This window comes from Falco punctatus (assembly GCF_963210335.1).
Source record: "Falco punctatus genome assembly, chromosome: 2".
NCBI lineage: Eukaryota > Metazoa > Chordata > Aves > Falconiformes > Falconidae > Falco > Falco punctatus.
Window position 1 is genome coordinate 59,792,392 of NC_137581.1, and position 72,089 is coordinate 59,864,480.

Sequence of the window (72,089 nt, forward strand, 5' to 3'; positions counted from 1 at the left end):
TTAGACTAAAGCCCACCTAGAGCTGAATCTGGCAAAGGATGTGAAGGACAACAAGAAGGCCTCCTACAGGTACGTCAGTGGCAAAAAAAGAAAAAGAAAAAAAAAGGAAGACTAGGGTAAACGCAGACATACTGCTGAATGGTGAAAGGACCTGGTGACAAACATGAAAAGGCCAAAGTACTCAATCCCTTCATTGTCTTTGCAATGTAAGATTTGCCTTCAGTAATCCCAGGTCCCTGTTACCAGTGGCAAAGTCTGGGACTATGAAGGCTTATCCTCGATGCAGTTTAGGGATTGTTTGGACAAACTGACATACTCAAGTCCATTGCACAATGGGATGCATCTACAAGTGCTGAGGGAGCTGGCCAGTGTCATTCAGAGGCCATTCTTGGTTATCTTTGAAAGCTTGTGGTTATCAGATGAGGTCCCTGTGGACTGGAAGAAAGCAAATGCCACTCTGTTTTCAGGAAGGGCAAGAAGGAGGATCCAGGGAACTACAGTCTAGTCAGTTCCACGTTGTGAAACTGATGGAACAACTAATCTGAAAATAATTTCCAAGTATATAGACAGCAAGAAGGTGATTAGGAGTAGTCAGCATGGATTTATCAAAGGGAAATCATGCTTGTCCAACCTGATAGTCTTCCATGATGAGATGACTGGCTCAGTGGATGAGCGGAGAGCAGCATCTCATTTGTCTTGACTTTAGTGAGGCTTCTGGCACTGTCTGTCATAACTTTCTCACAAGCTGATGAAGTATGGGCAGGAAAAATAGAGTGAGACAATTAAAAAATGGGCTGAATTGTTAGTCTCAAAGGGTTATGGTCAGTGGTATGGAGTCCAGCTGAATGACAGGCACTAGTGGTGTACTCCAGGAGTCAGTACTGGTGCCAGTACTCTTTAAATCTTATTGACCTGCACAATAGGGCAGAGAGCACCCTCATCAAGTTTGCATATGGAAAAAAAAAAAAAAAGGTGGGATAAATGGCTCTTGTAACAGATTATTGTACTGCCATGCAGAGGGACTTCAACAGGCTGGAGAAATGGGCTGACAGGAACATCATGAAGTTCGATAAAGGTAAATGTCAAGTCCTGCCACTGCAGAGAAACAGCCTCATGCATAAGTACACACTGGGGGCTGGCTGGCTGAAAAACAGTTTGGCAAAGAATGACTTGAGGGTCCTGGTCATCCAAAATTTGAACACGAGCCAGGAATGTGCCATGATGGCAAAGAAAGACAACAGTCTCCTGGGCTACTTTAGGCAGGCTGTTGCTAACAGGTAAAGCGAGGAGCGAGGTGATCCTTCCCCTCTACTCAGCCTTGGTGAGGCACAGTTGGAGATTTGGGTCTAGTTCTGTCCTTCCCAGGTCAAGAGAGACAAGGACATGCCAGCTACAGTCCAGCAAGGGGCCATGAAACTGATGAAGGGACTTGAACATCTGACTTATGAGGACAGGCTGAGAGATCTGGGACTGTTTAACCTAGAGAAAAGGAGGCTCAAGGGCATCTTATCAGCGTGTATAAATATCTGATGGAGGCAGTAAAGAAGGTGGAGCCAGAATGGCCCAAATGGGCCAGTGGCAGGACAAGAGAAACGGACACAAACTGAAATATAGGAAAATCCATTTAAGCATAAGAGAACAAAGATACTGCAAGGTTGGTAAAATACTGGAACATATTGCCCAGAGCGGACGTAGAGTTCCAGTCCTTGGAAATATTCAAAACCTGACTGTGTATGACCCTGGCCATGCTGCTCTGAGCAAGGGGGCTGGTCTTGGTGATCTTTGGAGGTGCCTTCCAATCCTCCAGTCTGTGTGATTCCATATGGTGAAAATCATCACCTCAGTTTTTTTCCTTACTTCTTCCTTAAAGATGATTTCAGACACAGCTGCTGGCATGTAAACAACATGTAGAGAAGCCTGCAGTCTGTGCTGCTCTTTGCTGTTTTAGATACTGTTGTTGTGGGGCTACTCAATAAGTAAGTGAAGGTGAGAGAGAAAAGCAAGTGAAGGGAATAGGGATTGAGTTTCTGAGCAAAAGTACATGTAGAAGCCATTTTTTTTATGAGTTGGGAAAATGCGGTCAAGACATAAAAAGTCAAAACTAATGAAACCCTAGTTCTGGTGAAGCAAGACAAAAGGATTTAAGAAATGAGTACCTGAGGAATAACAGCAGAAAATAATAACCTGAAGAAATTTTCTGCCAGTAATGTGTCTCCTTTAGAGATGACCAAGACAGATGTCCATAGCCAGTGATGGTCGAGGCTTCAGTCAGGACCTCTCACAGTGTAGACGTTTTCCTAGAGTACCATAGCAGCCATATGTGTAGGGACAGTTACTGAAACTGTAGAAATTCGCATGCAAAATCTATAATTCATCTGCCAGCTTCCTGAGAAATCACTGTCAAAATTTCTTTTTACAGTAAGAACAGTTTATCTGGGAATGCTTTAGATGTATGAAGTGATCCTTGACCTAGCATCTAATTCTATATTTCAGTTTTCTATCAAGCCTATGACAAGTTTCTTCTAGAGTTACAATTGATGTAAAACACACTCTTCACTGGGTTTGCTAACGTTTTGCAGCATTCCAGTAATATTTCTGTGTAAGGTTCAAGGCATAAACTTCAAGGTGATTTAAAAGGTACCTCTGAACTTTTCTAGTTAGTACAACTGCATCTATCTGTTTACTGTTCATATTTTCCAGGTTTGTTACTGTGGATATTTCAGATAGCCATTATTTGTCTGTGGTGTTTCTGAACAACCAAATGCTGAGTGTTGCATGATTTAAGGGCCTATATATAGGCCTATATAAGCCTTGGAGTTTAGCAGCCCCAAGATGCAAATCCTTCAGGATGAAGAAATGCATGCTTTGTCTTTTACAAGCATGAGTACAGAAGATACTGAGAAATGGCACGTGTGGAAAGTGGTCTCTTCATAGGCAGTTTTTTGGGCATGGCATATTGAGAAAAGTTTAATTTCCATTCACAGGGTTCTGCCTCCTGTTCTGGAGAGAAAAACTGGAGAATAGGGGGAAGTCCTGACCACTACCAACATTCTGAGCGGCAAGGCTTTTTCACCTTTCAGGGAAGGACAGGTCTCGTCCTTTAATGATACTGAATTGTGAACATGTTAAGTAGAGTGGAAAGATGGAGAGCCAAAATGTTCTAGGATTGGGGCACAAGCATTAAAAATGTGCAGAAGAAGGTCTGATAAATTATTAAAGAGGAGAGGGGATGAAAAGAAGCAGGGCAGAAGCATTTGCTACAACTAATGATTTGGAAATCTCAAACACCAAGCTGGCAAAGAAAATCTTCAGACAAGGGCAAGCTTTGAGTTGTATAGCCGAAGAAATATAAAAACCAAAAATTGAAAGGTTTGCAAACATTTAGGATATAGCAATTAAATGTGATAGCAGCCATTTGAACTGCATAAAGTTTTTGTAGTTCTTGCAACAGTAGGTTATCTGACTTTGAACAAGGGAGGGACCAGAAGGAGGGACCTGTGTGTGAATGACATGCACCTGTGTTAGGGAATACAGAACAGAGTGCTACTAGAGATGAGCACTTTGAGACAGCTCTTTCTGAATTAGACCCTATCTTAGGGACTGAGATGTCCAAACAAGCAAAGTTTCTGATTCATAAAGACGTATTTTTTATTTTGATATTTATAGAAGTTTGTGTAGTGTAATTAAATCACTCAGGAACTAGGAAAACCTTGCATTCTGGTTGGAAAATGTGACATTATTTTATATTTACATCACCTTGCAGGGTTTTCAGTTTCTGGACACATCTGTTAGAAAACAGTTTTGAAATAAACTTCCTAGTTTCAGAATGAGAACACCTTTACACCTGAGATCCTTGTGTTTAAGACAGACATACTTGGAACCCACTCTAAGTTTCTTTGTCCCTTCAGATCCCGCCTTTAATTCCACAAAAGTCTGTTGAACCATATTATTGTTTATATAATAGTTTGTGCTCATCAACCACATTTTCCAAGAAAATGCCACCTGGTATAATTCTTTTATCAGCTCTGTTTGGGGGAATAATAATTAAGTGATCAAAAAGAGAGAGGGCTCCCAAGCCAATAAAAGTCATTCAGGGAGGCTGTTAACAGAGACATACATTAGCATATAGTCAGTTCTTCTAGGGCTTTAAATATGAATAACAACTTGGACAAAGCGCTTTGATTATGTTTTATAATTAGAAGTCTTCTGTGAATAAGAACTGGAAGATCAAAGGCTCTTTTTAATGAAGAAATTACAGGTATTTTTAATAGAAATTGCACTTTTTAAGCGATATTGACCAGTAGAGAAGCACCTTACCTTTGAGGATGTGGAGTCTATCAACAAGCAAGATGTGGTATAGTGGCTTTTGGGCAACCTAGTTAAACAGTTAAAGCTTTGGATTTGTAATGGGTTTGTCTGGCAAGATTTTGGTAGTAGAGGGGCTACAGGAATAGCTTCTGTGAGAAGCTTCTAGAAGCCTCTCTCATGTCCAATGGGTCCAATGCCATCTGGCTGCAAGACAGACTGGCCACTAACCAAGGTTGAGCCCATCAGCGATGATGGTAGTGCCTCTCTGATAACATATTTTTAAAAAGGGAAAAAAAGTGCTGCACAACAGCAACTGGAGGAGAGGAGTGAGAATATACGAGAGAAACAGACCTGCAGACACCAAACGCAGTGAAGAAAGACAAGCAGGAGGTGCTCCAGGTGCTGAAGCAGAGATTTCCCTACAGCCCATAGTGATGACCATGGTGAGGCAGGATGTCCCTCTGCATCCCAAGGAGGTTAATGGTGGAGCAGGTATCCACCTGCAGCCTGTAGGGGACTCCATGATGGAGCAGGTAGAGGTAGATGCACCTGAAGAAGACTGTGAGCCCATGGGAAGCCCATGCCAGGAGCAGGCTCCTGGCAGGTCCTGTGACCCCATGGAGAGCGGAGCCCAGGCTAGAGCAGGTTTACTGGCAGAACTTATGCCCCCATGGGGTACTCATGCTGGAGGAGTCTTCCTGATGGACTGTGCCCCTTGGAAAGGGTGCATAGAAAGGACCCATGCTAGAGCAGTTTGTGAAGAACTTGTGGGAAGGGTCCACATTGGAGAAGTTCATGGAGGACTATGTCTTGTAGGAGGGACTCCTCACTGGAGTGCGAGGAGAGTGCGAGGAGTCCTCTGCCTGAAGAGAAGGAGCAGCAGGGACAGTGTGTGGTGAGCTGACTGCAACCCCCAGTCCTCATCCCCCTGCACTGCTGGTGGGGAGGAGGTAGAGAATTTAGGAGTGAAGCTGAGGCCAGGAAGAAGGGAGGGGTAGGGGGGAAAGGTATTTTAAGATTTTGTTTATTTCTTATTATCCTACTGTGATTTGATTGGTAATCAATTAAATTAATTTCCCCGAGTCAAGTCTGTTTTGCCTGTGGCTAATTGCTGAGTGATGTCTCTTTGTTCTTATCTTGACCCACAAGTCTTTTGTTGTATTTTCTCTCCACTGGAGGGGGGAGAGGGTCCAACTGGAGAGGGGCAGTGATAGAGTGGCTTGGTGGGCACCTGGCATTTATCTAGGTTCAACCCATTACATAATTTTGTAGAGAAAAATTGGGTGAAAATAAGGACAATTTCTCCAAAAAGTATATATCCTCTGGAGCTCTGCTCAGCCTAATGGAAGCCTATAGGCTAATGATTCCTGACTCAGTTACTGGTAGTTACTTAGTTGTTTCTCAGCCATACAGTTCCAGTTAGAAAGAGAATAGATTGTTTAATGAAAGAAGAAATAGATTAGAAATCTTATGCTTCCCAGCTGGAAAGTAGAAATGGGCTAAGCAGAGCCTAGTGGCCTTTCCACATTTCTTTTGGGGAACATATATAGTATTTAGTTGTTTGAGTATTCTCCATAGCTGGCTGAGAGATATGGAAGATGTGCAAATCAGGGGAATTTGAAAAGCAAATGAAGACTAAACCTAGATTTACAAAGCACTTGATGACAAAAGACTGGGCAGGCTTCTTTTTTTTTTTTTTTTTTAAGCAAGGAAAATGTAGAGGGCCATAGTAAGGCCATGGTGCCATAGCTGGGGGCTGGCCTGTAGGGATGCTGCTGGCACATTGAGGGTAGTGCAGAAAAAACTACAAGCAAGCTCTTTCAGGAATAAATCCTTCTTCCTTCTTAGCGGCTGTTTTTTTTAAAAATAACTGCAGGTTTTCAAGCTTTGGAAAATAAGAAACAGGAATTGCTTGAGACACCAGCAGAAAAGATGGATATGCTCGTATAGCTTTTCTATCAGTGAGAAAGGGAACTCCCCTGGGGCTGGGATGATGGTTGAAGAATTTTATCAGAGGTTCATTGATCCCCTTTCTGTGGTGTTTTCAAGGGCTTTCAATTAAGTCTTGAGTGAAAAAGCATTAAGATCTTTACCATATAAAGAGGCTTTTGCATTGCTTTCTTCCTTTGGTAAAAATGAAGATTTAGAGAATACCGGAGATCAGAGACTTATTGCCTATTTGAAATAGATTACAAAATTTTGATTCTATTTTAGCTAAGAAACTGGGAAAGAAAATAGCAAGGCAATTATTACTTCTCAGTCACTCTAATATCTTTAAAGGTCACATACTAGCAGACACGATGTAGTTTGTGGGAATTATTTGAAACTGCAGGAAAAGACAAAAAAATTACTATGGTTGAATATAACCAAAGGTTTTAGACAGAGTGAAAATTATCTCACATATCTGAAGACTGGATTGTCCTATAGTTTATTAACTTGCATTGCAAGCACCTTACAGCTTAATGCAATGTATTCTATTACATTTTGTAGTGTTTTCTTTGACTCTTTTGTTGCATGGGAGGAATGGATTTAAGAAGATTTCAAGGTTTAGTTTCTCAGCTGGTGTGAGAGAGTTTTTGTAATGTCCCTGAAAGTTGTTACATTTACGAATGACATTATAATAATGGTAGGCTACAGAATGTAGTCATATCTATGTATATGTGTGCTTACACATATAGACATGTACATTCATATATGTATATATTAGTTTTCAATGTTAACATTTATAGATTATACAGAGAAAAGGCAGTGATTAATGTGAGTAAGAGTGTGACACTGGGATGTTTATTGTGGGATACTCCTTTGCAGCTCCAGAGGTCTTAAAGGTCAGATGAGCCTTTTTTAGGGAAGGAAAGCCTGTTTACTTTGGTTGTGCTTGTTCTCTTAAGACTAATTTTCTGTGATGGTTCAGTATCTGAACTGAAAAGGGAGAAACTTTGTCTCATGGCAGGTAAAAGTGATGAGGTGGAATAGATGAGCCTTGACTTTGGCAAGAAAAGGGATGTTAAATAAACACTTTACTCTTGCTTTTTGCACTTGTGTGACATTCACGTATCCTCTCTTTGCAGATTCTTCTATTAAAGGGTAAGAGTCACTCCGGATGCTTTGGGGCAAGAAATGCAACTTAGTGGAGAAGTAGTGATTTTAACACTTAAGTCTCTTAGATAAAGTCTCACTCTGTTTTTCACTGCTGACCATACCAGGAAATGACCTACTTTAAAGGCATAATAACATTATTTTAAAGCTACATGACTAAGTTAGGTAGCCTGCACCTCATCCATCACCTGTCTGTCAGTTATGAAAAGGTTAGCAGCAGATTGTGAAAATATCTTCTTGATGATCCTATTTGTTTTTGTAATCTTCGGTATTCTTGCATAACTGAACGTCTTTTTTTGTAGAATTTCTTTTTTATATTCTTACTGTCATAGGTTTTATTACTAATATCACAAATGTTGCTTAAAGGGAGGTAAAAGATCAAAGAAGACTTACTTTAAACTTTAAAGTTCAGATTGTTTGTTCTTAGCAGTGACTGAGAAAATTCACAAAAAGTTAGGGACAGGAATGTTGGATTCCATGTCTGTGGAATTCCATGGAAATAAAATTTTTCAGTGTTAGAAATTAGGGGTATAAGAGATCTCTGTGTTTTCCTGTAATTCTGCTATGTAATGATTCCTTTTCTCTCTTTTGAAGTCTTGGTAATAAAGCTGAGGAGGATGAAGAAGAAGGAAGAGGGGCATGTGTCCATTCCAGGTGTAGTCGAAGGTCTGATAGTGATAACTGCCACTTAGCTGGGACATAGAATACCCTACCCTGTGTCTTTGGTGCCTTTTCTTGAAAAAATCTGAAATATTTTGGTTTTGTCTTGAAGTGGTGTTCATATTTTGGAGTTCTATTGATCAGCTGGAGAGCATGCTTTAGAGTTAATAAGGTTGTTTACTTCTGTCTCTTTTAAGATTTACATTATGCTATTTCTGGGCACCCTGAAATGAAGACTCTTAAATTTAACTTGAGATTTTATAGTCAGATAAACAATAGGTGCTAAAGTAACTCAGAAATAGTTGGAGGTCTAAGACCAAAAGATGAGAATTTCACACCATCTGCTGTTTAGGATTGCCAGACTCACTTCAAGTACGGACAGTAGAGTGCAGTCTCTCTGCCTGAATTAGGCAACTATAGTAGATAATCTGAATACAGATTTTTTTTTTTTAATGACGTCTTTATCCTCTTTTGATGTATCACACAAAAGAGAAAACAATGAAATGTACCTTCTGCCTGTCAAACTGCCAATACAAGACTTGATTTCCCAATATTTAGTGCAGATCTAGGTTGACATTCAACAATTGTTGCTGCCTAGAAGGACACAGGGAGTTTTTTTGCCAGAAACTAACTTCAATAACAATATCTGAAACAATTGCATTCATTGCCGATATTGTAATAGAATAAGGTCACCTGTTCTAGAAGAAAATCAAGAGAAGGAAGTGTAGTATTGTGCTGCATTTCTGCAGTATAAAATTAAGCAGTGTCATGTCCTTGGCCACTGAACCATCAACTTGTAGGTCTCTAGTGGACGGAGAGTGCAGGTGCACTGTCAATCACAGCCTACGAGGCCTGTATCACTATTGTCTGGCTTTACATGCAAACGCTATCTTTTAATGAGATCTTAGCTATTAGAAATCCTTCCAGGTTGTGCTAGGATTCCAGTTCTTCAGGCATTCAACTTTTTTGATTACTTTAACTTCTATCAGCATATTGGATTTTTAGTGTTACACGGGAGAGCTCCTTGGTAAGGGAAAGGTGTGGCCAGAGCACTGCAGTCAGCCTTGTGTGTTAGCCACTTCTTCACTGTGCGAATGGACAACTGTGAGCTTTCTACTGCTTTCAGGCAGTCTGGATGTTATGCTGTTACATTTATTGCATCCCAAAATATTACTTGACCTTTGCTATAGTGTAAAGCTCTATTAAAGCAGCATCCAGAAGTCCCATCTAATGCCCTGGTGTATGAATGCCATACCTGTGAGTAATAAGAGACAATATTTTTGCTCAGACAGCTTGCTATTAAATAGACAAGATAGTTTCCTCACGCCTCAGTTAAGTGCTTTTCTCACGCTTTTTCTATTGGTTTGCCCAGGGTTGATCAGGGCTTCTGTGAGAAGTGCTAAATACTGAGCCCAAATTTGTGGAGTCCTCATTTAGTATCTTAGCCACAGTGTTATTTTTCCCCTTTCGCAGCCAGTGTATTTGCTTTCCATTTTTTCAGAGGCAGCTTTAAAGACAGGCTAAATTATTAACTGGAGGCACTAACATTTGGAAAACAAAAAGCTCAAGGACACACTTAGAGTAGCTCTCAGCCTGCAGTGGTGTGGGGGATGTTTTTCAACTGATACTGTAAGTGCAGAATTAGCATAATCAGCAATCATTACTCCAGAGTCTCTGGACTCTTTGATGCTCTTGCTGTGAGTAGAATGTGCTCTGCGTGCTGTGCTCCACTCACTGAGAAAATGAAAGATTCGGAGAGACCACGGATTAATGATCTCCAGTTGGCTGGTTTCACAAGTGTAGGTAACAGCAGGTAGGTTGAAGCTGAGAAAAAGTTACAGTTCACATATTTGAATTTTAAAGGGAATGTCTGCCCTTCGAGCATAGGCTAGCACAATCCCCTCTGCGGTGGAGCAGAGTACTATTAATGAAATCACTCTGTCTTTTTATATTTTACTGCTGTTGACATTTTTGCAGCTGTTAGAGAAATGACTCAAGGCCTACAAGTTCTGGGTCATTTTTCATTTATGGGATATTTCCTTCTCTGCATACTCAATTCTGACTTTTATTTTTATTAATTTCTTATTGTACCTGAGGATCAGAGTGATATTTAATAGGATTTTTATAACCTTGCACAGAGATAGGGTTATTATCTGAAACCACCTTTACCAACCTGATGTCTACTTAGACAGGGATGAATTCTGATATCCTGCAGTGAGTAGACCCTCTTTTATTCAAGTTGCTTGAGGCATTTTGCATGATGCCTCTAAATTTTAAAATCTTTGGTTGCTTGAATTTATATGGCAGATCTAGAGCTGACAGTGTTTACTAGCAGTTCGAGTAACAGTGGTAGAAATGGGACACACAGTCAACTGCAAATAGTGACATTCTGTATTTAGCCTTTTTGGGTTTTGACCTTCATATTGTAGACTGATCATTAAATATACAGCTTGTACTTCAAAATCTTCATGAGCTATAGCAGAAACTGCTGTTCTTGAGTAGTGTTGATAAGATTAAGGTGGCACTTAAATATATATGGAAGAATATATTTAATAACCTTTAAATAACCTCAAACATCTCTGTGTTTGAAAAAATGGAATACCATGACTTACTCCTAATCAATCAAAAATTCATTTTTGTTGATTCAGCTTCCTTGGTGACTTGGCAAGATTCTTAAAACTGTCAGTGCTAAGAGATTACAGTCCGTTTTGAAATTAACTGTAGTTTGATATTGCCTGACGATTTTTGCCTTATCTAAACGGTATGTTCTACCTTTCAATAGTAATTATTATATAATTCCATATATGTCAGGTTAGAATAATTAATAGAACTAAATGGCTCATTTCCCTCTTTCCTTCATTTAATCTCCAAGGTTTATTACCCCCAGTAGAGAGAGAGAGGGATGTCCAGTGCAAGAAATTATCCACAGTGTTTTCAAATGAGATTGCATGGAGGTGTATAGATTTTTGTGTAACTACTTATCTACATTTTTCCTACTAACCTTTATTACTCATGCTGCTTTTGATCTCACTAACAGCATTATTTTATCTGAACCAATGCACATAGACCTGATTGAATGAAAAATGTGTATCTTTGCCATCCTTGCATTTCTAAATGCGAGCTTGATTCTGATTATGCCAGTGCTACTAAAGTCCCTGCTCAGGGACTGATTTCCTTGGCTCCCAGGCTGAGTGGTGCAGGATGAGTCACCTCCCAGTGTGACCTCCCTCTTGTGGTCTGCATACATGAGTGTTAGGTAGTATCAGCTGGTGCAGATCTCCTCTCTGGCCCTATGACCCAAGAGGTCTTTAGTAACATTTCATTATGAAATACATAAAGATAGAGATGTCACAGTTTACTTTTTAAGGTTTTTATGGAGAGTTGGTAGGATGTGCTTCATGTCTCAAATTATGGTATGATGGCATATGGGAGTGTCTAAGGATAGAAAGGTGCCTGAGATAATCCTGGAGGACTGTGGAGGGTGTGGAACAAGGTATACCTTTAATTACCTTATCACAACAAGCTGCAGTCCTGTGGATTAAAGCAAACTATTCCTCAACCATACCTGGTTTTGTCTCAGATGAACTACTGAGTGCAAGGAGGACAGTTAGTGCCAGTCAGGAAACCATCAGTCTGAGAGCACACTCAATTATACACCTACATCGCACTGTCTTAAAAAAAGAATGGTCCCGTAATGGCTATTCAGATCATAAGATGCTTCCTATCTTGAGCCTGGATAGCAGAAATGATACTTATTATGGGTAAGGTGTGATGTATGGTATTTTTCATTAACAAGCCTATTATAACTTCTCCAAACACTGATAATATTGGCATAAGTTTTTCCACATCTTGAGTAGTTACTTGCTTTAGTAAAAATGTCTCAGTAATTTAAAAGAAAAACTAGGGGAAGAAAAACATTTTTCTTTTAAAAATAGTATTACAATTTTCTTCTTTGAAGTCCTCTAGTGCCTTTGGGCTTAGGAGCAGGAGCACTACATTTGTCAGGGTGCTTTTCTTCTGTGCTTATGAAAATATAGTTAGTTTGGAACAAATTATTAGACTCTGAAAAGTCATAGGTTCATGCACAGTGAAGCTTGCTGTCAAGAAGCCTGCTGTTGAATTTTCTGCATGCTCAGATGCAGAGCAAGTTCCCAAGCCTCACAGACCTTGATCTACAGATTAAGTACAGCAGCTGAAACCATGGTTTTGGTATGGGGGCAGCAGGACTGGGCTGGGAGATAGGTGTTTCAGGTCTTTCTGGTGGGTTTGCTAGTAATTCTGGACTCACCACTGAAAGTTCTCATATATCTGCTTCAGATGGTGTGGTTGAGCAGTTTCGTAGGTATTTGGTCTGTCCTCTCCTTCCACCACCCTGTTCCCTGGTAGCTGATGCACACAAAGAATAATTTACCTTCATCAGCTATGTTTTTCATCAAAAGCTCTTGGTTGAAGCTGCTGGTTAAAAACACTTGTATGAAAATCTATTGACTTCCAGTGTCATGCTGAAATATGGAATTATTGGCTTATTTGCAGGGAGTTTTTCTTTCTTAAAGGTTCCTTTTCCTTTCTCTCTTTTATTTTAAGAGATACTTTACCCCCAAAGCTGAGATTAAATATACCATCTAATTTCAGCCTTTGTATATGCTGATAATCTATTAATTATACTCATTATATTTTTATATCTCTATTATTCAGTGCACAGCCTGGATGCTGAATGAAAAACAGAGCAGTAATAAAAGCAAATATGATTTGTAGTTGAGATGAAAACTAACTAGCCTTTCTGGATTTGTCACCAATTTCTACATAATTTTATTTAAGAGCTTATTGTAAGTGCAAGGATGCTGAACTGAAGATGCAAAGGGATCTTGATTCTGTTATTACTTATTTTCCATGTGCTTGCCTTTGTGGTTGTGGTGATCCATGAAGTATTTCATTTAATAATTACATTTAAAAGAAAGTTAATTATACAAAGCTACACAGTGCCACACATACATAAATACATTTAATTGTCAAAATTGCTGAACAAAATATCTCCCAGGAAGAGCTTTATTATTACAATTTTCACACTTCAACAGCAATTATGTGAATAGCAGACTCTGAACCCAAATGTTACTTCTTTCCAATGATTAGATGAGTTTTATAGGTAATAATTTTATTGATCATTGACACTTTTTATTTCTCAATGAGACCTGTGATGCCCTACTGCCAATGTGAAAAATTAGAATTCTGAATAGGATACTTGGCAATCACAGGGCTCTCTTAGTGGAAATCCAAGTGTTGCTGTGGTTTTTCATATGTTCTCAGTCACACCAGATCTTTAAAATATGCTCAACCACAGCACAGTTTTAAGATATGTGATCTTTCTGCACCTGGAAGTAAAGGCAACATTTTACACAATTATTAATATCTACTATAAGCTGCTAAATAGCATAGCCTCATAATGTGACAAGTAAGTACACTGTTAGCTAACACAGATAGTGCAATCTCATTGTAGGAGTTAAGTGATGAGATGAAATCATCCATGAATTGGAAATGTGGGTTACGGTTCCTTAGGTATTATAGACTATACCACTAATGAAGCAATTTGTTTTGTGTCCACTCACATTTCATTTGCTGCCATCAACAATTAAGAGATGTCGTAGTAAGGTCATTCCAGATTAACACCTTGTCTTTGCAAAGATCTCATTAAAATAGAGAGAAATTCTAATTTCTAGCCAAGATAATGTTAGTTCAATGGGAGAATAAATATTGTGGAAGCAATTTGTGCAAGAGAAATGGATCTTAGAGGCATTGCTCTCTTTTTACTAGAAGAAGTAATTCTTACATGGAGAGACATCCTATTGAAAATAGTAGCAAGACACATTACTATGGGAATTGGTTGGGTACCTTTGGCCTGGTTAAGGAAGCATGTCTTGTTGTCTGAGCTTTGCACAGATGTGCAGGTCCTTAAATAAATTGAACAGAAAATAAGATTTCTCCCTTTGCTGGTTGCCAGTATTACAGCTAAACTATAAAGAAAGTAATTTCTCCAACCATCATGCATTTACTTCCCAGTCATCCTTGGAAACTTGTAACGGTGAAGACCGTTGTAATTGACATTTCATTCTAATATATTGGCTGCCTTGCCTAAATTCTGACTGGTTGATAAAGCTCACGGAAATCCAGAGTCTCATCATGTCCTAACAATTTCAGTTCAGCCCTGTGGCAATCTAAGCGCTTAACCAGCAAAATAGGAAAGACAATATTTGGAGATTCTACTTTTCAAAATGCACGAGAACATAGTAACCGAAATAATCAAGTTGTCCCTGTACAATGCAATTATTTATCGACTTGCAAAGCAGAATGAAGGAGAGATTTAAAGGAATATACATGCCAGTTTAAATAAGTAAATGCACAGGCATGAATTAATCCCAGCTATAACTTCACTGAAGTCACATTTCAGATAAATTTCACCGTAATATCACATTTTTTAAAGGAGGAAAAAAAATCAATGATCTTGTCTACAGATTTTGCATTACATCCCAGTTACTTGAAAGAAAATGAGTTGATGCACATCAACCCATTCTTCAGGTCATACTTTCTGAATAGATGTGGGTAATATTACAGAGGCGAAGGTATTGATCTCCCAGGTCCTCCAGAAATGAAGTGTCATGTCTTACAACTTGTTCTTCTTCACTATTCCATCATGTTTTCATTCACATGGGCTTCTTTTCTTGAGAATACATGAGCCTTACTTCATCTTAAGTCTCTCAAAAATGCTATTTTTTCATTGTGTTTTTTCTGTGTATTTGTATGTGTTTTGTATCAGAAGTTCAAACAGAAGTTTATCTGACATGATAATTAAGCAGATGGAAAGATTTTTGATGTCTTTTTTTTTTTATTTGGTTTGTATAAATGTTGTGGGTTTTCAATTTGGGTTTTTTCTTTTTTTTTTCATTCTTTCTGTTGTCCGTCCCCCACCCCCCTCCCCCCACGGTGTTGCAGAGTACCAAAATTCATGCTTACCTTGTCAACAATGGCATGGCCTCTGGATAGCTGTTTCCTAGTCTGCAGAATGTCTGGTTAGTATTTGGCCCCTTAGCAGAGAATTTTCACATATTTATTGTTGGGCAAATAAGGAGGAATCAAAAAGTCATCTCATTCCTAATAGATGGAGCAAGAAACTCTCATAATCGCTGAACAGAAACTTTCAAAATAGCTTTGCTTACCAGACTCCTGGAGCCAGGGTTACTCCCCATGTCTTGTATTTCTATATCAGGCTGGAAAGTGTCTTGAAAGTCCAGCTGTCAGGCAGAATGGAGGTGAGTGTGGGGCCAGGGTTTCTTAGAGGCTTTGTGGGGCTTGCCACAGAGCCAAGGATCCTGAAACTCCAGTGCTGGAACTCCATGCTCATGCGCATGGTCAGGGGAACAAAGTGAACCGAAAGATGGGTTTGTCTTGTCATTCCTTTATTTGGCCTCTGACAAGAAACACCTACTAATAAACTAAAGGTGCTTGATGCTGTTCTCTAGCACCAAGGTCAAAACAGGCATAAACCTGCCTGTAAATACAACATTAAGCTCCTGGTCTGCAAGCAGGTCTGGTAAAGGTCTTTTATCCATCCTAGCTCCTGAACTGTGCCCAGGAACTGTTTTGGGGCATATAAGTTCATCCAGACCACAGCAAGGCCAGGGATTGTTCCAGGGAGCTGATAACATAGACAGCCAAGATCCACTGCCTGGGGAAAGTGTCCTTCAGCTTTGTATAACCTGAGAGCATATGCTTAGCCCCGAAGCTTTAGCACTTTGATTCCCATATGAAGTCACACTTAGAAATTTGTGAAGCAAACCTATTTTGTTTATTCTGAAATAGCATTTCTATTATTTTGCCCCTGTGCATATTTTAAAAAAGTGTTCTTCATGCAAAAAAAAGGAAGATCTGTTATATCCACTTTTAATTACTCATGAGAACATCACTCTGTCTCTCAGTCCTGTAACTTAGTGTCACCTTGAGCTCTCATTTCCTTCAGGGACATATTATGCCTATGTTTTCTTAAAAGCTTAATGCATGACAAACAATTTCAGGGGAATACACTACTGCTCTGCTACATTTGAGCTGCTCTGAGGTAATGGTCCATGTGCATGCCTTACCTTGTGGAACCCTGTTAGGAATCAGAAGTTATTCTGGTAAGCACAGTCTTGCATGAAACACAGATAAATATTTCATATTTATCTTGGTGTTTGGAGGGGAAGAAAGTGCATACAGACAGTACAATGGAGACTTGGTAACAACTTTCTGTTATTTTTTTGTTCATGTATTTCATTGCTGTGAAGTATCCTTCCATATCCATCTGTATTCTCTTGTCCAGAATCTATTCTCTCATATTGTCTTCCTAGGTCTCCTTTTCTTTTGCAGAATTCATTTACTCCTCTTTCAAGACTCTCCACAGCCTTTCTCAGTGCTACCTACAAGCTATCCAGTACTGTTGCTGTCAGCTCACGTGTCTGATTGGCTCGCTGTGGTGAACTTCAGCATTTTTCTGAAGTATTTTTTAATATGTTCCTACGAATATTACTAGGTTTATATTCTTTTTTAATTTTATGTGTGTGCATATTTAAGTTTATTTTTTGCAATATAGAGCAAAATACAAACCTTCTTTAAAAGTCTCCATGGTGCCCATGAAAAACTTGAAACCTGTGAAGGATCTTTTTGCACTGGGGTCATTTATTTGTCATGATAGTTGTATCTTTTCTTTGTGTCTACCCCTGCAGTTAGCTAGAAAGTTATCTAGCCATGTGTGTCAAACAAGACTGTAAATATTACTGAAAAGAGACAACATTTTTGTCCTGTGCTCATACAGCATATGAAACAATAGGGGCATCACTGAGCCATGATTTTTTTTTTTTTTTCCATATACAAATGCAAAACCAGAGTTCTGCAACAGAACAGACAGTGTGCATGGCAATCCTTGCTTTCAGAGTCCCAGGAGAGGTGCTAATGACCAGCTTCTTAAAAATAAACCTTATTTTAAAAGCTAAATAGGTTCTCTGCTACTTATATGACTCTGCAGAACCCCAAAAATATGCTTACAAGTTTTCAGTTACCTTGTGCAGAATAAATATTCTTCGAGACACTGAGAAGCGTTACTTGGAAAACTCTGTTTAGAGGAGCTTTACTGACCTAATGTCCTCAGCTCAGCATAGTCTAGGGGCCAAGAATTATAAGGGTCTTGAAGATAAACCTGGGATGGTTCTTACTATTGAGTTAGTTGATATAAATGGAAATATAAGTATACAGATGCCTATGTGTGTAGATAATACATATGTGTGAGTACATGTATATGCATATGGATTGACAGAAAAAATTCCAGAGGGCTCAATGGGATTTGCCCAAGGGTACTGATACAGGCTTATCAGCCTGACTTCAGTGCCATGGAAAGTTATGGATCAGATCACCTTGAGTGCCACCACACAGCATGTATAACGAAACCAGATGGTCAGGCCCAGCAAGCATGGGTTTATGAAAGGCAGGCTCTGCTTGACAAACCTGATCTCCTTCTATGACAAAGTGACCCACTCAGTGGATGAGGGAAAGGCTGTGGATGTTGTCTACCTAAACTTTAGTAAAGCCTTTGACACCCTTTCCCACAGCATTCTCCTGGAGAAATTGGTTGCTTGGGCTTGGACAGCTGTACTGTTTGCTCAGTACAAAAATGTCTGGATGGCCAGGCCCAAAGAGTGGCAGTGAATGGTATTAAATCCGGTTGGCAGCTAGTCACAAGTGGTGTTCCCCAGGGCTCAGTGTTGGGAACAGTTCTATTTAATGTCTTTATCAATGATCTGGAAGAGGGGATCAAGTGCACCCTCACTAAGTTTGCAGACGATACCAAGTTGGACAGCAGTGTTGATCTGCTTGAGGGCAGGAAGGCTCTGCAGAGGGACCTGGACAGGCTGGACCTGATGGGCCAAGGCCAACTGTATGAGGTTCAACAAGGCTCAGTGCCGGTCCTGCACTTGGGTCACACCAACCCCACGCAGCGCTACAGGCTGGGGGCAGAGCGGCTGGAAAGAGCCCGGTAGGAAAGGGCCTGGGGGTGCTGGTCAACAGCCGGCTGAACATGAGCCAGCAGTGTGCCCAGGTGGCCGAGAAGGCCAGCAGCATCCTGGCTTGTGTCAGAAACAGTGTGGCCAGCAGGGCCAGGGCAGTGATTGTCCCCCTGCACTCAGCACTGGTGGGGCCGCACCTCGAATCCTGTGTTCAGGTTTGGGCCCCTCACTGCAAGAGGGACACTGAGGTGCTGGAGCGTGTCCAGAGAAGGGCAACGGAGCTGGTGAAGGGTCTGGGGCACAAGTCTTGTGAGAAGCTGCTGAGGGATCTGTGTTTGTTTAGCCTGGAGAAAAGATGGCTGAGGGGAGACCTTATAACTTTCTACAACTACCTGAAAGGAAGCTGTAGGCAGGTGTGGGTCAGTTTCTTCTCACAGATAACAAGCAACAGGACAAGAGGAAACAGCCTCCAGTTGTGCCAGGGGAGGTTTAGATTGTATATTAGGAAAAATTTCTTCACCTCAAGGGTTGTCAAGCATTGGAACAGGCTGCCCAGGGAGGTGGTGGAGTCCCCATCCCTGGAGGTATTTAAAAGACATGTAGAGGTGGTGCTTAGGGACATGGTTTAGTGGTGGATTTGGCAGTGTTGACAGCTAGACTAGATGATCTTAAAGGTCTTTTCCAACCTAAATGAATCTATTAATCTGTGATTCTATATCTGTGGCATGATCTTTCATTTCAGTACTCTGGTACTGAATTAAAATGTGGGTAATATAATTGTTTCCGAAGAACTATCAAGTCTAGCAAATCTAAATCAGTTTCAAATCAACTGCTTCCCCCCCTCCCCGTCACGCCCCCCCCCCCACTCCCCGCCCACCCCCAAGGATGGAAGCTGATAAAACTCAACATAAAAATCAGTAATCCACTCCTGACTTGCCTTTAAAATTGTCATATTTTAGATATCGCTATATCTTATACTCAGATTTGGTTTGTCACATTCACAAAGTTTGATTCTAGAATCTCCTTTCCATACAATACAGTAGTAGTAGTAATAATAATAATAACAACAATAATAATGATAATAATATTAATAATATCACTACAGATTGAAAGAACAGTAAAGATGTATATAATCCTGAAAGTGAAGCAGTATCAAGGAAAATAATTTGCCGCTATGGTAAGAAACTGTCAACTTTCACACAAAAAGTCATTAACTTTTTTTTTTCTCTTTTGAATTATAGTTTTGGCACTTTCATATAACACCAAGGTAATAGATTTTCATTATGTCCAGAGTGCAAAAGACTGGCTGTGGAAAAAGCAACAGGGCTCAGATTAATAAAAGCCGACAAGCTGACCAAAAGGGAAGTGGCAGCATGGCTGGCACCATGGCTCAGTGGTTGTGACAGGCAATTAGTGAACAGAGCAGAACAGATGTAACAGGAGGCAGCAACAATTTACTGAAGCATTAGCTTGCTCACTGTGTAGTGCGGGGCAATGATACTGTTTGCTGATACAAATAAATACTAATACGATCCTGGGAGGGGAAAAGAGAACGTGTGCAGTCATCTTACAGGATTGAAAAAACTTACCACAAAACAGAAATAACAAAAAAAAAAAAAAAAAAAAAAAAAAAAAACCCAAACCAAAACAAGCTCAGGTAGACTTAAGGGAAAGAAACGAAACAAAACAGTCTCTGTGCTTCTGAAGATGAGATTGAGATTCTTGCATCATTACTGGATTGTACCATGCTTTGACAAATATAGCATGCTATAGAGTAATTGTAATAGCACGTTCATATTTCACAACACTCAAAGAGAATGCACAATGCTCATTTTATTCCCCCCCTGTTGTTTTGGGACAGACTTGCATCACTGCAGCTCCTTGAGGTTGCTGCTGGTTGGTGTACTGATGTGGGGAGAGGGGTCTGCTACATCCTGCCCTTACCTATTCTGTCAGAGGAGAGAATAAAAGTCGTGTGGGAGGTTTTTGTGGTTACAAGTGTTGCCTTGTAATTTTTAAAACCAATCCATGAAATTTGTACCTTGCTTTTTAAGACTGTTTTTTAAAAGCCAGCACAGATCTCACAGTGTGCTAAATTAATTAACCTACCTCAGAGAACTACTAGAAAGATCTAGGTAGATGTCTGCAGTCTCAGAAGATGAGGCCATCACTATGTACAGGGAAGTTGAGACTGGATGAGTTACCATTTTCTACTAAGATTTGTTGTGTTTTTCCAAAAAGTAGCAGCAAAACTATTATGTTGCTGTTAACAGTAGAGAGTATACCATCTTCATTCTGTAAACTGACAAACTCTAGGTGTTATAGAAGCATACATTTTATTTAGAACTGGGAAAGAAAATGGTCAGTCTTGTGTGTACAGTCTGTAAAATCACTATTGACATCTTGTATTGACAATATTAACAACAAAGTAATTTTCTCCATTCCCACGAAGATCAGGCATTTACTTGCGAAGTATTACAAATTAGACCAATTGAACCTAGATTTACCTTCTGTCCTGAGTAAGGACAGGACCTTAAGGGCCAGTTTCCTACCACCAGGTGGAGCTTGAGAATAATTTTTATGGTACCAGATCAAAAATAGTCATGCTGCAGTTGATCTTCCCTCACTGAGAGAGCATGTCTTACAATAATGAAGACAAGACTTGGAGCCATTCACTCTAGGTCACTGCAAAGACTCATGGAGGGGAATGTTGCTGCGAGAGCCAAGGGTTTTCCTCTGCTTCTCTGTGGCTCCAGTTGGCTGCAGCGAAGGTAGGGAATATTTCTGGTAACAACTCACAGTTTCTGGCTAAGTTTCAATGAGGAAGAGCCTCTCTTTAGCTCTGTCTTTTAAATACTAGTGCTTGGGTGTAAATAAAGCAAAATATGCTTAGCATGCATCCTGTTTTGCAGCAGTTGTTTCTCTTCCACAGGAAAAGCGTAGTCCTGCACCCAGACATCTGCTGTCTCAGCTCCTCAGGAGAACAGGAGAATACTGTTTTACTCAGTGGCAACAACCATATATGAATACCTGAGGAATATATGATTTTAACGTGGTTGTATTAAAGAAGAAAATTCATTCATGTAAACTAACACAAAAACTTTTCAACTAAATTGGAACAGGATGAAACTCTGAGGTTTTTTTCCTTAAAATTGGAAGAATCATATTCATTTGTATCAAAAAGGATTTTTTTACAAAAATATGTGTGTGTATATGTAAGACACAGAGAAAGATGTGATTTGAGAGAATGAAGTTTTCTCTACTTAACTGAATAACTCAGTTTCACTTAAAAGTGCAGTTGCAAGCTGAGAAGAGGACAAGGGAGTGATGTGCTAACAAATGGCTTAATGAGAAAAAAACAACAGCGTCACAGAAAACAAATTAAGGAAATGGGAAAAATATAAAGTACAGAGCCAGTTTCTTAAAAGGAGTGGGATGATGTGCTCCCCCCCACCAAACTGATCTTTATTTCCCATAACCCTTCTGAAATGCTAACCCTCAGTGGCAGATGTGTCTGGCTGTGATGGCTTTACCCATCTTAAGGTGGATTCAGGGGAGACAGATAACAATACAATAGCCAAGGGCTAATTTGAGCAATGTGCCCACCTAACCATAGTATTTTTACTTTTATAAGTGAAGTGCATCACCTCATCTGCGACAAGGAGACAGAAGCTAGCAGTGAGCCTTATATTTAGGTTACACAAAAGTCTTCATTGTTGAGGATTTGCATATCTTTTATTTTGAGAAGCTGAGGTTTCTCCAATGTAGGCATCAGGACTTCTAATATTAATCAGAGAGAACTTAAAATGTGGAAGCGCCATTTCCTTGTTGATCAAAATTTGGTTCAGGCTTTTTCCTCAGAGCTAATCTAAGGGATGGCCATTTTCCCTCTCTCATTGGCATGCGCCATGCAAATGTTGGCTGTGGGCCAGCAGGCAAATGCCCCAACAAATTTGGACCAAAGCCACCACCACCACTCCTACTGCAGTAGGGGACATGACACAGCTTGGGAGCTCCTAGGGCACCTGATAACACAAATGGCTGGAGTCCTTTTGTGGAAACACTGCATGCTTGTGTTTCCAATCCTGTTCCTTCAGCCTTCTCCTGACCCTTTGGCTGATTGTTGACTTCTTCTACCTTCTGCAGGTAGAAAAGAGAAGATGCAGATCATACTTCTTTATTGTTCTCCTCAGGCACATACCATATGTGAGGTTTCTCTCTTTCTCAGTTAAGAGAAACTTCACTTACTCTTAGCTAACATGTTCATTCCGGTGTCCCAATATTGCTAAAGGTTCAGGTTTCAAATTTTGATGGCAGAATAACTTTATAATTATGTAATTTTGTTCTTTTGTTCTTGGTATTCTTGATAGTCTTTAGGGCCTTATTTAAATTCTTTAAAATAAAGTTCTTGAGATCACAAAATATGGCAAATAGGAATTGCCTATAGATCCTTAAATCTGGTGGTTTAAAAAATAATTTTTTTAAAAATTGTAATGTATTGCAAGGGAAGAGAAATAAATTTTATTAAACCAGTTGCTTCAGTTGGAAATGAAAGAAAGATTCTTGGTCTTGTAAGTTCTTCAGGTCTTCTGCAAATGTGTATGTGGTGAGATATTTAATTACACAACCAGAGGCCCCTCCTTATTTGGTGCAGAAGACAGCTGGAGAAGAAAGCAGAATTATGTCTGGAAGAGGAACTATAAGTGAAGGCTTGAGCTTTTCAGGCATAGTAATTTTTTAACCTTAGTTAAAAGCTGCTAGAATCTGCTTCTCCACCAAACTGTATAGTTGGTTTAATTCTTGTAGCTGTTACAGAACAATGTTTATTTGTGGGTCAGGTAGCGTAGCAATGCTTTCTTTTCAGTTTGAATGATAAAGTCATGACTGGATGTTGGAGGGCTTTAGAAGGAGAAGTAGGTGAGGATATTGTTTTTCTCTTTCACTTAGGCCTAATTCTTTGCAAAGAGTGGACATAGCCCTATTTTCCCTGCCTAACTGCAGTTCTCACGTTCATAGTTTCCAAATCTGTTCCACCAGTTGGCTTGGTCCTGCTAAGCTGTATCTCATTTCACTGCTAGGGACATATTTGTCTGGCTCCTGAATTTTCTGCCTAGCTATATACCCAGTGCTTTGAAACCTGTCACCATGGCTATTTCCAGCTATTGTCTTAAAGAGCTTCATTTGCCTCCTGGAAAAGGAGACCTGGTGTTGTGGAAACTTTCTGCCAGTCATGAACAACTTGCAGCACAGCTGCACTTGATGACTTGAATTGCATCATAAAAGCAAGAGCAGCAGCAAGCAACAGTGGCCTGGCACTTGAAGTAGTGAGGATGGCCAATAAGAGCCATGGGGAGGAATCACTGAAGTGAATAATGAAACAAGAGAACTGGGTAGAGAAATCAATTTGTGATGGATAATCACACCTAAAATGAGGAGAGAAAAGGATGCTTGACTCCTTGAGTCTGTAGGACAGAATAGTAAGTGACAAGATGAATTCTGGGATATTGTGCTGCTGTCCAAAGGAGCTGACTAACTTACCTAAATAAGATTCTTATGCCAGAAACCTCAAGACAGTTTGATTTGGGAGCCTGGACTTTTATGCCTTCTCTTTTTCTTCATCCTCCCTTTTCCACCTTGGAGGTTTAGAGCCCATTAAAATTTTCTGCTTCCTTCTTCTGTATAGTTATTGTAGGGGCCGGCCATGCATGCAGCTTCCCTCGGATACATGCCTTTCATGGCCTGGTACCCAGCTCTGGTACATGCACTGCTACAGACATGTTTCATGGCAATTGTTAGATAAACTGTTTCTCTTGCTCTGCTTTCTCCCTAGCTTACATGTCCAAGACTGGTTGCACTTATGGTCTTCTGGAGTTTCAAAGTTATGATCTACTGAGTCACAGCTTGTTTTTCTAGAAGCCAAAATCATTGTATGAAAAAGGCATCTCTATTTTTGGAAATAACCTATACTTTCACTTAATGGATCAGAAATATTACAAAAATCAGTGATTGTTTCTTGTGGTATTTCTCCAAGGTTACACCAGGAGTCCTTTTATCTCTGCTAGACTTCAGAAACATGTGTTTTCAGAGGTCATAGACCTTACAGACCCATCTAGAATTGCTGAGTAGGAAGACTTCTAGTTATCTGTGAAAGAGACTGAATTTATCATATAGGACGTAGCTTGATAACACAGCAAGAACATGATTTGTATTTGTGAAAGTACTCTCAGACAGAGTTTCCACCTGGTAGACTTTTTTTTTTTTTAAATAAATATTTTATAGTGTGATCATGGAAAGATCACTTGACACTAATAAAAAACCTGAATAAATAACAATACTGTGAGAAAGAAAACCAAAAGGCACATGGTAAGATATTCTGAAAGTGTTCCTATATATTTCAAGTCAAACCAGTCATAGATTTGCACTGATAAATGTATCAGTTGCATTTATTATACAGTCAAGAGGTATAAGAGAATTGCAGTGCAGTGCACTACCCCAGAAAAGAGGTGCAGATTTTCTTGGCTTAATTAAGACAAAACTGGATTAAAGAGCAAATCCTGCATTAAAAAAAGATTATTAAGATTGCAAACTCAGTCTTCATGAGATTTAAGATTAGTTTAATTTGCTTACTTTGCATATATGAGTTTCTTTGTAATAATAGCCTGGTGATAGCTATCAGCTAATATCAGCTAATAGCTGATAGCCTTGAATTCCCTTAGGATAATGGGACAACATATAGATTTATTCTAAATGACAGTAGCGTAATTCCATGTTTGGAGCAGATAGAGCTCTCAATAATTTGATTTTGCACTGCTTTATTTGTGACCATCTATCTTATTTACAGTACAATATTAATTTTCTCAAATGCTCTTCTATAACAGTAACCTTACAGCTTCTGAAGCTCAAACAAAAAGGTAAGGAATTTGCGGCTGTGGCAGATGGGAAAAAAAAGGTATTGAAAAAGCAAAGTTAAAACACCTGCTAATTTTGTTGATCTAGATGAAGATGCTGCAGATGATATCTTTTAACGTATTTAACATTTTTAATACACTCATTCCTGTTCTGTCAGTTCCCCAGAAGTGTGTGCTGCCCAAAGGGTGAGTGGCTATGGTCCAGCTGTAGCCAAGTCTGCTGAAGGTAGGTCAGTGGTGAGAAATACAGGTAAAGCTGGGATGGACAGTTTTGGGGAGATCCTCCTTCAGCTTTCTAGAAGCAGATGCTTCCCCACAGAGTTTGAACCCTTACACAAAGGAAATAGCCACAGCAACGGCACAGGCTTCTCAGTTTTTCAGCTGTTACACTCAAGGTCTGATTACTGGCAAAACACACAATACACATGTAGATACAAGATCTCACCATCGGTCTAATTTGACAATCTAATAGAAATACAGCAAAGAGCAATTCTTAGTCCAGTTACCATAGTTCTGTGACTCATTTGTTAAAATAGTTAATAAGAAAACCCTTTGTATTAGCTGCTCCTTTTGTCTGGTGCTGTGCTTTCCCTCCCAGACTCCCAAGGGTGATAGTAGCAGCCTTCTTGGAGGGAGTTGTCAACTCCATAAGCTCTTCTCTGGGAAGATTTTGATGTGGTGGTAGGGATCCATCTTCCTGTGGTCTTGGAGCCTGCTTGGGTTTATTTGTATATATTTTCTTATCACTGTCTGCATATATTAGCTTTCTCTTCACTGATTTTCAGTCATTCAGTTTTCTGTTATTTCTCTTACCTCTACTTTGGTTTAACAAGACTATACTCCTGCGAGGACCGTGATAGTTTGCATTTGCAATGTGGGACCTCTGTTATCCTGTTTACACACTTGCAAATCACTTTTTATTCTATATATAGTTCAGTATATCTGAACTCATTATCACTGTAAACTGGAGTTAAATCAAACCTGATTAGTAGACAATTGCCATCATAGCTAGAAAAGGGTAGGCTAAGACAAACATAAATAAGTCCTGAGGACTTTTGCTATTAATGAAAAAATTCTATTTATTGGCAGGGTAGAAATCAGAAGCAATGGTTTTTCTTCACTCTGGAAATATTTTGTTCAAAGTGGCTGCCTACTCTATCTGTGCAGACAGAGAGACCTGGTGGTCAACTTCTCCTGACCAGAATCCAATGTCCGAAGTCACGTACACAGATAAATGGGAGCAGACCGTTAGTATACACATCTAAAATTATCATTTTCCCTAGTGCAAAGGAGTAAAGAACTGGCCTGTAATTAATTATGCAATCATGTAACTGGAGACTACAGGATAATACCTATGCAAAACATGGGATTAAGCTTTTCAAGGCAAGATTGATTGTAAAAGCATTTTTAATTATTAAATGTTGGAGTTTATTTGCAACATTCCTAACTATTTCAATTTTGGAGTTTTTACGGTTTTGTTTTTCTGGTTTTCTAATCATCACACCTTCCTTAATATCAGTCCCTTGAAATTATACCACATAAAACTCTGGGTTGACAGTGGATTTAGATCTTTAACACCACAGCATAGACCCCTGCCTCTTAAACTAATGAAATAACTACTAACAGTTAAAAATTGTTAATAGAAACATACTTTGCAAGTACATTACTTCTTTTTCTTTCAGCTCTACTGGGTCTGACTGTGACGGAATTAACTTTCTTCATAGCAGCCCATATGCTTTTGTGGTTTGCATTTGTGGCTAAAATGTTGTTGGTAACATACCAAAGTTTTGGTTATTTCTGAAAAGTGCTTGCACAGCATCAAGGCTTCCCCTCCACCCCACACCCCCCCTGACCCCCACCCCCTGGAAAGTGGAAAGCAAGTTGGCTCAGGGTTGGCAAGAAGCTGGGAGCTTCTTGAAGTGGACCCAAATGGATATTCCATATGTTGTGCTTAAACCTGAAAACACTGTATTAAGGTCTGACTTTGTGCTCAGCAAGAAAGGAGGGAAAAGAGGAGGAAGAAGGGACATTTGTGGTTGGTCGCATTTGTCTTGTCCAAGCAACTGTCATGCATGCTGAGGCCCTGCTTGCCAAGAAGTGCCTGGACATCTGCATCCCTACTGGATGTAGTGCATGACTTTTCTCTTTTTGCCTTGCTTGTGTACAGCTTTTGCTTTCCTATTAAACTTTCATTATCTCAAGTCATGAATTTTCTCACCTTCCTTCTATTTTCTACCTAACTGCAGGACAGGGGAGTGAGTGAGCAGCTGGATAGGTGTTCAGCTGCTGGTTATGGTCCACCCACCGCATCTACAAAAGAGAAGATTGTTAAATATCCTAGAATGTGCTCTAAATTGTTAAATATCCTAGAATGTGCTCTATGTTTTGGAAAGAATTGTGCAGCTGTTTTCCAGTGACTTCTGTCCTTAGACTTTTATTCCCTCCTTTGCAGCTCTTTTGCTGTTAATCAATATCTCATATTCCCTTTGATTTCTCTTTTTGCAGTGACACATCTGTCCAGCTGTCATAGCATCTTGCTTTCTTTATTGGTTTCATGCCTTTTTTTTTTTTTTCCCTCATGTATCACTATCCCTCCCAGTCTTCCTCTGTGGTTTATTGAAGTTTCCAGCATCCTCACTTCCTACTTATTTTTCATTTTTCTGCATACAAACCAACATTTTCCTCCTTGGCACTAGAAAGAACACCAAGATCACAAAGGAAATGATCTCCTTTTCCAAGACTTTGATCTATCAGTTGCTCGGTGGTGCAGTGACTGGGAAATTCTTGTTCCAGCCTGACTGTGGGCTGTCATGAGCTCACCCATTTAGGTGCAATTATTTTGCTCCCTGTTCATTTCAAAGCCCTCTTGCTCTGATAACTCTTACTTTGCCCGAGGCTTTGTTTAAAGTAAACTAAATAGTTCTCTCTGAGAAAAAAAAAAAAACCAACAAAACCCTGAATGCCATTCAGGAGTTTGTTGCAAGGATGAGAGGCTATGGAAAAGTCCTGCACCAGAATTAGTTCTATCTTGATCCCAAAGGGCACTTTGGATCCAGAGGCAAGCACCATCTAGCATAGACTTGTGTAGTCAGCTGTAGAGAGGGCAAACTCCTAATAATGTGGATATGAGCTCTTCAGCATAACTTGATCCTGGAGGACCTTGGAAAAAATGCATATGGCATGGTGGAAAAGCCAAATGCTACATTTAGGTTGGCACAACAGTAGTTAGGGCCAAGTTGAAAGTAAATATCCACAGTGGTCAAAGGGCTTCTGTTCTTAACTTTATTACTAGCTATGCTAGCTTGAGATGTTCATTGGACTACAGCAACATAGATACTCTTCTGTTTGCTTCTAAATTATCGTTAAACTTCTCGGGATTCCAAGTTTGTTGAAAATGACCTAATAGTTCAAAAGTTCCTTGAAAGGGACTGATGAACAGAAAGATAAACAGACAGTGTGACTCATCAACATTGTTTCTGTAAACAGTCAGGCTATAAATGTGTTACTGAGAAGAACAGAGGTACTTTCTCATATTAAAACTAATGTTTTTAGAAGAAATTTGCAGTTTTGCAATTTGACCTACTAAAAATATTCCAAAACTCTCCACACAATATTTTTTTCTAAATCCCATCTTACTGGCCAAATTCTTTAAAAGAGTAAAATCAAGTCAGCCAGTCCTTAATACTGTGCCTTAGCTTTCTGTTGACTTTTAATCATGGTTTAGGGATTTTTCATTCATAGGAATGTGATATGCAACTTTTAAGATGCATTTGAAAGATGAACAGCTTTCCCCAGGATATAAATTGATAATCAGCTGATGCCAAGAAATAGTTTACTTCCTATAGAAGTATTGGGATATTCATGGGAGAGCAGCAGAAAATTTTCTGTGACAAGCATAAATAAATTAAATTGTCTGAGAAAGAAATCAGGTTAATATTCCTAGGTTCTTTTTTGTCCACATTCATTCCTGTACATTGACAGATAGAAGAGAAATTGTTCAGGTTGAGTTTTCCTGTTCTTTACTGAAATTGCCTGATCCTGTTGTAATAACAAATGTATCTTAATCTGAAGGGTTAGAAATTTGAATTTAGATTATCTTTAATTTTAAATAATAAAAGTATTGATGTTTTCCACCACCTGTTCATCCAGATCTTCATGCCCTCATTCTGTTCATTTATCTTCTCAGGTTATACTGACTCACCTCTTTAAAAACACTTTTAGCTCTATAATTTTCTGATGGCAGCATAACAGTCTGAAATGAAGGGCTAACTTTGTGTAGAGACATGTAATTGCATCTATAGACTATAACCTGGTCAGAAGTAAAAACTAAACAAAATCATGGAGTTCTAGAACAATTTTTAATGTATTTAAAAATTCTCAATTTTCATTCCATACTAAAAGTGGGATGTCTAAAGACTTTCAAAAGCATCCACCAATTCTTATTGCAGCTAATATTTACATATTATTTTATAAAAAAGAAAAGGTCAATGAATTTTATATTAAATGCTGGCTGGATAGCTTCCAATGAATTTGAAATGGATAGAAACATTGTCACTACCCAGAAGTGGCTGATTTTGTGCTCCTTTAAAAAAATTATCTCTATTTCTATCCTATATCTATATCTATTTCTAGAATATCTATAGAAACATTGTCATTACCCAGAAGTGGCTGATTTTGTGCTCCTTTAGAAAAATTATCTCTATTTCTATCCTGTATCTATACCTATCTATAGATATAATTATATCTATCTATTTCTATCTAAAAAAATATTTCTATCCCTCTCCAAGCTATTGATTTAATTAGTTTATTAACTTTATATATTTTTATTTTATTTATATATAATATATATATATTATATATTATTAATATTTATATATTAAATAATTTTTTTATCAGAATTTTCAATAAAAAACTTCCATAACTTTGGTTTTCAGAATGAAAAGTTTCAGGGCTAAGAAGGAAAGATAGAAATCTCTTTTGGTTATCATCTAAAGTGTTTTATTGGTAGTATTTACAAGTGAGACGCTATGACTTAAATGGATACAAGAAACTAAGCTCTATTGCTGTATCTCCCCCTAGATAAAAGCTTGACAGAGAAATGTGAAAAGAAACACATTCCTGTAGACTACACAGTTCTGTCACAACTGAAAAGCCTCATGAAATAGAACTAATTTAACTGATTTTTTTTCTAAAAAAATTAAAAGTAAATGAGCTCCAACCATATTTTAGTGCTTATTTTTATATATATATCCATATTGAATACAATGTTTTCATTAATATTTTGAAGGGACTTTTCTGTAGGACATCTTATTTGGTGTTGTATTTTCTATGGGAGATATGGTACACAAAATAATAAAGGCAATATCCAAATGAAATGCTTTGGTTTATTTAAAAAAGTCAAACATTTTGATCTGTTCCTGTCATCTTAAGAAAATTCTCTTCCATTCAGAGCAAAGAGCACAACCTTATAATGTCAGCTTCTTCCTAGAAGTGTGAATGTCATCCTCTGAAAAGTGTCACTTAAGCTCCTTTCATTATACATATTTTCTTCATTTTCTAAAGCATTTTTTGCATGTTATGACATCAAAGCTGTAGAAAATCTACCACTAGATATCACCATAAGCTATTTTAGTAGTAAATTTTCAAATTATTTTTCTAAGTGACTGAACTTTTAACAGAAGGTTAGCAGTGAAATCACCCTTGAAGTGTGAGGGGCTTTTTTATTCCATTAGAAGTTTTCCTTCCTTGGAATGCACTGCAAAACTTCACACGTAAAGTTTTCATTCTTTATACTTCATTCTGCCATTCATGTGTGACATGTCAACTTACAAGACTCTATATGTAAAGCTGTCCACCTAAATTAAGTCAGTAAAATGTATGTAAGTGTTGCATGCATAAAGACTAATATTTCCTTTATATACACCATGGCATTAACTGATCATCAAGTACCACATGTATTGAGTAAGTAGGAATATCAACAGATATAGTGGGGCAAAAACTTCCATAAGTTGCTGTTCATGAACTGAATTACATTGGTTTAAATTTTGCAACAAGTGTTCATTTTCAGTAAAGGGGGGATTCTCTCCTGAAAATGTTCTTGGTAATGAACATAACAAAACCCTGTATCTATAGGTGAATATTTAAAAATTCTGGATTAATATGTAACAAAAAATATTTTCAAGCCAAAACATATTTGTTCTGCCATTTGAAATAATCTATTTGCTTTGAACTGACATGTGAACCATCATCAAAGCTGGTCTTGGGCAGTGTGTCCACGCTGTGAGAAATCCAGGTGGAGGGAAAGAAAGTTGTTGAGAGTGGTCAACAGGGATTCACCAAGGGCAAATAATGCTTGATGAATCTGATAGCCTTCTATGATGGAATCACTGGCTAGGTAGATGAGGGAAGAGTGGTGGATGTTGTCTACCTTGACATCTGCAAGGGCTTTTGACATGTCTCCCATAACATCTTCATATATAAGCTGAGGAAGTGTGGGATAGATGAGTAGACAGTGAGATGGATTGGGAACTGGCTGAAAGGCAGATCTCAGAGGGTTGTGATCAGTGGCGCAGAGACCAGTTGGAAGCCTGTAGCCAGTGCTGTGCCCCAGGGGTCAGTACTGTTCAGCTCATTCATCATTTACCTGGATGAAGGGACAGAGTGCACCCCCAGCAAGTTTGCTGACGATACAAAACTGGGAGCAGTGGCTGATACACCAGAAGGCTGGAGAAGAGAAGACTGAAAGGGGATCTTATCAATACCTACAAATATCTTAAGGTGTCAAGAGGATGGGGCCAGGCTCTTTTCAGTCCTGCCCAGTGACAGGGCAAGGGGCAATGGGCACAAACTGCAACAGAGAAAGTTCCATCTGAATATGAGGAAAAGCTTCCTTACTTTGAGGGAACAGGCTGCCCTGAGGGGTTGTGAAGTCTCCTTCTCTGGAGATATTTTAAATCTGCCTGGACACAATGTGCAGCCTGCTCTAGGAGAACCTGCTTTAGCAGGGGGTTGGACTAGATGATCTCCAGAGGTCACTTCCAACCCCAACCATTCTGTGATTCTGTGATTCTTTCACAGCATGTTTGCACATACTGTAACCTTCCGATGCAATATCTTCTGATGTACTCCATCAAAGTTCGCTTAGGTGGGAGGCACAACCCCTTTACTTGTATAGTCAAACTGTAGTTTGTTCAGACTTCTGGGAAATGTAAGTGGAAATTAGACATGCTACAGAAAAATGGCAGAAGACTAAAGTCCAGAAATATAAAGGCTCTTTCTTAGAGGACCTCCTTGAAAAATCAAAGCTGTTTGGGGGGAGGAGACACAGTGCACCAGGGAAAGTCCCTTCCTAGAGACCTTCACTTGTTTAAGTGTGTGCTGAAGATATGGTGTTGGAAAGCTCTTGCATTCCTGTAGTTTCACCTGCAGTGTTCAGTTCAAATTAAGTTAGAATTAAATGAGACCAGATTTGAAAAAAGCCCTAGGACAAGCTCCAGCCATGGTAAAAGTGTAGGTAGATTTCTGCTAAAACATAGGGCATTTCATTGTAATAGTTTTCTTTCTCATAAATTTTAAAATAAGAATAAATCAGAGCGATCATCTAAAAATACCTCCACTTACACAATGTGTCATCAAGTTTTATCTAGTAATTATACTGACTGTAATTTACAGAAAATATCTTAGGTTTAATTTGAGTGGTTTAGATGTTGAAAGAGTGGCAGGAGTAGTTGCAATGGCTTAAGATAAAATATGTATTACAAATTAAAAAGTTCAGTAAGTTGCTAGGTAGAAGGTGAATCCTGTAAAAAAGACTCTCAGTAACTACTGAGTTGTGAAAGTTGAAGGATAGATATCTCATTTCCTTGAACAGGCTCCAAGATAGGTAGCCGAAGGCAAGCCGCAGCAGTTGGAATGGAAGGCAGGCTTAGAGTAAAGCTCTGTTTGCAACAGTAGGACGTCTGGGGAAGCTTTTCTTTCAAAATGTTGTATAAGTACAGGTGTTCAGGCTCTGTGATGAAAGAGAAAGCCACAGTTTTCTGTCACCAGTCAAGACACTAAAGTAACTGCTGCAGTGAAATCCTGAAGCAGCCATTTTTACTGACTGGCTGTATTTCTTGTTTGGTGGGCAGCTGCCCAGTCCAGCCCTGGAGTAACCCAGGTCTTACCCTTAGATTTCCATTCTCTGTAAATCTGATATTAAGATGTAATTCCGTGGCTGCAGATACAGTGCAGGTGTCCCTGTCTGTGCTTTGCCTGCCACATCTACATATCCCGTTTTCCTTCTCAGTGCCCTCATGTACCAGGTGTCTGCTGTCAGACTGGGGAGATAGCTGGAGGTCCGTCCTTAAAGGCCTGAAACATGATATATGCCATCTGTAAACGGCTTGAATTCAGGTCAAAATAATTTTACCTAGAAAAACACTGTGGATAAGTAGAGGCAGATCTGAGAAATACTTCACACTTTGGTCAGCACTTACGGACTTTCATATTGAGGAGCCCATATGTTTCAGTTTGGGCTATTTAAACCTATTAAATAACTTAAGCCCTCTAGGAACTTGCTAGTCCTGAAGTCTTCAGCAAGGTCATTCTAAGTATAAATCCTGTAAGCCTGTACCTATCTCCATCTTAGCTCACCACCATCTACTTACCACTTTAATAACCCCCTGGTATCTGTTTAATAGCTGCCAATTGTTTCGAAATTATGTTATATGATAAACCTTATGTTCAGTTCACAGCAATGGGGAGAGGCCTTTAAAAACTCTTTTTTGGGAGCTCCTCTGCATTCTGATGGAATCCTGGTTTGTTTTATCTAATCTAGAAACATTTTTTTAGTGTCTTAGGGACTTTCTGGGGCAAGCTGGTTTGACAGACTGTGGAGGCAGGCTCTTGCAAGTATCTCCCAAATGCAGAAAGAAAGATGTAACAAATTAAGTTGTCATTTATTTGTTCTCAATTTAGCTGTTAGAAATAAATAATTTTAATTTCATGATCATGCTAGATAGACATGCAGTTCTTGGAATAGGAAGAGTACTAGACTTACCCTATTGAGTGTGAAGTACAAAATTATTAGACTACTCTGTACATTACTTTTGCAGGGATACTATATCCAGCTAACTATTGCTTTCTCTTTGTTTGGTCAAAAAAGAACAAATACTCCACACAAAAAAAATCCCATAAACAAACTACTGTCACAGAAGTGCTAACATACGTGATGCAAATCTTTACCTAGTGCCTTCTACATTGAAAATGTTCTTCCCAGCACAGGAATGAACATCGAGACACATGCATATACTTTTCAGTGAATTAGGTCTAATGCAGCTTCCATTGAAATCAGTGATTATAATTCAGATTAAAACTAGGCGTCTGTAGATAGAGGGAAGAGAGAGGGATGAAGAGAGGGAGAAAGGGACATTCTTGCACAACTCTGGGTCTATCTGTCTTAAATATCCATATATAGGCTCTTCTGGAGTTGATTCTGTCTTTCCACTGACTATAGAGAAGTCTAGAAAACCAGCTTTAAGCCAAGTGACTCACTTTCAAATGGCTGAACTTAAGTAAGATGAATTCCACACCTAACTTTTTAAAATTTTCTTCTTCCTAAAAGCATACTTATTAGAAACTCAGAATGGCTATACTGATTTATACCAAAGGTCTCCCAACAATCGCCAGTAGTGCACACCAAGAAAAGGATACATAATCAGGGAAACAGCCCTACCATTTCCTACACATTTACAGTCTTTGGTCATCTGGAAAGGAGTCTGATTCCTGGTTTGGGGTCTGACTCCCCTACAACATGCTGGTTTCAGATAGGAAAGTGTGAGTGATCTAATGGAATCCTTGTCCACCAGATAAAGATCGAACATTCAGGGTGCCGGTTTTCTTTATGGCTATTGAAGATCCAAGGGCATCTCATGTAAATGAAATACACTGCTTCAGACAGTGTTTACTGCAAAAATAGGGGTGTTTTTAGCTCAAGGAAGTTAAATCAAGATTGTGATCTCCATGTAAAACCTGAACAGAGACAAGCTACTTTTAACTTCAGACCACTATCTGAGATAAACCTCAAGGAGGACATACAAAGCTGACCTTCACTGGCCACATCAAGGCATAGATATAGATGGCTATCTCATTGTTTGAGATACCCACTTGTTTGTTTTAGTCAAAACAAAGCACTTCTGTCCTTGATATACCCTTACTTCAGTGGTACAATATGGCTGCTTTTCCAGTTTGGAGGTGACAGCTTTTGTGTGCAAAAAGGAATTAGGCTGTATTTTTCAGCTGTGATCTGTACAGGAAAATGGTGTAATCTTGGAAGCTCTACTGTTATGGAACTGATGTGATAAGTTTATATTAAAACTTACTGTACCTTTCAAGTTAGTAGCGCCTCTTCCACAAGCTTCACTTCATGCTAATTTGTTCACACATAAACCAGCATGTTTTAAAGCTTGCTGTTTCCTGATAGAAAGCGGTGCTGTGGTTGCCAGGTGCAAAGCTGCTTTGAAAGTTATATTGCCTTATTTCACTGACTGTATAACAGGGTCAGAGTTACCTGAGGGAATGTGTTTTGCATCTTTTTCTAGAGGTTATATTCCCCAATTATAAGAGCTCTGTCCTTTATTTAGAGAGACAACAGTGGAATGAGATACTCTGCAGGATATTTTTATCTTTCTAGTCTCAACCTGCTGCATTGTGGCTAGTTAGAAGTGTAACATATGGCACTGGTGAGAAAATAATTATTACTCTTTGATAACTTACTTAGGGGCAGTTATTTTAGATGACTTGCACGACAGACTCTTAAAAAACTGTGTTCTGTAAAGTTATGGACACAATAATTCAGTAAAGGCATATATTTTCTCACAGTTTTCAGCACACTTAATACCCTTTAATGTGTTTTTAAACTTCCAGACATTTATCTATTGGTGTTATTTGCAAAAATCTCAAAGATAATCACTTTGATCTATATTCAAATTAGTTGTTATTTATGAGTAATTTACTGTGGATCAAAGTTCAAGAGAAGGGTGACTGTTCCAGACTACCTTGTACTTAAAGGGCTGATGAATTTGTCAGTCAAGAGAAATGGTCATAGGAACTAAGTTAGAGAGCATTAGTGAAAATATTGCCCTTTACGGCAGAGCTTTATCAGAAAAAGAAATCATCTTAGCTCAAAAAAACAACTGTCTGTCTGTCCGGTTTTGTTTAATAAATCTTGTCTAGAACATTTCAGATTTTGTTTTATTGGAACACTATCCCTAGTTTTACAAGAGGTTATATTTATTTAGGAAATTTGCATTTGAATACTGGTGGTAGTACATATTTTATCGTGCTACTTCCCAATCAGTCTTGGGCATGTAAGGAGAAAGGGACAAAGTTGACTGCTGATTTTGTAGTTTCACAGGAAATAAAAAGGAAAAAAAGGAAAATGTCTTAAGTGCCATAGAGGAGACTATAATATCTCCTTGGCCTATAGATTTAGGTTGTGATAGTACAGGGGCTGTAGTGTTGCTCTGGGACTTGCTGTTGAACTAGGGGCTTGAATTCATTCTATGCTTTTTCAAGCATAATTACCTGGTCTTTAAGTAACTGCAGTGAATTTTGCCCCTGAGAAGGATCATTATCCTGAATGACTCCATTTGACTTTTGATTCGTGCTCAAACTAAGAAACAGCAAACAAGAAAAAGAAGTTAATTTCCTTGTCACCTAAATTATATTTCTCATATTTATAGCTAGTTTATTAGAAATATATCAAGGTAGAATGGTGTTCCAATGCTTTCCTTTTCACAAACATATGAAAGGCAAAAAACTACACATCATGGTTCAGGATGAAAAAACTATGTCTTCCAGTTAGCCAAAGCCAGAGATAATTCAGAGTTAGAAGAGTACCTGTTGGCCTCCTGAATGAGGGGAATCAGACTGTTTTTCATGTATCTATCACTACAATCAATGGGTCTTTAGTCTGTGCTCAAAATATTGCTCACAGGCAAAGGAGCAGCATACTTTATGTAAAAGTAAACCAATAGTATAATTGAAATCTTAAGAGTCTGATCATAATTAGTCCAGATATATTTGTAATAGAAAATGATACAATAATAATAGAGTTAAATTTGTTATGCATATACCTAACTTCTTCCTCTTTTCCTGTTGTTATGTTCACCCTTCCCACACTCCTACAGGTCCTAAAGTAGGTGGTTTCACTTGGTGGTGGTGGGAGGTGTTACAGCAATTCATGAGCATCTGGAGTTCGTTGGTGGGAGGAATATGATGTTCATGTTGATGGTTTCTTTGTCATCACCTTAGCTTCCCATGTAGGGGTGGTTTATTTTTTTGGGTTTTTTTTTGGTTTTTTTTTTTGTTGTTGTTTGTTTGTTTTTGTTTTTTTTTGGGTGGGTGGGTGGGTTTTTTTTAACATCTTTTCCAACATGCTTTTAGACATTTTTATTTTTTCATTGGTTTGAAGACTTACATTTGGAAATTACTTCTGAGTTTGCTATATATGGTGCCTTTTATGCAAAATAGATACTATTTCTTTGCTTTCTGTGTTACCTTTAAAACCAGTTTTATCCACCAGCAGGTCTGCATTTCTTCAACTGATCTTTGTAGAGTGTTTAAATCTATGAGGTTTCCCATGGCAAACCTGTGCCTTACCTTTGATTAGCCCATGCTTGTGCTCTTCTGTACTGCATCCCCTGTCTCACTTTCTTAAGACTGTCTTTCCCTATGTTATATTGTGGCAGAGTTGAAAACACAGCATTCTACATAGAATAATTTCTTAGTACTGCTATCTGTACAAACATATGAGTTTTATACCACATAAGGTTAGACAAAGGTAAAACAAATTAGCTGTGGATGTCTGGTTGATTAAAGAAAATACTGTCACAGCTAAACCACGTCAGACAGAGCAGCAGGCAGGTCAAGAAAAGCTCAGACAGAGAATACCTGGCAAGCATCAGTCCTGAGGCCTCACAAACTCGGTAGGAAGCTTACAGCTTGTTACTAGTAATGGCAATGCCATGTTGCAAGGCTAACCAGTTCTACTAGTCTTAATCACACAGCTCAAACCCTGTACAGGTGTTTCTGCCTCTCCAAGATCTAAGCTTGAACACGGCCACCTTGGTGCCTTTAGTTTCCTTGATGTCTTCCTGTGGGAACCCCGCCGAGCAGAGGGCAGGCTGCGCGTCAGCCATTTCTGTAGTCATTCTCTGGATAACCTCCTCTGGCCTCAATTCCTTGGGAGCAGACTATCTGAAGTGGTGTTCCCAAACTCTATTAACACCTCATTTACAGTGGTGTGAAGATGGGTGGTATGCAATGTGAATAAACAAAGTGCATTTCAGTAAATTCAGGTCATAGGTTACTGAAGACAGTTAACAGCCCACCCATAGAATAAGAATGCAAAAACTATGTATGAGATCAAACCATGAGGAGATTATTCACTTTTTATTCTCCTAAATTATTTTACTTAATTGTATGCAAGATGGTATACTTGACTATTAAGTTTTAATATTTAAGCATTCAAATTCAAGGAAATGTCACAGAAAAGATTGCCCCAAAAATCTGCAAATGTACAAACTGATATTTTTTTATGCCACCTCATGATACATGCTATATTTAGCATGGTGAAGGGAACTTCTATTAAATAATTTTTAAGAAGAATTTTGTAGAAATGAAATAAGGTGATCTTGACTCTATATGGTGCAGGCACTGAAATACCTCAGTAACATTTGCCCAACCCTCTGAAAAACAGCAGCACAGTTCTCTTGAAATTCCCTTTCTCATAATATTGATAATAATAAAGATAGAAATGCTAATAATGATGATGCTTTCAGGCCAAGGTTATGTTTTGGTAAAGATATATAGCATGAAATGGAAAATTAGGTTTTAAAATAGAAGTCATCTGGTGTTTCTAAATCTAGAAATTGCTGTATTCTCTGCCTCTAATAAGATATGTGATTTTGTGCATTCTGTCATGAAATTAAAATTTTTACAAGGAAGGACCATGAATAAGCAAAAAAAAAAAAAAAAATGAAAAAGACACAACACACATTTAAAATCAAATGTAATCTGTAATCTAGTTGTTCCAGGGAAAACTCCATCTGCCATAGAATATTTTAGAATTTGCTCCACTGGAGCACATTATTCTTCCTCCCTTAGGCTGTCCAGTTGCACTTTAGAAAACTCAGCAGTTGGTATAATGATTTCTTTTAGACTTTAGGCTATGAAAAATCATTTCTGATTAAACTGACTTGGGAAAATAATTGTGTTTGATTATATTATAAAGATATGCCAAAAGGGACAGGTTTTCAACTCTCCGTCTGTGTACCTTCTAGATTGTAAAGATATCCCCAATACCTCCTAAATAGTTGTACCTTTGTCCTGTTTTACTTATCTATAATTATTTTGAGGTATTATGTTAATTGCCATTGTTCTATGTCTTCATTCTTTAACTTATGCCTAATTTGCATTGATAAATATAATTATTTTTAACATGAGTAGTAATATATGCTGGCAAGAAGTTCTTTTTTAAATTATCCAAAAAGAAAAGAAAGGTGTACCTTTAACAATTCTCCATTTTGTCCAGAAAATATCAGTCAGTTAATGAGAAGAGATTAAGTAGAACCAAAAGGTTAATCAGTATGCAAGGATGGCATTTTTTTTTTCTTTTGAACAGCAGCAATCCTGACTAGCATAATATTCACATATGTATTCATACATTGGTTTACTTATGTATTTGTATTGTACTGCTATACTCAATTATAAGGGTCCTGTTGGGCACGTGCTGTAAGAAATGCAGCATCTGAAGACAGCTTTAATACACTTACAATCTTATTTTCATCCCACTATATAAAAAAACTGTATATCTAAATTTTCCAGAAATTTAGAAACAAGTTAGATATGTAACAAAGGAAGTATATAAGGAGTAGGCCTGAACAGTCCTAATAATTGCTGCCATATCTTACAACAATATTAAAAGTCATTTGTCTGTTCTTCCTCCTTCATTATACTATTTCATCTCACAGCACTATGTTGTACCAGGTTTGTTATAGTTTTACACTTGCTTCATGTTGAGTATCAGATTAAAAAATATAACATTTTTGATGTATTTTCTTATGTGTTATTGGGTGCATTCACATATTTTTTGTCATTCATAAAGGAAACTCTTGGTAATTACCTACAGATATGAGAGTCCCTGTGTACCATGAAGACTGCAACTTTCAGGTATTGTAGTCTGGTGTAGTCTTCTCTAACTTTTCTTCATGTAATACGTCAGAGACTTATTTTTATTTACTCTTTTCTTACTTATTTCTAAGGAAATATTTGAAGTTTGCAAATCTCATCTAGGAAAACCATTCAAAAATCAAACCACATAAAACGTGGGGGAAATTTAATATGAAACACTTCAAGATTGAAAGAAATAGAAACAAGCCAGAAAACAAAGGGGGTTGTGTTTTTAAAAATACGTACCTTTGACTTTAACATTTACAATTCATGTACATCTTGCCTATGTTCCAAACTTCTTAGAAATACTGCAGTTAATCATCAGAAAGTTTCAAAGACACTTCTAAAATCTGTGAAATTCTCATGGTGAAACTCTCTTACTAATGAGTACATTTCCTACCTGACAAATATAAACATTTACATGGTTGACAGCTATATACTTATTTTTTTGCATAAGCAAAGTTGCTTTTTGTGCCCATCTTTGCTCATAAAGAGGTGGAGATGGAGTTATAAGAGTCCCTTTCTTAGGTGAATGGTAGTTGCTCTGATAGTTCAGTTTCTGTCTGAGAGTTGCCAAACACAAATGACAGTATGTGCTCCACGAATTGTATAGATAGGGAGGAGAAAAAATTACTTGAGGCAGCTCTGTAATGTTTTGCCATAGACTGTCATTGCTGGAAATGCATAAAATATTTGCTGTATTTAGTCTTTTGGCAGTTTCTGCTGTATGCTACTTATCCACCCAGCTGAACTAGGTGTTTCTCCATTTGTGTCACCACACTGTGTGGGTCTGGTTTCCTTCAGACCTACTTCTGCTTGCTTGTGCTGTTTTTTCACTACACATAGTGCACGCCAGTGGCAAGATAAACATTTCAGTAGCTGTGCCCCCAGATAACCTTGTGGCTGTGTTTGTTATTACTGGTGCTGGCAGACCAAGCTCTTTCTGTAGGCAAACTTAGGCCAGCTGTAAATATGTTTTTAAAAATACAGGCATGTGTCATGGTACTGGAGCAGCAGGGGTTAAGTATCACACTAAATACCTATCTGCTTTGTCAGTATCAAAACATATTTCTTAATTGACTATTCATTTTTATGTTTCACAAAGATGCAGCCTTATCTGCTACTTTCTACACATCATATTCTTCTTGTTGTTGCTTTCCTCTAAAGAATAAAAGATGTAATAGCAGTGGTACCTACAGGTAGAATTTTGAAAACAATGAGATTTAAGATAATCAGTCTCTCCCTGGAAGAAAGGATAGCAGGTTTTTGCTACCAAAAAATAAGTCATGTCTCTGGAAAGTGTCTTGCTATTACTGAGTGTGGTGCTTTAGAAGTCTTTTAACTGTTTAGCAATTAAAAAAAAAAAAAAAAAAGTCTTTCTCACATAGAGATTCAGATTCCTCACATTCAGTATTCACTGAAACCTTCATCCTATATAGTACTTTTATAATAACCTCAAATCCAAGTGAAGAGAGTGAAACAAGTGTTTGTTTAATTATTATACCTCTTGCTATATTGCCTCTTGTGATAAAGCCTAAACTGATGACCAAACCAAATCTTTCTGAAAAGGTAATTTTAGTTCTAAAAGGAGAATCTTGACAGGGGTTCTGTTACAGCCGTATTCCCTTTATTCAAAATGAGGCAATGATTTTGCATAAATTAGCTGCTGCACCTGCCCTTTCCAACAGAAGAGGAGAGACATTTTCTCTGCCATAAATTGACTGCATGACAAGCTTAATATGTTTTGCAATACTCTTTATGGAGAGAATGCAATATTTTATATAGACAAAACATACTCAAGGGCAAGGGCTGATTATAGCCTTACAATTAAGAGAAAGACATTCAAACTCTGTAGAGTTTCCTGCCGATCAGCGTCACTGTCTGATGAGGATGGCTCCATGCTCAGCAGCTGCTTTGAACACACTGGCCAGTCTGCTGTGCTGAAACATGGATTTTCTGAAAACCCCGCTTCTCTGGCAATAGCTCCTTCGCCTGTGTAATAAGATTAAGAGATCCACTTGAAGGACAGAAAACCTTTGCCACTCAAGTGAAGATCATCATCCATCACAGCGGCAAACACCTTAAACAGACAAACCTTTTCTGAAAGATGAACAAGACATACATGACACCAGAACCAGGCTCAATTCTTTAGTTTCCATGAGTTCCTGATTTTCGCTGGGGTTCTTCAGTTAAGAAATGCTGTCCACAAAGACTGGTTGAACTTTACCAACTAGTGAATAGTTAATATTTAAACTTAGTTGAACTTGAAAATGTAAGTAAAGTGAAATTACTTGAAAATGTCTCAGTTATCAGGCAAGGTAGATGGAAAACTCTGCTGTCCTAAGCTATTCCTGCCATAAGTCTGCAAGAGAAAACTCACAAAACTACAAAATGTACTTTCCCAGTACTGGAAAGTGAAACAGACCTTGGAAGACTACAGATAAAATAAAGGTACATAGGTACAATCAAGAATAAAAGAAACAAAACAATCTCACTACAATGCTAGGTAACATCAGCTGCATTTGTTTTATAAATAACAAAATATACTTTATGGCAGTATCAAAAGTAACAAAACCTGAAGGAGAGCAGAAATATGCTGCTTTTATGGATGTGTCTTAAAGCAATTTGCTCTTATTATGTTAGCATGAGTTTACTGAAATCAACTGGAATGTTAAAAGACTTTAAAAATAAGGAAAATACAGTGAGTTATGGTCAATAATTTCTACAGTGAATTCAGGGGCTTCTGATCAGTCACCAGTTTTTCTGCTTAGAGGCATACTAAGTACAGGCAAACAATGTGAGCTTTCTCTATAAAGTTCTGCTAGTTCAGGTCAGTAGTGACCTGCAATGCACTTTCCCTGTCCGGAGTTTCTCCTGAGCAAAGCCTGCCAATCATACAAAATTACTTAGTGGTTTTGGGATCTGGACATATATAGACAAGGGAATAAATGGAGACTACTACCAAACTAATTTAATGTGTATCATAAATCAGAAGTGAACGTTAGTCTCCTGGAGGGGAAAAAAAAGGCCTAGTGTATTAAAACACTTTGATACCTTTGATCTCCATTGTTCATAACATGAAGTATTTTCTAAACACCTTTAAACTGAAACTGAAAGATATACTACTGAAATATCTACCCATTCTTTCTGAACAAACATGAGACCTCAATTCTGTCCGAGACACAGATATGTGATCATTTGACAATGTTTAAAAATCTTCATCTGAAATCTCTTTTTATATCTAATGAGTGCAGAGCCATTCTTCTGTTTAAATAGTTGTCTTCTTATGTGCATAAGAACACTGTTCTGGTGTTTTTAATAGTCTCTAGTTTTCCTCTAACTGGTATTATGGGAGATAATAGATGACTGTATATACCTTTGCCCCAGAGTAATCCATGCACCCATGTAAGTGAGAGACCAGCTGAGGTTAATGGAATTGTCATTCCAATGTTACCATTCCAAGTTTTATTATTTCTGTTTGCAATTAACCACATATGGCATTTATTTTAAAAGATCTAACTTAATAATAATAATAATAATTATTACATTTAATACAGCCTTGCAATCACACTTATATATGTATTTAACTTTCAAATTGTATTGATTTTTAATTGACTTACTGCTACAGGCTTTTTAAAATTAATATCTGGCTATGTTTCAAACAGCTTTAATGCTTATGAACTTTGGCCAATCTAAATCCAAAGTCCTTCTTTCGATAAGGATTTATTTGAATTTGGTTCTGTGGATTTTATCAGGATGCAGTTCTTGTCATATTAGAAGTACCACTTGAGCACAAGAAAAAATAAGTAATCCTCTGTAGCATACTCAGTTCACAGTCTCTCTGAAGTGATGGTGCTAAATAGCATCACTCTTCATGTTCTTCAGAATAGATTACTAACACAGTGATAATAAAAAAGACTATTTTTTTCAGTTATACACATAGGGAAACCTCACTATCTTAGATGTTGATAAGATTTTCCATTGAGGTTTATTCCTTCTTCAAAAACGGCCAAAATTTATGCTTTATGAAATGATAAAAAGAAGCTAGAAATACTGAAAAAAAAAGAAGGGGGGGAGGAGGCAAAAAAGAAAAGGAAAAAACTAACCAATTATGTCAACCACTACTGAGCTTACTGAGCTTACAAAACCAGTGTGCCAGTGCCTGCAAGACCACACTGAGAGTCACAGCTAGTTGTGCCCATTTCTGTGGATTGTTCCTTGTCACTGTAGCAATGGAGTCACAGGTACCACTGTCAGGCTGAATCCTTTTCTCAGATGTCTTTTGTCTAGAAGGTGCAAATCTATCAGGGGCCTCAAACAGATGTGATAAAACATCTTATTTCCCCGCTTTCAGAGTCACATGCTTCCTTGGTGATACCATCAAAACCATGGCCTCTGTGGGAAAATGACTAAATGCCACCCACATGAGATTACTCAGATGTGAAGATATTTGTCATAACTTCAAGTATTTAAAAGCTGCACAGTTCATTTTCTGTTTCTCTTTTTTTTTTTTTTTTTTTCCTCTATATGTCCAATGTTTTCTGTCTATGTCCAATGCTGAAGAACAGGGTGATTCAGAGAGTGACTCAGAATGCCTGAACTGGAGCAGCTAAGCACCTAATTTTAGGTACAATCCAGCTGGCCTCAGTCTAAGGTAGTTACACTCCTTAAGAAAAAAAATTAAGATACTTTTAGATGCATCACTTCAGAGTCTCCTTTCCACCCCCTGATATAATGGTTGATTTAGATGGATGGCTTTTAAATTACTCTAAAAGTGGCAGATGAGTTGGCGTCTTTAGACACCTAAGTTAGATGCCCAAAGTTAGTATGTATGACTGTCATATTAGATGTGTGTTTTTAGATACACAAAGTCCTGTCTAAACATCGCTCAAGGTAAAAGAGGAGGCTTTCTGTAGGAAAGCTCTGTAGAAGCTTTCTGGGCAAAACATGACAATAATAGGCAGCTAATTCTTCACATACAGTTAATATACCAGGAATCACTAACAAGATATTCCTTCAATTAATTCTCCCAAATTATCTGACATTTTTAAAGTGCTCTGAGCTAGGACTATGTAAATTAGGGATTGTGTCAGAGAATTCTGCTACCAAATTTTGTTGTGGACTTTTGGTAGCTTATTTATTGACTTAGACTCAAAAGTGCCAAAGAAAATGAGGGCAGGGTTATAACAATATGATTTCCTAAACAGCTTATTTTCAGTTTACATTGGAGGAAGTAATGAACAGAACTCTTCATTGCAGGCTGTGTCTTAGTGAGCGATACTGACTGGTAGACCTCATGCATTTTTAGGGGAAGAGATGAAGGGGCTGTTTGTTAGTGATCTTGCTGGTGAACTATATATAGATATGCCTGAGAAACTTTAGGTGAATTGTTGTGATGAATTATGACTATATTGTCGAGGGAAATGCAATCCTTACCAATAACACTGTCTTAAGAGGGACATCCTTAAATAGCGAAGATACCTGAATAACAATTCTGAAGAGGTGCTATAGCAGTTCTAGGGGAGAAAATTTCTTGCCCAAAAAAATAAAAAATAAAAAATAAAAAATTTGAAATTTTCAAGTTAAGACTTCTGGAATTTTTTTTTAGCAGTGAAAAGAATTAATCATATTTTGAGCTTTTGCATCGATTTGTGTGGAGGACAACTATTAGTTTCGATAAAAAATTATTGCTGTCTGTTACTGTTTCTTGACTTTTAACTTGTTCCTCCTAGAAAGCTTTTCAAGGGAAGGGAAGCATTGTTATTGCCACTGCACTAGCAGAGAAATTGAAACCTGAGTTGAAGTGCATTAACAGAAGTCAAACAAGGCTATTGTAATTTCCCCAGTGGAAATTGCAAAACCTTGCAAAAGTTTAAAGACATTTTTGTTAGGGCATCTGTGTCTTGAAACACTCTATGTCTCTTAGTTAAAATAAAATTGTATTACATAACCTGAGTGATTTCAGGAGTTAGCAAGTGACTGATTTTCTGTTCCCTTGGTAAGCAATAATTCATGCAAACAGATTGGCTGAAAATTTACTGTGCTACTGAAATGGGAAAACAGTGAAATATTGTTTGAGACTTTTTACAAGTAAAATGACAGCGTATGAGGAAAAAATGTTATAAAGGGGAATAGTATTCAAAATATAATAATATTGAGAAAACTAAGCTCATTCTTTTGAAGCAAGTAATATTAACGAAACTGGTAGGAAAAAAGGCCACTTGTTTCACACAGGTGGAAATAAAATAGGCATTAATATCTGAAATGTACCCAGATCAGCAAATTTATGAAGAAATGTATGAACAGAGAACACCTGACTTCAAAGCCATTTATAATTACTGCATGGTTTACATTTAATCAGAAACGCATGGGAGCGGAGAAGGAACTGGGAAAAATGAAGGCATATTAAAAGTTTTAGCAAATGCAAGGAAAGTTTTTCCGGCTTGTGGTGCTTTTAAAGGCTATTTTCCTGGAACAGATTTGTGTATATCTTGAATTCTTATGAAATGCAGTATCATCATTTCCTTAAACAAACCTTACAGTCCAAAATACTGACATTGCTGTCAGCAAAATTCAGCTGAGAGGGAAAAAAAACAAACCAAAAACCAAACAAAAAACCCCCAAACATCAAAAGCAAGGCTTTGGATACTTTTATTTTACTGTGGAAAACCAACAGATGGTGTTATGCACTTCATGTATATGTGTATATATATACACACACACATACACACTCTGTTGTATCACAATGGTCAAAAGAATGAATTCTGTAATTGTTTATGCAGCAGCAAAACAGCAAATTACTGGAAAAATTGCTTCCTCTTAATAGGACCTGAGAACCTAGTAAGCCTGTTTCAGAGAAGAATTTGTCTCATTTAACTTTAAACAACTATAACATGGAAGTCCACATCTGAGCTTATCACCTGCAGCGTATTTAACATTTTCCTGAACTATATTAGGTAACTACTTTAGGATGAGATGAAGTCTGAATATAAACTCAAAAGAGCATTTGAAGACAGAAGTAAAAGCACATGCTGTGATTATAGATTTGTATCCCTGGGAGAGACAAAATTTCCCCTCATGCTTAAAGTTATTAAGAAAGCTTTAGGAAATTAACATTCAAAAATCCAGATGCCAGTATGAAAGCTTTTTGGATATCTTGATGTCTAAAAATAATTAATAATTGGTCCTTTACCTTTATGTTCATATAAAGATAAAAGTTTGGCACAACAATTATTTCCTAGTTTTTAGTAGTTGAGATTGTGCAAAGCTTTCTGTGAAGAGGTTTCACAGATGATTTAATGGAACCTTGAAAATATAATATACTTCTGTGAAATGTGGAGGTGTCATAAAATATTTAAGTATCAATGGATTAAGATGGAAAATGCCTAACGACTTTTGTGGAATCATATCTTGAATAATTTGGATCCATTTTAAATCTTAAGAGATCCACCTGACAACTTAATTGCTGGAAAAATGCTGCAATAGTTACATCTGTACCAAAACTGCTTTAACCAGGTCTTGAATTAAAAAACATTTGTAATTTTATTACAGAATATGAATTCCAATATATCTGTAGTGGCAAAATCTCCTGAAAAGCTATTAACCGGGAGAATTACTTGGCTGAGCAAACCACCCCAGTAAGCGATTTTTTGAAAATTAAAATTCATTTCCTACACAGTATAGTGTGCAGGTTCACTATTGCCCCAGTAAATAGCTTTTTCTGTTGATGTTTCCTCTTTATAAATTGGGAGAAGCAGTCATCCTATTTCTTTCAGTTCAAGAGCCTTAAGACCAGCTGAGCAAAAGTGCTGAGGATTTGAGAAAGACATTTAGGTTATTATTTCTTAGTGGAAATATTTCATAAGTATCTACCTGGTAAAACAAAATCAACCCAAATCAACAACATTCACTTTTCATAGAATTTCTTCCTATTCCAGTGTAAAAAAAAAAAAAAAAAAAAAGTACTGATTTTTACCTAGAGATCTCACAGGTGGACAAGTCAGTCATTATTTTAGTACTGTTCCTCTGCTTAAGATGATAGTGCTGCTGGGGCTTTTTATCCTGTCTTTGAGGTTGGTCTCAGTATCTTCTGGGTCTCACAAACACAGGCATTATTTCTAGTCTACAAGTCCTGGACATCAAAATCAGCATCATCTGTTCAGCTGCTTCGTATTTTTCTAATAATCATGAAGTTAGTGTGGGTAAAAGGTGATGCGTGTTGGTTAAAGCAGCTGTTTCAGAAAAGATCTAGAAGTTCTCAAAGCATAGCTGTATACATGATTGGTATGACAAGAAGAGACTCAGGGGAATTGCTGAATGCTTCTATTTGCAGATATTTTGAGTTTACAAAAACAGCTGTTCATTACCATGGAGGTTTTGAAAATAACCACAACATTCATGATGTGAGTTCATACTAATTTTGACACTCCTTGCAAGGTGAAGTGTTCATAGACACGTGACCTAAATGTCCAGAAGGTATTTATGTGTCCCAATGAAGATATTTTGGAAATAGCTCAATAAAAAGGATTCAGATTGCCTTGAAAATTATGTGCATTAATGGTTACAAAGCCTCACTCTTAGTTTCTTCAATTACCAAAAATTCAGAAATTCCTTCTATTGAAAATCAACCCACAGCATCCCTGTATTAAAGTTTAAAATACTTTTGACTCCTAAGATAAATGGAAAACTCTTTCTTCTTATTGTATCCAGGAGCTTTTATGTAGTATATTACAAAATGGAACAAAATAATGAAATTTAGAGAAACCATTAAGGAAATAAAAGTGTTTTTCAACTAAGTAAAGATGCCTACAATTCAAACAATAGTGCTGCATTTGGCAGATAATTAGTCAAAGATTGTCTTTTGAACTCTGAAAATAAATTTAGAAGGAGCAGATATACTGTGCTCCAAAAAGTGACAGCTTTCACTATTTGTTGTTTTTTTTTTTTCTTTTTAAACCTTTTGCTTAAAGATTTTTTCAAAGGCAGTTTTCTAACTGAGTACTCTAATTATGTACACATGAATAGGCCTTGAGGAAACCATACAGGTCTATTCAACTATAAGCTATGCAGATTTTAATTTTACAGATTCTTATTATTTTAGTTCCACTAAATGCTTTTAGCTAAGGTTGACCAAAACTTTTCCCTTTGAGACTCTGTTTTGAATTCCTTATAACAGCCATGTTTAAACTGTTCAGGATGATATGCCTCATGCCAGATGTCTAGTGTAGGATGAACTATTCTGGAAAATTCCAGCAAAAATAGCACAGTAGTTTTATAGTATTAAAGAAAAAAAAAGTTTTTCTTTTATTCCCATTAATGTGTTGTTTTGAAGCTGTTAACTTGAATATTCTTATTATTTCTGAATGAATTTCCCTCCACTTGACAATGGTGTTTTTGTAGAAATGGATACAAATGAAGCTCCAGATAAAATCTTAGCAACAAACGATCTTAGCAACAAAGCACACACACACTACCCACCCCCACCCCCCGTCAACTTTATTGGGAATCACATTCTACCATTTGGAGTAGCTTATGTAGCTTACAATTTTACACTAACTTCTAATATACATTTAGTATTGTTTAGAAGTTTTCTGCTTTTTCTGTTTTAGCTGCTTATCCTCTCTTTTTGCCTTCCTGCAGCCCCTTGCAGATGAACAGACCAGTAAAACCACATGAAGTTCAATGCAGCATATACAGCAATCTATGGATATATAAGAGCAAGTGTACAGATGCCTCAGCCTGATGCTTTTTATTTCTGTATGCAGGCGGGAATGGAGACACCACAGTATCATGGTGACAAGAAGTCCTATCTGAATGAGGTCTTTTCTTTTACAGATGTTAGTTTAGAAGAAAGAATAGCCAATTAGAAGGACAGAATACATAAAATAGCATTTTGACTGTACAAATTTTAACAAGTTAATGGTTTCCAAACGATTAACTGGGTGAAATACAGAACCATGATAAAGACTTACTTACAGATACACATTTCTTTCTAGACAGCAACATCTTAAACATGTAATATGCTATTCTGATAACTACTCTGTCTAATTTCTTTAATTTTCCTCTTCAGAAAAGTCCTTTTTCAAAACCTGATTCCAAGATCCAGGAAGATCTTTAGAGAAAGGTGAAAGTGAGCTTTTTAAAAGAAAACCTTTTTGGGTATCTGCGGTTGAAAGTTGTGTTATTATTGTGTCACTGACTCTATGAATAGAAAGAAAATTGTGATTCCCCATGCAAAATTTACCTTAGGTTAAAAGTAGGAAAAGACATTAATGGCTTTACAGATGCTAACTGCCTAGTGTTCACAGACTAAACCTCCAGTTCACACTGAAAATGGTTGTTCTTAACTCTGGTCACACAAACAGTTTCAGGCTGAGTCCACCCTCAGCTGGTGGCTGCCCTTGTATCCACAGCACAGGGAAAAGTGTGCAGGGACTGTGCAGACTTCCTTCCTGTGGAAGCTACTCTGTGTGTCTGTGTGCACAGGTGTGTGCTCGCACGTGTACATTCATGCATGGAGAAGACAGTGCTCATGTTACTGCCCCCCTCTCCTCTGCAGGTTCATAGTTTGCATAGAGCTAAATTGTGTACTTGCACACAAGAGCCTGGGAATGTTTTTCAGTTTAGTAAAGTAAAAATAGTCTTTGAGTGGTTAAGTATGCATGTAAGTATTTGCAGGGTCAAAAGATAGGTAGAATACAGAAAATTAAATGGAAAGTAAAAAATAGCTGTTAGCTTGTCATTTTAGGCTGTTTAATATGCTAGTAACAAATTTTTGTCATGTTAGAGGTCTATAGCTTGTTTTTCTGTACCAACAGTTCTGCCATAGTCTTCCAGGAGGGTCCATATTTATCACTGATTTTAAATTGTAAAGTGACAAAAGACTTCCATTTAACACATTAGATGTTCCTGATAAGTATTAAAAAAAAAAAAAAAAAAAAAAAAAAAAGAACCAATCAGTGTGGTTAAATTAATGGCAATCTACAACATCTCATAATATTCAATCACCATTTAGCAGATAAATAATGAAGATGAAAGTTTCTCCATTTTCACTATACATCACCCCTGGCTCAAGTTTGCCGCTTCAGCAGCTCTGAAAAAGATATGTCTTGCAGCGTGCCCTCAAGGACATTAGATTTGGGCTATTTCAGATTAAGGAAACTTCACTTAGAATACACTGCCAAGAATTCTTTTTTACATGTAGAAGGATCCACCTTGAGTGACATCTGATGCGTTGTGGTTGAAGAGGACCTGCTAAAGATATATGCCTAAGAAGACAGTAATGTCTTTACAGATAAGTTCGGAGAGGGCATGCCCTACCTTTTAGCCTTCTAGGTCTCATCTAGATGTTCAACAGGTAAGACAAGTGATTAAATTAGTCTTTATTGCTGTTTGACTTTATGCCCAGATAAGGTGTATACCTCTTAAGTCTCTCTAAACTTTTTGCATCACTCTGCTTCTCCACTTGCTCCTAGCCTATTCTCTTCCACAGAAAAGACACTTAGCACCCACAGTAATTAAGAATAGTCTTATTGCCTTATTAAAAGGAAGCTGCAACAATGTCTCTTGCAATTACACAGTGCACCAGAAGGCACAATACCTAAAGGTCAAAACCTAATTGCTGTTATGGTTGGGTTTAGTCTGATCAAATATAGATACCTAAACGTTAGATATCCACAACTGAAGCAGTCACCCACCAGAGAGAAGAAACAGACATTTTTAGGTCATGGTTTATCTGACCTATTTCAGTCACCTACCTTAGCAGGTTAGCTATGTCCTAAAGAGTCTTAGATTCTTTCCATTGATAATAAAGGGAGATACAGTATGCAGCTCACATACAGACACACACATATCTAAAGGTATGTGAGCTGAATCCTGTGCTGGTGAATGTGTGGGTCAGAGCAGCCTCTGAAGTCAGATGGCACTTCTGTTTCTCTGTATGTGATTGGGCTGGATGTCTTCATTGGAAGAAGGCAGAAGGTACTGTGTTTCTATCTTCTTAGAAGCAATTAAATGAGTGGATATTTATACCTTCAAATTCATTTGTACAAGATATCCTTTTAAATTAAAGAAACTTTAAATTAAGTGAACTTTCAAAGTACAGTGGGTTGGCATTTCTACACACACAGTAGTTGTAAAACACCCATGTAGATCATGTTTTTAAAACTTCAGAGCTTCAGTGTTGCTTCACTAGCACTTATGCACAGAGGTTATCTTCATAGTCAGAAAAAAAAAAAAAAAAACCATGAGTCAAAATATTCAAATTAAAATGTCTTAGAACATTGAAATAAATTTAACAAAATTCAACTGTGAATGCTTATGAAGACTTATGCTACAAGGTCTGATTTTTAGAAATGCTGTTGATTTTTTTTTTTAAAGCAGTTCTTCATTGGTCTAGGCACCCAAGTTTGAAAATGGGACTTGGTTTGCTGTCTTGATTTGTATAAGTACCTCTCATTGGGATCATTCATGTGTCAATTATGCAGTTGTACAGTCCTTAGTTGTCTGAAACTTAAACTGTCTGAAACAACTGTGTAGGAAATATTTTGAGCAACAAAATCTTTAGCAGAAGTCTGAATCAATAAATGCATAGTAATTCTGCTATATATGAATAAGCAGTGTGACTTAAGTGTGCGGTTTCTGGTTTGTGTTATACTAGGAAAATGGAACAATATATTAGTAACTCAAATTAAAATCCTATAGATGTCTGGGGTCAAGGAAAACATGGGAATTTTCATAACGTTTGTACTGATTCTCTAAAGGAAGGTAAATTGAATTTGGATAGACTTTACGGGAAGAAAGTAGACTTCATTGTTCCTTTAGAGAACCAGATATTGTAGTCAGTGGTTTCAGGAGTAAACGTATTAAAATAACTGACAATATAAAAGCAGTGTGTAAATGTGATTAGTATTTTATAGTGCTTTGATATCTGGAAGAATACCTGTAAATAGTGCTACCTTCTAACATAATAACCTTCTTAATATGTGACATTAACTTACCAGGCTGAGTTATTTTTATAATTCAAAAACCTATTTTAGGTACTAGTATGAAATGTGGTAAACGTTTATTTGAGTATGCACCTGTAAATAGAATCAAACTGCATTCAATGGTTATGATTCTTAAACTTCGTACTTGGAGTGGAGCTCCTCTGAGATCTGTAAGGTTTCATCTGGTCACAGTCATGACAACTGGTTATTTGCAGAATTTCACTCTTCCTTATGTACTAGCATCAAGTGAAGGACCAATTTACTGGCTTATATTTTTTTTCCTTTTCCTTTTTCTTTTTCTTTCTTTTTTTTTCTTTTCTTATGAATACATGTCTAATTTAATTTCATAAAGTTTCTCAGTTAAAAAAAAAAACAAAAAAACTACAGAAAAAAACATTGTCATATGTTTTATGGACCCCTACCCCATTCCCCATAACCATCTTCAAAGTGTAGAATCAGACTGATCTCACCAAAGTGTCTTATAGCTTGCAGAATTTTTTAAGTCACTAAAAACAGTCTGTTAAACCATACTAATGTATGTCAATGGAATAATTATGCAAGGTAGATAAAATAAGGCATAGAAAGCAATATTAAAGCAAAGAATCTTCTGTGTTTAGTGATTAAAAGTAAGGAAAATAGCTATGAGACTGCCCCTGTTGAGTGAATCAACATTGTTTTCTTGATTGCTTTAGATATCCTAAGTAATTTTGTATACTACAAAAATAGATATTAATATAGATCAGCTGTGGGCTTGGGACTGTGAGGAATGGAATAAAAGATATATGCTCTAGAATAGACCAATTTCTGAAATAAACCAAAATTTGATGCTTGAAAGAGGGGAAAAGAGAGAAATTATGTAAAACCAGCTTATTTATAATGTATGTTAGTATTTTCTAAGGTGGTTGCTGTTGGCTAGATAGAAAACTACACAGGATAATTTAAAATAATATTTTCTTAAAATCAGCCCATTATTCTAAGGCCAAATATACTACGGCAAACCAAATTTTGTAGGTTTGGTTTATGTCATATTAGGACTTAGTACCAATTAAGTTTTAATTTATGAAGTTCTAGCGATCCTATCACTTACAAAATAAACTAATTATAAAGCTTGTTAGTCAAATCAATTAGGTTTGTAATATTATACTTTTAAAAACATTACAGAAAATTCCACAAATCTAAGAATTTACCTTAACTGCCCATGTATTTGGGAAAAGATGTATTATGAAAGGCGCATTATTAACTTTTGTGGAAAGTACACCTACCTCCATATAATTAGGGGCAATGTAAGTTGCTTTAAGGAACTGATCCTAATTCTTTGGTTTGGTCAAAGAAAAGCTCATTATGAGTAGAAAGAGGGGTTTCAACTCATCTTTTGGAATTCTTTAGTTGATGCTCTGATCTGTGTATAAATTAGAAAAATCTACAGACTACTGTAAGAATAAAAACATCTTTCTTCTCCCTTTTTGCCTTTAACTGGTAGAAGTTACAGTTCTAATTTTGGTGTTGTTTAGTCTGTCACTTCATTTTTTTACCTGCAGTGGATGTTGAAATGAATTTTAAGTCAACTGTGAATTACAGGAGCAACGTAAAATGTTCCTTTACCTCAGAAAGCGAGGCCTTGATAATTGTGCTCGCTCACTACATAAAATTTACATTTAAAAAATAAGTAAAAGCCTTGACATCATTATATTATTAGAGACAAAGTCTTTCCGATACATTCATTTCCGAGACAGCAGTGTTGGAAGCAGCAACCCTTACAAATTTCTCTTTGTACAGAAATAGATTTACTGTAAGAGTTTAAGTGGGATAAAGCCCCAAGTAGCCCTGAACATGGTAGCTTAGGTTGTCCAGGTCATGCATCACCATGCATCACCACACGTGTGCCTTACATACCTGACTTTTGTGTCTGGTCACAGAGAAAGCAAGCTCAACAGTAATCAAATTCAGTCTTGGAATAGTAACCTAGAGGTGGCTTAATAAAAGAATAATCTCTTTGTAGATATGTGATGTGGACCTTTCTCCTGCAGTGAGTTATCTGAAGCCATCAGCAGACTCTGTGTAAATCACTCTGTGTCTTCCATAAAATAACACATCATAGGTCATGATGATGGTGTGAGGAAGCCAGAACAGCATTTATCTCTGCAGACTTAAGGTAAAAACTCACCATGCAAGCAGTCATTTTTAAGTATTTTACTTTGAAGTATCTTCAAAAGAAGTGAATGCAGAAATAAATACAGGTTTCCATCTTGCCTCAAGATGAGAATGATGGGATACAATTTACAGTAGGATATATTTCAGAAAATTATTTCCAAAGAGCAAAAAGAATTTTTACTTCTTTGAGCAATGTGCAGTAAATGCAGCAAAGAATGAATGTCTGTAACTTGCTGTCAGCAGAAAACTAGGTGTTTTTTTTAAAAATAATATAATAAAGAACCTTCTTCAGAATGCTCATGGTTATTCTAATGTCTCTGTCTCTAATGACACACTCTAAAGCTGTGGTTGATGGCGTTGTAAGCTCTTGAGCAATAGCACAAGAGATTTCTTCTGCTTTATGCACCAGGATGAGAAAAAAAATCAATTTTCTGTCAAGAAGACAGAACTAATAGTGTAGAAGAAAAATATCTAAATATGTACAATAGCCTTCTGACAGCAGGAAGTTAAAGAGGGATCAAAACACAGGGACAAACATATAATATGCCACACAACATAGATGCCATATCAGAAAGAGTTTAGTTTCAGTGTCTGCCAAAATAAAGGAAGTAGCCTAACAAAGATGTGTATACTACAACGTGATGGAGAACAGGACGATGTTTAATATCTCAATGATAATGCAATTAAAAAACCCTTTAGCTTAATCAAAAAATACCTCCACAATAATGATATTTGCAAGCAGTAATTTCCTCTGTGGTCTAATTACTGTTAACTATTGAGCAATTCATCCTGTTTGCATTTCAGCTTCTGGACTTTTCCCTGACTTGAGTACTGGAGGGAATATTACTGGTACCACAGCAGGTGGCACTCTTTCCTTCATATTTGTTTTGAATTAATCTCTTCAAACAGAGAAGTCACAAAATAACTGAAATTATTGTATTTTATGAGATCTGTGAAAAAGTGGTTGAAAAAGGGTCTGTTGGCTGAAGATCAGCTTGGGGGTCTCTGAGCCCTCTTACTGTTCCAGTGCCTGCCCAGGATGCTGCTGAAGTAGTTTTCACATGCAGAGCTAAGTATTTAAGACTGAGAGCAAGGTCAGATAGGAAATGGATTGTAGGCACAGATTACCTCCTTTCTCTTTTCTGAGAAAGTATCATGAGCTTGCATTGTTATTTCTTGGAACAGAAGGAAGTGAGGACAAAGCAGAAGGTAGTAGTGGTCCTGCCTGGCAGGGAGTTAAAGCAGTAAGCTGTCAGGTGTCTTTGATGCAAGTAAGACTAGGAAGTATCTAAAAAGTGTGTAGGTAGAAAAAAGTCTTTGCATTCGGGATTTGGAGAGCTATCATCTCATAAACTGCTGCCTAGAACTAGACTTTATCGCAGAGTAAAGCCAAATTTTTCCTCAGTGCACTAGTGCTCTTTTTACTTCCTGTCTTCTATCTGGATGAAAAATTCTGAAGTCCAGAGATGCTTGTGCTGCATGTTTAAATAGAGTAATGCTTATCTGTCCTACACTCTGAAATACTGAAGACTTGATCCTGTAATGCACTGTATGGAATTTGTTGTGTAATTGATACAAACTTTCTATCTTGTCACGGCAAATTCAGCTTACCCCAGGGATAGGAGTAATTCCTATCATACCATGACAAGGTAAGTAGGACTCATGGTAAGTAGAATAAATGTCCTTTCAAGACTAGGAGCTTCTGTTCTGTTTGATATGTACAAGGATTTTGTTATTAAATTACACAAAAGCTAGACTGAACCTTTAATTTATTTTATGTACTTTTTTTGTACTTTTTTTTTTTTTTTTTTTTTTTTTGGTCCTAAAGCTGTATCTATTGTTATAGCAGATTAAATGTGTGGTGGTTGTCTAAGAAGAGATGTTATACAAATGTGAGGCATCTGGTATCATTACCAGACAAATTGCATTTGCAGAATTTAATTTAACAGTTTCCGGTTTTGTATTTCCCATACTTATCTTTATAGAATATGAGCAGGAAAGAATAGATTGCATTTAATTATTTAAATTAAGCATATAAAATTTTAAAATAATATATGGCCAGAATTAAGTAACAGATTAAACAACTAGACCAAGAACTGTTCTAAGGCTTTACCTGTTCTACCAAGGCCTTGTGCATTCTCTGTGCCTTCTCCATGAATTAACAAATTTAGCTGTATTTCCTTTCTCCTACTTGATAAACACATCACTCTAGAAAAGAGACAGAAAATGAATTAAATTTAGTTATGAGCCTATTCTGTGGTAATGGTGCTGAGTTTTTATTAAGAGAGGTTAGGCCTTGATGTTCCTTTTTGTATAGACATTTTTTCGGTTGTCAAAAGGAACTTGGCAGTTGTGTCCTTTGAAAAAGACTGCTTTATTAAAATCATAATGTCTATTGTATCAAAGAGTTTCTACTCTCTATCAGGATCTGTACTTCTTTGGCACAAGTATTTTGCAGTGGATAAAGGCAACTGAAAGCATGTAAAAATTAAAATTAGAAAAATGATGTTGCTAATCAATGGCTTGACTTTGTGATCAGCCACTGAATTAATTGTCTTAAGAATTCATTTGCATTTGATGTTGTTTATTATGGACATTTGACTTGGATTTTGTTTGTGAGCCTAGTTGCATGCAGAGTTGGCAATGATTAAGAGCTACTAACTCTCATGAAGCTAAAAGCTTGTATGTCAGTGGAGTTTTGGCTCCTGAAATCCTAATCAGTCACCCTTAGCGGCCATGAGGACAAGACTTTGCTTTGGGGAGCTTCCCTTTGGACGTGGGGCTGAGGTGGCACTAGTGGCATCATCTATTCTTGGTTCACAAAATTTCACACTGGGTTCTTCCCTTGTCCCAGTGGATGCAGCAGTTGTGACAGATGACACAGATTTGTCATCAGTTGCTCCTTGAGGCAGCTGGAGTTGATGGAGCACAGTGATAAGGATCCAGATCTGCTCAGGACAAGTTCTTTCAATTTGCTTGGCACATTTAAGTACTCCCAAAGGCCGAGCTAACAAAAATGAGAATGACTCAGTGACTGAGCGATTAAGGCTATTAAATGAAGTAGTGTGTACCACCTCCTACAATTTATGTGTCTTCAGTGTAAAATGGAGTAATTCAGCTGAATCGTTTTGGAAAGGTGAGAACAAAATCCTCCTGATTAAATACACTGTCCAGTGTGCTGCTGGACAGCAGTGGAGACTTATATTCCATTCCCTTGCCGTTTGGTTGTTAGGTTGTTTTTTGGTTTTGTGTTTTTTTTTGTTTTTTTTTTTTTTTTTTTAAATGGTGCCTTTGCCTAGATCTCTTTGTCCTGTATAATCAATGGAGAGGGGTGGATGGCCCTGAGAAGTGATTTATGCCAACTTTCAACTTACCTCCTTCCATTGGTGACAGGGGGAGTGGGATGACTTAATTAGACTGGACACCTAAACTTTGTTTGGCAAAGTTAGCAGAGATGGTTCTCACAGTAAATGACAGCAACCTGGAGAAAATATCAGTTTTATCTTAAAAGTAGATTGGTATAATTCAATATGTCTGAATTGATCTGCCTGAGGTTAAAAATGACAGGAATGAAAAAGAGACAAATATTCCTCAAAAAAATGGAGAATATTGCATTGTGATGTGGAGAATAGTTAAGAGAATTGGCCAAGCAAATAACTAAAATGAGGAATGAGATTAATCAAGGCATATGGAATCTTACAGGAGAAAAAACCTTAAAATGCAATACTATTGGAAGAGATAAAATGTTTGTGCATTTTATATGGATGATTGTATTTAAAAAAGTAGCAGAGGCTGTAATGAGCAGTAATTTCAATCAGAGCTTCAAAGCAGTACTTGAGTTGCTGAATAGCAGTACTAAATATGGTAAACAGCAGAAGAGCCATCTCCTCTACTGTAAAATTAAAAAGGTTCGTTGAAGCTAAAGATGCTATGATGACTTACATCAGCTGAAGAGCTGCCCCATGAAGTTTATCAGTTCCAAATTGAGATATAAATTGGAAGGCGTGTATAATAATGACTTCAGCTGCTTCCTGTCAGACAATGTTTAAACCTGCATGCTGTATCTAAGGGCTGCCTCATCCAAAAGGGTGCAAGAAGGAAGCCAGGCTGGGGAGGGGAGGCAATGCAGAAAAAGCAGTTTGTCTACTTCAGAGATGGAAAGAAAGACAAACTCTTCCTTATTCTGCACAGCACAGGTTTAAAAGAGTGCTGCAACGTGGGCTTTGAATTTACATTAGCACATCTCAAATCATCTTCAGACAAATAGTAGTCAGAGCAAAAGATGCAGGCATTAGCATCAGGTTTGCCTAAATCACTTAATAACCATGTTAAAGCACTCTGAACAAGCTGCAAGCTTGAGAGCAGGGAGTGACAATAATCAGGCACCATTGTCACAGAGGCAGATGCCAGTCTTGAAAGTTACCACAGAATGAATCAGATTAAGCCTTTGCAGTCTGGCCAGTAGAAAACTGGAGGAAATAATGGTTGCTTGTGGTGGCAACAAATTATGAAACTAGTTACATTTTCAGTTACTTCATGAGAATTCTCCTCCTTCAGGGAAAAAGGACTGTGTTAATACATATGTCTTCAATAATAATGTGGAGATATTAGCTTTTACTTCTTCAGTTCCAATTGCCTGTACCTCTTCTTTTCTGTTTTCAGTCCTACCCTTTACAGCTACACTTGGTGGCCTTATATATATATATATATATCTGTATACACACATATATATACAGACACATATATATAAGAAATATTTCTCTACCTATCTTGCAGGGATCCAGTTTTTATGAAAACAGTTGTTGAGTGGACCTGTTGAATTCCTTAAAGAGAAAACGTTAAGGAAATAAATAAAAAATAATCATAAAACCCCAACCCGATTAGGGTAATGGCTTTGTTTTATGACAACCATCACACAAGAATGAAAAGGGTTGGTGATATGTACCCTTTATATAATTAGTTCCTTGCTAATCATGGAAAGTACTGCATCAGTATGACTCAGGATCTTCTTTTTTTTGTGATGACAAATTAGTTCTATAACATATGCAAGAAAACCCCCACCACTACAATGAAAGAACACCTGTTCAGATCCTGTAACAATTAACAAAACAGAAAGCTTTTAAAAATTACTTCAAGAGGAGATTTAAACAAAATATAAAATTGATTACGTCTTTCATATTATTAAGATATAATTTACAGTTATTGTCCTTAAACCTGCCCGTGTTTTAAGGGTGCAGGGAGATGCTTGATAATATGAACAGATTTATTTAGAACTTTCTTCATGGAGTTAATACTACAGATTCCCTGCAGTGAACCAAGGAGAAATAACAATGCAAATCTGTGGCACCATGTGCGTACAGTCATCTCTGTACAGTGAAAGTAGACCCATCCAATTCTGATTGCAAGACCTGAACTGGAATAGAATTGGTGTATCTTCTGAATGGTGTCATCTTAATGTTGCCATCTTGTGAAAGACATGGAAGAAAAGAGAAATGTCTTCTCAGTTCCTGCCAATCCAAGTAATAGACTTTTAGGAGCTGGGAGAAAATCCTGGAGGTGAGCAATTGAGAGAAGTGTGATTGTGTCATTCAGAATGTCCTTTTTTCTTTTAGTTTCTATTTTTAATACCAAATATTGAACATCTCAGCTGAAGGCACCATTCTCTTCCCTACCTGCACGCACACATATACATTAGTTTTTGCATCTGTTGAGAAGAGCTGTTTACAGTGCAGTAATATATGGATATGCTGTACAATGCAGGTGTCCCAGGAAAGGGAATATGCCACATAAATGTGTCTCTGAGTTTTTAAAGGTGAACTAACTAATTCTAGGGATAGTAAAGGATGTTCCTCTTAAGAAATGAAATAGTTTGGCTTTATTTCAGTATATTCACATTGATCTAATAGAAAACAGATGGCCTATGTATGGAAGTTGAGTATTAAAGGACATTTTCACCCTTACAATGTTCCCACTAATGGGTAAAATGAACTACTTCTATTATTTTAGAGAGCTGTCAGCTGCATTAGATACTAGGTATGCTTGATTAACTCTCACTGTATTTGCACCTTACACTGTAATATGGCCTCAAATGAAACATAGGTAGATAGCATTTTAACTTCGAATGTTCCTGCTGCAAATAATATTATCTTTTTTGCTCTTTTGCAACAGAGGAAATCTGAATCGACTAACTGCTTTTTAAAATCTGTAAGCTCCTTATTTTCTTTAGTCATATCAATTCATAAAGTTGCATTTAAACACATATTTTTAAGGCAAAGTACATGTCACTATTATCTCTACAGATAATGTGACTAATGACACAGTAGTTTGAGTGTAGTAAGTGCTGTATTGCCTGTGCAAAATGCTCTGTGAAAGAAACTGAGATTTCTTTTCCAACTTATGCTGAACAACCGTACCATTGCTTTAAAAAAATGTGTGTGCATGCATTTTTTCAGTTCTTTCTTTTGCACTGTACAACAGATATGAAATGTATTGTAGAATTGTTTTAGTAAATATAGTGATATAACATTTTTTATTAAAGAACTACTTAAGCAGAATTTAAAATAAAAATGTTTTACCGCATTTCAAAACAGTGGTCTTTATTGTCATTTTAGAAAACATAACTATTTGGCTTTTTTGTATCTTTTCCTTCTTCCACCTCTCTCTCACTTAGTAGTCTTAAAGGCTTAACTTTGCACAATGTAAATAGTTCCACTAATCAATTGAACTACTGATATGTTATAAAGATGTCATATATAAATGTGTTATAAACATGGCTGTGAATTTTTAAAAGATTTAGAATATAGTAGTCTTCTGGAGAAAAACAAACAAACAAACAAAAGAAAAGAACCTGTCATTCAGAGCCATATGTCTTTGTAAATATTTTCTTTATTTCATTATATTTTCTGATTTGATTTCTGTCAAATATCTTTTGTTTTACTTAAATGGTTAACACCTCTATGAACTACCTTGGTATATTTCTTCTATGCATTTTTCACAAATTTTAATTGTAGCCAGGACATGTTCATGCTCCTTTCTTTTTCATTTTTCTTTTCTTTTCTTTTCTTTTCTTTTCTTTTCTTTTCTTTTCTTTTCTTTTCTTTTCTTTTCTTTTCTTTTCTTTTCTTTTCTTTTCTTTTCTTTTCTTTTCTTTTCTTTTCTTTTCTTTTCTTTTCTATTTTTTTTTAAATCCTGTATTGCAGTCTGTCTAGATAATAAAATGGTCTTTCAATCATATAAAGAATGGAACCTTAACTAAGGCTAATATTGAAAGGATGGAAAAATTCTCCTACAACAGGATTGGAGCTTTATCTCCTTGACTATACATTCTGGTATTTTCTGTGTTAATTTTACTTTACTTTCTTCTAGAGATAGAAGGTGAATAAAAATGCTTATGAATTTATCTAATCTGTCCTTATACTTTAAATCCTTTGATTGTCTTAAAAGCTCTTCGTGCCCTCTTGCACTTAGTGCATCTACCCAATTTTAGTCCTCTGGTTTCCATGGCTTCCAAGCATTATTTGTTTTGTTTAAAAAATATCATTACTGACACTCATCTTTCCAGCAGCTGGAGCAATGTTATCCAAGTGAATCCCACAATAGTTTCTGCAGTCTGACTTAATGTGATACTGAAAATTAATTTCCCATGCAACTTCTGCCATTAGGAGTGAAGTGGTTACATGCTGAAATGATTTTCCTCGGAGTTCTGAACCCCAGAGCTGGCCTCAATTCTGGTCAACATAATTGTAGCCAGGCAGCAATAAAATACACTTGAAGTGAAGAGCCTTTAAATGTTACAATATCAATTATATTGGTTGGTCTTTTCTAGGAGCCAGCACTGACATGATCAGGCTTGTGAGCTACCAGTATTAGTTGCTGAGAAATGCTCCCTTCTCTGTTGAAAATGAATGTACCCTCTCACAAATCACAGAACTTTAATGAAAACAAGGCTTATTGCTGTCTTTTACTGCTTCTATATTGCAGCTGCAGAAATATCCATTGAAATGTACTTTGAGACGGAGACAAAAATCAGTGTCAGGAAGGAAATATGTCTATGGGATAGAATTAAAATTTTGCTGGATAGATTTGTGGTTTTGATGAAGATATTTTTTTTTTCTGCAATACCATACACTGTCACCAATTTATAAAACCAAATGTGATTTATTGATATGTATGTGAAGGACAAGTAGAAGACTCAGTCCATCCATAGTATGAGAGACAAATTACAAAAATAAAGACAACTCAATGTAGGTAAAGTGACATAGTCATGTGACCTGGTAATGTTTGAATTACAGGAATTCCAAGTATCAGCCACATATTTGCTAGGTCTAGGGAATTCTGTACTTCCAAGGAAAACCACTGATGATAATGTATTTTATATAATTGCTGTTTGTGTTTAGTAGAAGATTCCTCTGTTTTGATAATTAGAAAGCACTGAAAAGATACTGAAAGTTTACGTTCAGTTGGTGTTTCATGTATTACAGAGAAACTGAAAAAAAAGCTTAACATTCCTTCCCTTTCCTTCTGTTGGCTTAATTTGCTTGTATTTTTCAGAAGCGTAGTTCTTTGCAAGCCTGGTATGTCCAAAGAAAATAGGATGGTTTGATCTGACTGCTTGATAGCACATTTCAGGACAAAAAACCCTAATGAAATGTTGTTTCAAGAAAATTAAAAAGAGAGAGACAAATGAACCATGTACAGTAAATAATTATTCTAGGAAAGTCAAGGAGGTCTCTAATAACTCAGTTTTGCTAACTAAACTAAACACTGGCAGTTTACTTTGTAAAAGACCAAGTGTTTAAAATTAAGAATCTTCACAGAATTACTCTGGCTTAGGTATCCGTGGCAATGAATAGCAATATAAATGTGTATAAAGTATCAAACGGTTTGCACAAAGTAGTGTTTTAAATTACTGCTTCAGAATTCCTACCACTATTATAAAATATTGACTTTCTTGCAACAATAAATTCACTTTTGAGGTTGCTTGCCACTGTCTGAATACCAATGTGATGTAAATGAAGAAGTGACACTTGGTGACTGGCAATCTTATGGCTGCCAGCCTTTCAGTTGGTACCAACGCACAGAATCCCAATGATTTGTATGCAGTGCTAAATCACTCTATCTACTGCCTAACTGTGCAGCAGATGTATTTGACCATAACATGTGATAGCTTTCAGTAGGTAATTTCATGTTGAACTGTTTACCCAAATGCTTGACTTTTTGGCTCTGCTCACTAACAAGTTCCATAGAAATGAACTGTGGGGCTACTCTGGACTCTCTTGTCTCTTTGCTTCTAGTTTTAATCTTCTTCATACTAGCAGTGGATCATTAATCCTGAAAGAAAATTTATTTGGTCTCTTAAGAGATGCTCGTTTAGTGCTCTATGCCATTACTTCAGCTACAGACAAGCAAACAAAGACAAATTCCGTTCTTTTCAAATCTGCTGTCATTCATCCTGATAAAGGACTCTGCAGCTTACAAAAGAATACCTTTGTTTTATATAAGTTCTGGAAATAAGTAAGGATTTATAAATTAAGATTTCTGTTTACATTATATTGGAGGATTTTTAGGACATGCATGAAAGGGAGTACAAGAAAGAGAAATGAATGAAACATTTTAAACTATTTTAAGATACTAGTTTAAAAAGTAGAGGCAAAGACATCCTGCACTGAATAGATAAAAAAAACCACCTTTATGTAAACTAAGGAATAAAAGAGCTGATTGCTTTTTGATTTGTTCTTGTTAATTTAATATTATGTTCCAGGATGCAAATGCCTGCTGTAGAGACCATTACATAATTTCTTATAAATAAAGTTTCATGATTTCTTACTCTGTTAGTATGGTGCGGAACAAGTGCTATAAGTTTGTGAGTTAATGAACAAATACTCTTGAGCAAAAACGAACAAACTGGGAAAAAATGCCGTTCTAAAAGTGGGAATTTCAGTGGCAATTTTGCCACTACAGAAGATGAACTGCTCTTAATATTTTACTTATATTTTCACACAACCTTATCCCTCTTCTTTTCTTCCTATTTCAGTATCTTGGCTCTACCATACAGCTATAAGGTCTTCTAGGCTGCCTTGGGGAAAAATACTGGGAGTTCCTCCAAAGGATATAGGCACACAGAGCAAACCTCCCACAACTGCATGGGTAGGGAGAACAAAAACCTCACGTATCACTGCTAGAATTTTGCAGCATGTATCATTCCCCTTCTCAGCATGACTGTAGGCAGAAAGATTGTATAGTAAACATAACGTGGCCTTTTTCTAGCACAAACACTAGCCTCTGAAGTCCTTACAAAAGGGCTATATGCCAGGACACTGGAATGGAACAGATACTACAAGAACACTGAACAGTTTTCCTTGTAACAACAGAGACAAGGTTAGACTCCAAGTGAAAGTGTTTAACAGCCTGACATAGTAATAACTATGCTTTCTATCTAGTGCCTTTGGCCACATTCATCTCTGAGGATTAGTCCTGTGAGAGATATAAAGGACAGCAAAAGCTAAAGAAAACTTTTTCTGTTTCATGAGGATGTTAGAGGTCTTGCCAAAACAGGGAAAAATGTACAGCCTTTTCATGTAAAATAGCTAAGATGACTTAGGCAACATATTTAAAATTCCAAAGAGGAGCTCTTCTGGACCATGGTAGCAATATTTTAAAAGGATTCATTGATAATTGCCACCTCTCCTTAGCTCTATTTATCAATTAATAATATACTTGTATATTATTGTATATACATGCAAATTTAAGTATTTGTAAACACTGCTGTTTATCTGCACTATTTCTTTTAATAGTGTTAACAATAGTTAAGATATCTTGCTTTAACAAACTACTCAGTTTTGCTTTCTAGACTTTCAGACAGTATATTTTGGCAGAAATAACTTGTCTACTGCTTTATGGCTAGTGGATAAAAATCCTGAGGAACATTAACCACAGTCTCTACACCTCAGTTTCACCTCTGCAGCTCAGCCATCTGCAACAAAAGGAAAGGGGCTGAGAACAGGAATGGCAGTGTGCTTGGGAAGCCATCTAAACCCTAAGATAGTGATTATTTGTGAATAACCTGAAAATGGAAGCTACAATAATCTTTTCACTGTAGTATTAATTTCCATCCTGTGTATCTTTACAGTTTTGTTTTATTAACTGGCAGTATCAAGTTGGGTTATTTTAGTTTAAATAATTCTGTATTTGCATTTCTTTTTATTTCAAAATCTGATGTTGAAATCATGACTTAGAGGACCACTTTCCATATGGCAGAGCACTAGCTGTGAAATCTGAATCATGTGAGTGAGCCCTGGAGTAACACAAGCCTCTGGCTGAATTTTGTTTTCTGTAATTGTCCATCCCAACATATTTTAATCTGAATACCTGAATATGCAAACAATCCTGCTTAATTAAACTATCAAGTTTAATTCTATAAAGGAAGAAGAGAAAAATAATCAGCTAAATCACCCACCCCACTGGCTGTAAATAAATTGATTATTTTTTTTCCTGTGCATGGACTTTTTAAAATAGCATTATCTTTCTGACTTTTGAAAAATTATTAGTAAAGCAGAGCATGCTATTCATAATCACTCCAAATTTTCTGGGGTGAGGCAAGTGTTCTGAGATTGTTCTGACTGAGAACAAGGCAGCTTTAAATTCCATAAAAATAGTCATTTTTACTGATTATTTTAAATTGCAGATAGCTTTTCTAGTTTGATGTAATAGAATGCCAGTTCAGCTGTGAAGTTTTGTGATGTGAAGCAAGCAGCATGTTTAGGAGCATATTTCACTCCTGACAGTAATAATACTAAATTAATACATCTCAGCAAGATTCAGAAAATCTGGTTCAAATTTAGTGCTACTTACATAAGTTTTGCAGAACAGCAAGAATTAGCAAATCATGTCATGATTTCAAATTAGTAAAATAGATATTTAGGAGTTGTAAAAAGACTGAGTTAAAATGTGAAAATGCTATGAAAATATTGCTTTGTGTGTTCAAGGACACCGAATATTTATGTTACAGAAGTTGAAGAGTGGGTGCATTTTGGTTATTTTTTTCTGAAATATATTCTAACTTCATCTGTGTTACAATATCAATGTTAAATGAACTTTAAATCGACACAGAACAAAAGATCCCCTAGGCTAAGTTCCGTTTCCTGCTGTCCCGCTGCTGACCCTCAGATTCTCACTGAAACAGAGTTTGCTGAAGGATATCTCCTCCCATGTGTGAAGGTGGGAGGTGGCTGTGGGGTGGATAGTTGCACAGTTTTTGGTCCTTTTTGCTATTTATATCTTCTTTTCTCAGCTGACAGAAGGTGGCAAACATCTACCTTTGTAAGCTGGAAGAGGATACGCTGCAGATTCACACAGCTCAGAGAAATGCAGAGGGCTGTAAAAGAAAATCAGCTTCTTTAGGCTAGCTGGGCAGAGTTACTACAGGTTTTAAGAAGTGGAAATGCAGATCATTTGTTTTGATTAAAAACAAAAACAAAACCCAGCAAACTTACCCATCTACTGGGGAGATCTGATGAGTGTGTGTTGTATGGGCCTTGTTTCATCTAAACTTCCTTTTAAGTGATACCTGTATTTCCTTAAGAATGTAATGTTAGCATGGTGTTTCTCTAATTTGGTTATATTTGAATGTTTTTTCTATGGAGAGGCTCACTGTGTGTAGAGAGACTCGTCTGCAACTAAGTTTCTCCTTTTAGCTTTTTCTTGAGAAGTTTTATTACTAGTTTTTGACCGTCTCTTGCTGTTGCAAAGGCAGTAATTCCCCTACCTACATGTCCAACAGCAGTTAGAAAAGGTTAGATATCTATCCCTAAATGTATTCATGGGAAAATCAAGGTATAAGGATATTAACATGTGCATATGTGTGGAGGAAGTTAACACCAACCAACCTGATTTTCAGTTCTGTGGACATAATATAGTTAATTATCATGTATAAAACCTGTCTAAGACATAAGGGTCCTGTATGGTTGTGTTAATTCTTTATTTGTAACAGCATTTTTTTCAGAGACTTAACATTCTTTCAGAAAGTTGCATACAAAATGGTTTTCACTTTATGATTTCAGCTTTCTTAGCAAACTATGAATTCTTCTGACTATAACATTAAAGTTCTCTGTGGAAGTAACGAGATGCACAGAGATTAAACAAAAAAAAAAAAATGGAGAAAATGAATGACCTGTACATTTATATGAAATGTTCGTTGGGTTTCCCTTTAAATGAGGGTAATTTTGAAGATATGCTGCATTGACTTTCTTGAATACCACATTACACTGGATTGTATGTCTCATTACACTATGTTATCACTTCATGGTATTGTAGTTTACATGGTGACAGTGAGGGTGTAATGTAATGTGATGATGTACTGTAGCTGTGAAATACTATTAAATGATGACACTCTAGGGATTCAATAAAATACAACATTTCACTAATCTCAGTTTCAGAATCTGTAGGAGAGCGCTGAGGGAAATACTTGCCTTGAAAGGATTTTCTGGGTTTACTTACCTCATTTGTGACCCGTATGGCTTACTGCTGAAATTGCATTTCCATAGGATTCTGCTGTTGGAGTTGATACCTGGACTTTGCTTGTCTACTGCAGTAATGCTGCTGTAATCTGTTAACTGCATGCTGTTAAAGGAGTGGGATCTCTTCTGGAGGCAGTCATTTAATTGAGAAGATTAGGAATGCCTCCACTTGACCTCACCTACGGTACAAGCTGAGAATTTAAGAAACAGATTGACTTGGGAAGGCTATGAGCATTGACACTTAAAAAGCAACAACCCCACCCACCCCCCACCCCCTTTTCTATGACTATTTCTTTCAGAAACTGTGAAAGCAACTCTATTCACTTTTTCCTACTTGAAGACTACTTTAAGAGCAGTACTGTACCAACATGAAATACAGGGTGATCAACTGTCTTGCATTACAAAGCATATTTAACCTTAAGTTATCACGATTCACACACTGAACTTCTAATCTGATCATACAGGAAATTATTACCTTTAATCTTCATTTACAACAACAAATGTATTTCATTGCTCAGAGAGGTTCTTAAAATGTTATGTATCTATGAGAGATACACAGCTTAGCTGCTGGCATATGGCTAACAAAATTTTTCATTTTAAATGATGTGACGTTGAATCTCAGATTGGGTATCATCAGTATTATACTAAGTAGATGGATGCCTTGACAAGCCTTTTTTGTGAGGAATATCTCACTTATCTTTGTTATTTTCCTGTCATGAAACAGAGCAGTTGTAGAGGTGTTAGAATAGAGGTCTTGGACTTACTTTTTTTAAAAATTTTTTTCTTCCATTTAAAAATGGATAGTCCTATATAGGTGTTATGTAGAATTTCTTTGTTTAGGTGGAAAGAACATCTTAAAGCATTTTTAAAAATCTTATGTGCCTCATTGTACCTAATATTTGTGGCCTGCATTGCTGTTGTCCTAGTGCTTTGGGAATCATCACATAGAAACAATAAACACTTATATTTTTTTCCCTTTTCTCCTCCAAGACCCAGTCTGTGAAGGAAACAAAGAATAGCACCTTCCTTTTCTTCTGTGAGATAGATTTTTTTCTCACTTATTGCAATGACTCCTCAGTACCTTGAACATCCTTGCACAATCAGAATGCTTATACTGGTGTGACTCAGGAATCTGTTTCTGACTTTTCCATAGGTTATCAAACTCTTTTGGGAAATCACAAAGGGATATGCCCTGAGGTAATGCGGTCATGGGGAGCAGGTTGTGTGGGAGTAGATGGGTAGGTACCTAGAATGGTTTTCAGCTTGGATAGTGTGGGATCTGAGCATGTTGTGAATGGTATAGCAAAAGTAGAGATTGAACTGGTTTTGGCTAGGATAGAGTTCATTTTCTTCATATTAGCTCCTATGGAGTATGTTTTGCATTTGTGATGAAAGCAGTGTTGATAACACAGGGATGTTTTAGCTGTTGCTGAAAGCACTTGTACAGAGCCAAGGTCTCTTCTGCTCCTCACCCCACCCACCAGCGAGCGGGCTGGGGGGACACAAGAAGCTGGGAGGGGGCACAGCCAGGACAGCTGGCCCCAACTGACCAAAGGGACATCCCATACCATGTAATGTCGTGCTCAGCATATAAAGCTGAGGGAAGAAGAAGGAAGGGGGAGGATGTTCAGAGGTATGGCATTATGGAGCCAGGCTTTCCTGGGGATGGGTGAACACCTGCCCGCCGGTGGGAAGTAGTGAATGGATTCCTTGTTTTGCTTTGCTTGTGTGCGCAGCTTTTTCTGTATCTCATTCCACAAGTTTTCTCACTTTTACCCTTCTAATTCTCTCCCCCATCCCAATGTGGGGGGAATGAGCAAGCAGCTGTGTGGGGCTGAGCTGCCGGCCGGGGTTAAGCCATGGCAATAAGGCAGACTGGAAGAACGGAAGGGCAAAGACTGTTACATTGCTCCTCCCTATAGCTGAGTAGCTACAGTGTGATGAAGTATTTATATAATAAGCTTACTATACTGAATTTGATTGTGAATTACACTGCCTTTCACGAGGTAAATAAAGTAAAACAGTATAAAAAAATTCCTGGTTTCATTGGAAAGCATTAAGAACAATTTGCATGTTAATTTACTTTTGAAAGCTAATGAGAATCATCAGTTTTTTGTAGTTCTCTATTATAACCATGCCTTTGATTATCTCCTTCATTACCTCCTCATACTACATTATGTCTTGAACTATATAGATCTTGAATTTACCACAACATTTTCTGTCAAAAATTCAGTATAGTAGTAACACCTCATGACCAGTTCTGCTTTGGCCATAGATCTTGTTAACTGGAATTTTTCTTTTCTGATATCTTTTATCAATAGCTACTGATTTATTATTTGGAAATCTTTCACTTTATTAAAAAAATATCTAGTTATTTATGTTACTATTTAAAAAGCTGTCACTGTCCTGAACCAATTTGTCACGTATCTGCTTAACTTCACATGTGCCCGTTTAATAAAAACTGAGAATGTAGCGATCCTTCTACCGCTTCTTTTTTATGAAGCTGCACTCTTTGTAAGTTTTCAGTCAGCTTTCGCTCTGTTCATAATGCTAATACATACACAACACTAATTATGTGTTTGTTTGCAGCTGAATTTTGGGTTTAGCCCTCAGAGCTTTTCTAAAAGTCATGATGTTATGTGAATCTCAAGGTTTGTTTTAAATGCTTGCAGGATGTTTGTTTTTCACACATTAAACATTTCTTTGATTTTTCTTTTGTATGCGTTTAGTCCATTCTTCATCATAAACATTCATTTTTGGTTTTATATTTGTGGAGTTACTTGGGACTTTCAGTACACCCCAAGTAATTTCTCCATTGCTACATTTACTATTACCTTGTGAGTTTTCATTACACTTTAGATAAGACTTCAGCAAAACTTGACCAAATCACTTCACTGGTCAAAAGCTGGAGAAACTTGAATTATTTGCCAATCGAAACCTAGCATAAACACTGCAACTGAGATTTCATCTTTTGTGCAGTTTTTTTGCTTTCCTGCATTTGTACCACTCAGTCCTTCGTGAAAAGGGCAAACAATAGAAAGTCAAAATGATTGACTTAAATCTCTTTTGGACACAATGCATCTGTCCATGGTTAATTCATCTCTTTACCACCTAAGAAACTGTGGTCATCCCTGCCCAAGCAGATCTTCAACTGATTTAAAGATAATGGGCAGCATTTGTTAGAAACCAAACTGACAAGTTGCTGAGAAGCTGTCTGCTGAGTACCAA